The following is a 72,089-nucleotide window of genomic DNA, read 5'->3' as shown; positions in this document are numbered from 1 at the left end:
ATTGGCGACGCAATAGGAATTAGGCAATTTTGCCAATTTTTCATATGTGATAGCCCACGGATTTTTTAGGTGTTGCGTGTCCGTATTGAATTTTCTTGTATTCTTCTATAGTAGCGTTCGTAATGACCTGCGGAATATCTCCAGTAGCCCCAACGGCTCTTTAGAGGGGTTTAAGAGCATTTTATCCGCGATGCACCAGGAATTAGGAAATTTTGCTAATTTTTCGTGTGTGTTAGCCTATGAATTTTTTAGGTGCCGGGGGTCTGGGTCGAACTTTCTTGGATTCTTCCATAGTAGCATTCGTAATGATCTGAAGAATAACTTCAGTAGCCCGGCGGTGCTATAGAGGTGTTTAGGAATATTTTATTAGAGACGCTATAGGAATTAGGCGATTTTGCTAGTTTTTCGTGTTATAACCCCAAAAGAACCAGATTTCGTAAACAACATAGAGGAAGAATGAAGGGAATATCTTTTTGAGGTAATCGTATTTCTTTCGGTAAATATGCTCTTCATGCACTTGAACCTTCTTGGATTACATCTCGACTAATAGAAGCAGGCCGACGGGCAATGACACGAAATGCACATCGTGGTGAAAAAATATGGGTACGTATATTTTCAGACAAACCAGTTACACTAAGACCCGCAGAAACACGTATGGGTTCAGGAAAAGGATCCCCTGAATATTGGGTAGCTGTTGTTAAACCGGGGCGAATACATTATGAAATGGGTGGAGTAACAGAAAATATAGCCAGAAGGGCTATTTCACTAGCAGCATCCAAAATGTTTATACAAACTCATTTCATTATTTCGTAATGTAATAGAAAAAATGTAGAAAGGACTCTTAGATATGAAACAAAATCGCTAGCCCACGAATTTTTTAGGTGTCGTGTGTCCAGGTCAAAGTTTATTATATTCTTCCATAGTAGCATCCGTAACGACCTGGAGAACGACTCCATTATCCCCGGAGATGCTTTAGAGGGGTTTAAGAGCATTTTATTGGCGATGCAATAGGAATTATGCGATTTTGCCAATTTTTCGTGGATGTTAGCCCACAAATTTTTAGGTATCGGGGGTCTAGGTCGAACTTCCTTAGATTCTTCTATAGTAGCATCCATAAGGACATGGGGAATTACTCTAGTTACCCCGACAGTTCTTTAGAGGGGTTTACGAGCATTTTATTCGCGACACAACAGGAAATAGGCTATTTTGCCAGTTTTTCGTGTGTGTTAGCCCACAGATTTTTTAGGTGTCGGGTGTCCGGGTAGAATTTTTTTGGATTCTTCAATTGTAGCATTCGTAATGACCTAGGTAACGACTTCAATAGCCCCGATGGCGCTTCAGAGGGGTTTAGGAGCATTTTAATGGCGACGCACTGGGAATTAGGCGATTTTGCCAATTTTTCATGTCTGTTAGCCCACGGATTTTTAGGTGCCGGGGTCCGGGTAGAACTTTCTTGAATTCTTTCATAGTAGCATCCGTAACGAGCTGGGGAATGACTCATTTAGCCCCGGCGATGCTTTAGAGGGGTTTAGGAGCATTTTATTGGCGACGCAACAGGAATTAGGCAATTTTGCGAGTTTTTTGTGTATGCTAGCCCACAGATTTTTAGGTGCCGGGGTACGGGTCGCATTTTCTTCAATTCTTCCATAGTAGCTTCTGTAAGGGCCTGGAGAACGACTCCAGTAACCCCGACAGCGCTTAAGAGGAGTTTAGGAGCATTTTATTAGCGACGCAATATGAATTAGGCGATTTTTTTAGTTTTTCAAGTGTGTTAGCCTACGGATTTTTAGGTGTCGGGGGTCCGAGTCAAACCTTCTTGGATCCTTCTATAGTAGCATCTGTAAAGACCTGGTAAATGACTCCAGTAGCCCCGGAGATGCTTTAGAGGGGTTTATGAGCATTTTATTTGCGACGTAACAGGAATTAGGCGATTTTGCCAGTTTTTTGTATGTGTTAGCCCACGGATTTTTAGGTGTCGGGGCTCCGGGTCGAACTTTCTTGGATTCTTCTATAGTAGCATCCGTAAGGACATGGGAAATGACTCTAGTTGCCCCGATGGTTCTTTAGAGGGGTTTATGAGCATTTTATTGGCGACGCAACAGGAATTAGGCGATTTTGCCAGTTTTTTTTGTGTGTTAGCCCACATATTTTTTAGGTGGCGGGTGTCCGAGTAGAAAATTTTTGGATTCTTCCATAGTAACGTTCGTAATGATCTAGGGAAAGACTCCAATAGCCTCGACGATGATTCAAAGGTATTTACGAGCATTTTATTGGCGCACACCAGGAATTAGGCAATTTTGCCAGTTTTTTATGTGTGTTAGCCCACAGATTTTTAGGTGTCGGGGGTCCGGGTACAACTTTCTTAGATTCTTCCATTGTGTCATATGTAACGACCTAGGGAATGACTCTTGTAGCTCTGATGGCACTTTAGAGGGGTTTAAGAGCATTTTATTGGCATCACAACAGGAATTAAGCGATTTTCTAAGTTTTTCGTGTGTCTTAGCCCATGGATTTATAGGTGCCAAAGTCCGGGTCGCATTTTTTTGGATTCTTCGATAGTAGCATCCATAAGGACCTGGAGAACGACTCTAGTAGCCCCGACATTGCTTTAGAGAGGTTTAAAAGTATTTTATTGGCGACGCAACAAGAATTAGGCGATTTTGCCAGTTTTTCATTTGTGTTATTCTACTGATTTTAAAGTGTCGGGAGTTCGGGTCGAATTTTCTTTGATTCTTCTATAGTAGCATCCGTAAGGACCTGAAGAACGACTCCAGCAGCCCCGACATTGTTTTAAAGGGGTTTAGGAGCATTTTATTGGCAATGCAACAAGAATTAGTCAATTTTGCCAGTTTTTTTGTGTGTGTTAGGCCCTGAATTTTTAGGTGCTGGCGGTTCGGGTTGAACATTCTTGTATTCTTCCATAGTAGCATCCGTAATAAGTAGGGGAACGACTCTAGTTGCCTCGATGGTGCTTTATAGGGGATTAGGAGCATTTTATTTGCGACGCAATAGGAATTAGGAGATTTTTCTAGTATTTTGTGTGTGTTACCTCATAGATTTTTTAGGTGCCGGGTGTCTGGGTCAGATTATCTTGGATTCTTCCATAGTAGCATTCGTAATGACCTAGGTAATGATTCTAGTAGCCCCGACGGTGCTTCAGAGGGGTTTAGGAGCATCTTATTGGTGACCCACCAGGAATTAGGCGATTTTGCCAATTTTTCGTGTATTTTTGCCCACGGATTTTTAGGTGCCGCGGGTTCGGGTTGAACGTTCTTGGATTCTTCCATAATAGAATTTGTAACGACCTGAGGAACGACTCCAGTAGCTCCAGCGACGCTTTAGAGGGGTTTAAGAGTATTTTATTGGCGACGCAACATGAATTAGGCGATTTTGCAAGTTTTTTGTGTGTGTTAGCCCACAGATTTTTTTGTGCCGAGGGTCCGGGTTGAACGTTTTTGAATTCTTCCATAGTAGGATCCGTAACGACCTAGGGAATGACTCTAGTTGCCTCGATGGTGCTTTAGAGGGGTTTAGGAGCATTTTATTGGCGATGCAACAGGAATTAGGCGATTTTGCCAGTTTTTCGTGTGTGTTAGCCCATAGATGTTTTAGGTGTCGTGTGTCCGGATTGAATTATCTTGGATTCTTCCATAATAGCATTCGTAATGACCTAGGAAACGACTCCAGTAGCCCCGACAACGCTTTAGAGGGGTTTAGGAGCATATTATTGGCGATGCACCAGAAATTAGGTGATTTTGCCAATTTTTCGTGTGTTTTTGCCCATAGATTTTTAGGTGCCGGGAATCCGGGTTGAACTTTCTTGGATTTTTCCATAGTAGAATCTGTAACGACCTACAAATAGCCCCGACGATGCTTTAGAGGGGTTTAAGAGCATTTTATTGGCGACGCAACAGGAATTAGGCGATTTTGATAGTTTTTCGTAAGTGTTAGCCCACGAATTTTTAGATGTCGGGGGACCGGATCGAAATTTCTTGGATTCTTCAATAGTAGCATCTGTAACGACCTGGGGTAATGGATCTAGTTGCCCTGGTGGTGCTTTAGAGGGATTTAGGGGCATTTTATTGGCGACGCAACAAGAATTAGGCGATTTTACCAATTTTTCGTGTGTGTTATCCCACGGATTTTTTAGGTGCTAGGTGTCCGGATCAAATTTTCTTGTATTCTTCCATAGTATCATTCGTAATGACCAATGGAATGACTCCAGTAGCCCCGGCGGCGCTTTAGAGGGGTTTAGGAGCATTTTATTGGCGACGCACCAGGAATTAGGCGATTTTGCCAATTTTTCGTATGTGTTCGTCCACGAATTTTTTAGATGCCGGGAGTCCGGGTCGAACTTTTTTAGATTCTTCCATAGTAGCATCCGTAACGACCTGGGGAATGACTCTAGTAGCCCGGTGGCGCTATAGAGGGGTTTAGAAATATTTTATTGAAGACGTAATAGGAATTAGGTGATTTTGCTAGTTTTTCGTGTGTGTTAGCCCACGAATTTTTTCGGTGTCGTGTGTCCGGGTTGAAGTTTCTTATATTCTTCCATAATAGCATCTGTAACAATCTCGGGAATGACTCCAGTATCCCTGGCGATGCTTTAGAGGGGTTTAAGAGCATTTTATTGCCGATGCAACAGAAATTAGGCGATTTTGCCAGTTTTTTGTGTGTTAGCCGTTGGATTTTTAGGTGCGAGGAGTCCGGGTCGAACTTCCTTGGATTCTTCTATAGTAACATCCGTAAGGACATGGGGAATGACTCTAGTATCTCCGGCGATGTTTTAGAGGGGTTTAAGAGCATTTTATTGGCGATGCAACAGGAATTAGGTGATTTTGCCAGTTTTTCGTGTGTGTTAGCCCACAGATTTTTTAGGTATCGTGTGTTCGGATCGAATTATCTTGGATTCTTCCATAGTAGCATTTATAATTACCTAGGGAACGACTCCAGTAGCCCCGATAGCGCTTTAGAGGGGTTTAGGAGCATATTATTGGCGACGCACCAGAAATTAGGCGATTTTGCTAATTTTTCGTTTGTTTTTGCCCACGGATTTTTAGGTGTCGGGGGTCCGGGTCAAACTTTCTTGGATTTTTCCATAGTAAAATCTCTAACAACCTACGAATAGCCCCGGCAATGCTTTAGAGGGGTTTAAGAGCATTTTATTGGCGATGCAACAATTATTAGGCGATTTTGACAGTTTTTCGTGAGTGTTATCCCTTGGATTTTTAGGTGCCGGGGGTACGGGTCGAACTTTCTTGTATTCTTCTATAGTAGCATCCTTAACTACCTCGAGAATGACTCGAGTATCTCTGGCGATATTTTAGAGGGGTTTAAGAGCATTTTATTGGCGATGCAACAGGAATTAGGCGATTTTGCCAGATTTTCATATGTGTATAGCCTACAAATTTTTAGGTGTCGGGGGTCCGGATCGAACTTCCTTGGATTCTTATATAGTAGCATCTGTAAGGACATGGGAAATGACTCTAGTTGCCCCGATGGTTCTTTAGAGGGGTTTACGAGCATTTTATTTGCGACGCAACAGGAATTAGGCGATTTTGCCAGTTTTTCGCGTGTTTTAGCCCATAGATTTTTTAGGTGTCGGGTGTCCTGGTAGAAGTTTTTTGGATTCTTCCATAGTAGCGTTCGTAATGACCTAGGGAATGACTCCAATAGCCCGACGGTGCTTTATTGAGGCTTAGGAGTATTTTATTGGCTACGTACCAGGAATTAATTGAACTTGCCAATTTTTCGTGTGTGTAACGCCCACGAATTTTTTAGGTGCTGGGGTCTGGGTCGAACTTTCTTGGATTCTTCCATAATAGCATCTGTAACAATCTGGGGAACTACTACAGTAGCTCTGGCGGCGCTTTAGAGGGGTTTAGGAGCATTTTATTGGCGACACAACATAAATTAGGCGATTTTTTCGATTTTTCATGTGTGTTAGCCAACAGATTTTTAGGTGCTGGGGGTCCGGGTCAAACTTTCTTGGATTCTTCCATAGTAGCATCCGTAACGACCTAGGGAACATCTCCAGTAGCTCCGGAGATGCTTTAGAGGGGTTAGGAGCATTTTATTAGCAATGTAACAGAAATTAGAAGATTTTTCCAGTTTTTCGTGTGTGTTAGTCCACAGATTTTTAAGTGTCGGGGGTCCGGATTGAACTTTCTTGGATTCTTTTATAGTAGCATATGTAACGAACTGGAGAAAGACTCTAGTAGCCCCAATGATGCTTTAGAGGGGTTTAAGAGCATTTTATTAGCGACGCAACAGGAATTAGGTGATTTTGCTAGTTTTCGTGTGTGTTAGCCCACTGATTTTTAAGGTACCGGGGGTTCGGCTCGAATTTTCTTGGATTCTTCGATAGTAGCATTCATAAGGACCTGGAGAACGACTCCAGTAGCCCCGACATTACTTTAGAGAGGTTTAGAAGTATTTTATTGGCGACGCAACAGGAATTAGGCGATTTTGCCAGTTTTTCGTGTGTGTTAGCCCACTGATTTTAAGGTGCCGGGAGTTCGGGTCGAATTTTCTTTGATTCTTCTATAGTAGCATCCGTAAGGATCTGGAGAACGACTCCAGTAGCCCCGACGTTGTTTTAGAGGGGTTTAGGAGCATTTTATTGGCGACGCAACAGGAATTAGGCGATTTTGCCAGTTTTTCATGTGTGTTAGCCCACGAATTTTTAGGTTCTGGCGGTCTGGGTTAAACTTTCTTGGATTCTTCTATAGTAACATCCATAACGAGAAAGGGAAAAACTCTAGTTGCCTCGGCAGTGCTTTAGAGGGTTTAGGAGCATTTTATTGGCGATGCAACAGGAATTAGGCGATTTTACCAATTTTTTGTGTTTGCGTTAGCCCACAAAATTTTTAGGTGCCAGGTGTCTGGGTCGAATTATCTTGGATTCTTCTATAGTAGCATTCATAATGACCTAGTGAATAACTTCAGTAGCCCCGACGGTGCTTTAGAGGGATTTAGGAGCATATTATTAGCGACGCACCAAGAATTAGGCGATTTTGCCATTTTTTCGTGTGTGTTAGCCCACGGATTTTTAGGTGCCGGGGGTCCGAGTTGAACTTTCTTAGATTCTTCTATAGTACCATCCAAAAAGACTTGGAAAACGACTCTAGTTGCCTCGGTGGTTCTTTAGAGGGGTTTATGAGCCTTTTATCGGCGACGCAGCAGGAATTAGGCAATTTTGCCAGTTTTTCATGTGTGTTAGCCCACGGATTTTTAGGTACCGGATGTTCAGGTCGAACTTTCTTGAATTCTTCCATAGTAGCATTCGTAACGACCTGGAAAATGACTCCAGTAGCCCCGACGAGGCTTTAGAGGGGTTTAAGAGTATTTTATTGGCGACGCACCAAAAATTAAATGATTTAGCCAATTTTTCGTGTGTGTTAGCCCATGGATTTTTAGGTGCCGGGGTCCGGATCAAACTTTCTTGAATTCTTCTATAGTACCATCTGAAAAGACTTGGGGAATGACTCTAGTTGCCCCGGCGGTGCTTTAGAGGGGTTTAGGAGCCTTTTATCGGCGACGCAACAGGAATTAAGACATTTTGCCAGTTTTTCATGTGTGTTAGCCCACGAATTTTTTGGTACCGGGTGTCCGGGTCGAACTCTCTTGGATTCTTCCATAGTAGCAATCATAACGACCTGGGGAACAACTCCAGTAGCCCCGATGAGGCTTTAGAGGGGTTTAAGAGCATTTTATTGGCGACACAACATGAATTAGGCAATTTTGCCAGTCTTTCGTGTGTGTTAGCCCACGAATTTTTAGGTGCCGGGTGTCTAGGTAGAACTTACTAGGATTCTTCCATAGTAGTATCCGTAACGACCTGGGGAACAACTCTAGTTGCCCCGGCGGTGCTTTAGAGGATTTAAGATCATTTTATAGGCGACACAGCTGGAATTAGGCGATTTTACCAGTTTTTTGTGTGTGTGTGTTAGCCCACGAATTTTTTAGTTGTCGAGTGTCCGCGTTAAATTTTCTTGGATTTTTCCATAGTAGCTTTCATAATAATCAAGGGAACGACCCCAGTAGCCCCGATGGCGCTTTAGAGGGGTTTAGGAGCATTTTATTGGCGACGCAAGAGGAATTATGCGATCAGTTTTTTGTGTGTGTTATTAGACCACAAATTTTTAGGTGCCAGAGGACCGGGTCGAACTTTCTTGGATTTTTCTATAGTAGCATCCGTAAAGACCTGAGGAACGACTCTAGTTTCCCCGGCGGTGCTTTAGATGGGTTTAGGAGCCTTTTATTGGCGACGCAGCAGGAATTAGACGATTTTGTCAGTTTTTCATGTGTGTTAGTTAGCCCACGGATTTTTAACACGCTATTTAAAAAATCATAAAAAGTGTTTTATACTAATTTATCCTTGCCCATTTTCAATGTAATCAATATTATTTACTTTCAAAAACAATTAATGTAAAGACAAAATGAAAAGAGCCAAAATGGGGGGGGGGGGATGAAAAGAGAAAAGAAAAGGTCGTTATTTTATCTCAATTTTATAAATTGAAAAGTATTTTGGCTGATTATTATAGTAATGTTGATAACTAATATGTGATAGAGGGATTTGAGCTTTTGGGATTTGAGCTTTTTAGACATCCTTGGTTATGAAAACATGATTCTTGTACGCAGACCTTACTCCTGCCTCGTAGAGATAGAGAGGTTGTTTCCGATAGAACCTTCGGCTTAAATAAAGCATGCCAAACAGTTTGAAAATGAACTTTCATTCAAATGTCATGTTTTTGGTTGGTATACAACAATGTTAACATCTATCAGGTTTCGTCATGGTTCAAATAACAGGAAATTTGTTTCCTTCTGGTCCCTCAGTTCCTATTTTCTGCCTCAGTAATCTGTACAGAAATGTCGATGTTAACAGCATTACAACATCTAAAATTGCAGTGAGTACCTGCAGCATAAACTTGTCTAACTCAATGTCAAGTAGTCAGTATTTGTTGACGCCTACTGTCAGCTCCTTGATGTTAGCTACTTAGTTTGTTCCTCATAGCCACCTCTTTGTTAACTTTGCTGAAGTTCCAGGAGTTTTGCAATTTCTACTTTCATTTGCACCTGTAAAATGAATGACGTTTCTGTAAATGCTACATTTGATCAGTATTGGTTTTTAGCTGAAATTTCACATTCATTTTACCTAAGAGTTTGATGGTGAAAAACACATCTAACGTATCAGGGTTTTGCGAGTTTCTTATCTAAACTATCATATGTTCACTTTTCCTACCTGAACTATTAGGAAACACTATTAGTTCAGGTAGGAAAAGTGAAACACTAATAGTTCAGGTAGGAAAAGTGAACACATGATAGTTTAGGTAGGAAACTCGCAAAAACGTGATACTTCAAGTGTATTTTGATTGTTATCTCTTTTACTTACAAGAATAAGGCAAGCTCCCTCCTCCAAGTGAAGATCTCCTCGACATGATTGGTGGTGGAATGCCAGTTAGGGATTGTCTTCTCAGTGTCCTTGCATTAGATGTCATTGATGACATCTCCTCATTTTGGCAATTAAAAGGCGATAGTGGGGCTGCTTCAGTCCTTTTCTGTTGGTTCCTATAAGTTTTCACAAGTAAATAAAACACAATTCTACATTAGATTAATTGAATTCATCTATAGCTTCATCTACTTATATATATGGATTAATCGAATACATAAAAATCAACTGAAATGCGATCAGGCAATGAATCACTTACTTTCTTTCAGAACCATTAATCAGTTTCCCAATAGTCCGAAGTGATCTTCGTATTTGAGATCCTTTTCCATGAGTACGGCTAATCAAAGTAGGCGTCTGGAATTCAGATGAAATTGTACGCTCACTTTGCATTCCTGCCTTGTTCTCATTTATAGAGGTTATCAGTGGCTCAGGTGTTTTGGGTAGTTGAAGAGAAGGAATCCTTGTTCTGCTATCTGTTGTTTTCACACCCTGGATTTTAATGGCAGCACTTGTCGGACTCCTAGGTGCATTGCAGCTCTTAAAAGCAGAAGTTGGACTCCGAGATGCCTGCTGGCTTTTGAAACCAGAAGTTGGACTTCGAGGAGGCTGCTGACTTTTATAGCTAGAAGTTGGACTCCGACGAGCCTGCTGGCTTTTGAAACCATAAGTTGGACTCAGAGGAGGCTGCTGACTTTTATAGGTAGAAGTTGGACTCCGAGGAGCCTGCTGGCTTTTGAAACCAGAAGTTGGACTTCGAGGTGGCTGCTGGCTTTTGAAACCAGAAGTTGGACTCAGTTGAGGCTGCTGGCTTTTAAAACCAGAAGTTGGACTCCGAGGAGCCTGCCAGCTATTAAAACCAGAAGTTGGACTCCGAGGAGGCTGCTGGCTTTTTAAAGCAAAAGTTGGACTCCGAGGAGCCTGCTGGTAATTGAGACCAGAAGCTGTACTTTGAGGAGCATCCTGGCTTCTAAAAGCAAAAGATGGACTCTGAGGAGCCTTCAGGCAACTATCATTACCGGCTTGATCATACAATTTTGTGACATCATCTCCCTCCTGAAGCTCAGTTGATTGCTGTAAGCACACAACTTCTTGCTGGTCGCACTTGGTAGTGGCTTCTAATAATTTAATATGTTCAAGATTCTTGCTGGCTAATCTTGGCCCTTCTAAACTTAATCTTCTCGAGCGAGTTTTCACAGCTGGAGTCTTGGATCCCTTTTCATCATCGAGGTTCGCCTTTTCTGTCCTCATGGTGGTGGTGCAATTCTCAATGCTTAATCTTCGAGCTCGTGGAGTGGGTCTATCAGCTATTGCTTTTGGCTTCTGGAAAGGTGTCCTTGCTGCTTCCTTTGTTTTGTTAATTTGAGGAGTTAGTGCTTCCTTGTTAGCCAATGCCCTTTTTAGGGTCTCAATCTACAATCATGTCAACAGTTGGCAGGTAATGAATCATATCCGTCATTATAAGCCCAAGAAAGTTTTCTTTGTTCTGTCTTGTAACCAACTACGATAATGAAAGCAGTAACAACAACGAAATAAAGCAAAATGGAGAGAAGTACACAACATACAGAAGAAAGAACAGTATTGACAACGCAATAATGCGACAACCAAAGCACAAAAATACAGCCTTCTCTATCTTGTAACCAACATTTAAGTCACTCTACCCTCCCCAAATCCCACCTGTGGAATTACACTGGGTATGGTGTTGTCTTGTAACCAACATTTAAGCCACACCGTAATACTTATATAACCATATGACATCATAAAATGATTGTATTTTACCTCGGCCTTGAGCTCTAAAACTTCGGTGCTCTCTTTATTTAAACGAGCTGCACCAAGTTCCACACTCGAAACCCTCTGTGCAAACTTCAGAGTACTAATTGTTTCTCCAAAGGAATCCCCTTCAGGACTGACATGAGCAAACATCAACGTTTTCGCATGTCCACCTGAAATACACCCAAAAAAAAAAGCATTAGTAAATTATAAATTCTTGTAACTGCAGAATTCACTTGAGTCGAAAAAACAGTCATCTGAAATGCTTCAACGCCTAAGTTTCTATTTGGCCAAATAATTGTCTATACCAGTCATATAAGTTGCTATATCTGGAGGAGCGAAATCTTGAACTAATTGTACATACCTAAAGAGTTCTGCAAGAGTAAGGTGAGTTTGCTGTTTCTATAAGGGATATGGGAATTCTTCTGTGCCAATGCTGTGATCACATCACCCAAGCAAGAGAGAGATTTATTAATATGTTGCGCCTCTTTGAGGCCATCTCCAGTGACTTCCGACTTGTCAACTCGTTCACTACCAGCAAGATCCACCAAATGGAGGCAACTGTGAATTATGTTACCAGATGTATCCTCACCATGCACGTGTACAGTCAGCACACTGCAAGTACACTTGACAATGTTAATAACTCTGTTAAGTTGGGCTGAATGGAAATTGAGTAGAGATAACTTAAATACTGTGCAGCCTCACCTGTGTGAACGACTACTACGGTTATTCATGGCAGTACAGCCAACCACACGGTTCAAGTCACCAAGTTTCATCAGTTCCATAACATCTGTAGCGCAATTCACTGGATGCATGCTAGCATCAGGCAGAGGTAGACCATTGCGACTCATGCAGCTTCTAATCTCTAATGTATGAACAGTTAAGGGTGCAATCATTTCACTTTCCGCCTTTAAGTATCTCAAATTAACTCACGAAATTTGGTGGAAACTAAGGTATAATTCAGTGAAAGGATATTTAGTTAGCAAAGGATCATCTGCGAGAAGATCATGAATTTGTTCATTGTATATCTCGACCATTTGAACGTGGATCTTATAACTCATGATGTCCTTCCTCTCATCAGATAGTACAAATAGATCATTCAGAGCCAATTGATTGATTCCGAATTCCTTTGTTGATCCACCTCCAGGGCCAGACTGCCAAGAGAGAAATATCAGGATGTAAAGCTTCGGCATGCAAATTTAAGGAATAATTCTTCGTGTATGCCTCATCATAAAAGCTCTTACCATGGTATATGTTTTCCCAGATCCAGTTTGACCATAAGCAAAAATGCATACATTGTAACCATCCATCACTGATCTTACAAGCGGTTTAGTGTCTCGAAATACATCTTCTGCAAAATTAAGCAGTGTTACACAATAAAACAACAGCAGCATGTCCAATGTAATTCCACAGGTGGCTCTGGGGAGGGTAGAGTGTAGGCAGACCTTATCCCCCCAGCCCGCCCCACCCCTTACCTTGGGAGGTAGAGAGGCTGTTTCCGATAGACCCTCGGCTCAAGAAAAAAGAATTAACAGGAGTAAAGAAGTCATGTCAAAATACTACAAAGAGCATGTCAAAGCATGCTGAAAAAAGGAAACATAATTACAACAAAACCTTTATAAAAATATGGAAGATGTATCTTCAGCTGTACAATGTAACACACAGTATCCTTACCCTGAGTGGCACTTGGACCGAAAACACGGTTGAACTGGAAAATTTTCCTCCCTTCTTTCCAGGATTTTAGTGGATCAATTACAACCAAAGAACCATCTTCTCCAATGAAATCTATGGCAGTTTTCGCTTCTTCATTGAAGGCAGGCCTTATTCTGCAGTAAACTCTAATATTCCCTGAAGAGTAAATTAACGCAACAGGATTAGAGAGCTGTTGTGGAACAACACTTGATTCCAATAGGTTATTCAATGGGGGTAGAGTAACTCAGCATTTTACTTTTAGTTGATGTTCTTTTATATACTTCCTTTTTCCGTCGTTTTCAACTCTGTGATTTATCATTTTCTGTTTCCTCCAATCACAAAACAGTGGAATGGGAGAGATAAAAAGAGATTAAGCCATTTTATCTTGAGTTTTTGTTATTTTGGAACCGATTTTCTATTGCCTCCTATCCCCAAGCCTTTCACATTGTTATGTTTGTCGATGTAATCCTTGTTGAAATACCTTTTAGATCCTGAACCATGTTATGCAAGGTTCTGTTTTCTTTCATAACCTTATGATATCCTAGAGCAGCATTAGACATATCCAGTACTTGGTCTCCTGAAACCAGGATAAATCAAATTTCAACTTAGCTTTCAAATTATAGAAACGATAGTCAATATGTATATATAGATAGGTTTGTTTACAGGAAAAGCCTACCAAGTTGCTTCAGATCACTTTGTAGCTGAGACTGCAGATTTTTGAACTCTTTCTTTGTACTTGATAACAGCACCTTAAGATTCTGTCAGCTTAAATTATTAGTCATCCAAGACAGTGATCTATATCAAATCAAGAAAGTATTTAGCCCAAAAAAACATGTATTGAACTGGAAAGGATCTTGTGCAAATCAAAGCATTACAACTAATTTGCTTGCAGACTCACGATTAACAGTCACTTAAAGTCTAAAAGTCAAAAACAGGAATAGAAATGAATATCTTAACATGTAATTCACATACATAGAGGGGTGATTTTGACAGCGGAAAATCTTAGAAAATGGAAGGTTGTATGTGTCAGCTGGTGTTACATGTGAAAGAAGGTGGGCGAGGACGTGGATCATCTTCTACTTCATTGCGGTACAACCATGAGGTTATGGTGGGATCTGGTTAGGTGGCTCATCAGCACTTCATGGGTAATACCAAAAACTGTGAAAGATTTGATGTTCAGGTGGAAGAGGAAGGAGGAGAAGACGAACGACTTGGAATGTGGTCCCACTTGCTTTAATGTGGGTAGTTTGTTGAGAGAGAAATAGGAGAGCTTTTGAAGGTGTAGAATCGAGTTTCTCTCAGTTGAGGAATAGTCTCTGCTCCCTTATTTTCTTTGGTGTAAACAGAAAACTCCTTGCTGTATAGATGATTGGGCAGAGGTTGTACTTATCCCTTGTATATGGTCAATTTGGTCATGTTTAAGAATGAAATACATTTACTTGATTAAAAAAAATATTTAGACAACCAAACTAGTACTTAATACTCTTACACTCTTCAATAGATTCAACAACGTTATGGTTCACTGTCATCAGCACTTATTCATCTCTACTGCAGTAGACCATACTGTTCTTTTTAGATCTCTAGCTACCTATGGTACCGCAAAAAGCGCTTGCGGGGACCATGAAGCACATAAGGCCTTCTATTGATGCCTAGGCTTCTTCATCTCTTATACCATCCAAAACCTTTTTACTTGTCAAGAGATCATTACAATAACAACACACCCAATATAATCCTACAAGTGGGGTCTGGGAAAAGTAGGATGTACACAGACCTTACCTACCTTCATGAGGTAAAGAGGTTGTTTCTGATAGAGCCTCAACGCAAAAGAAATGTTAATGAAGCAAGATTGCAAGAATAAAGTGACAGCAAAATAGCAAGAGATAAAGCAAATGAGGCAACAGGAAATCAGGTTATTTGTCAAGAAATTAGTAGTTCTTAAGGACTGGGATCAATGTTATCAAAAGAAATAGGCGCAAAAGTGTGGGTTTTGATGAAAAAAGGCACAAATTGAGAAAAACCATACAAATATGTATGTAATATATCAATTGTTTAGTGTCACCTCTTCAGGAGACTTTCATTAGCAAGGAAAAGTATTACTTAGAGCCTTGATGAAGACACCAGAGACTAAGTGCAAATTAAGCGAGGCGAAATGCTCAACATGTTTCCTGTGAAGTTAACAGATCAACTCTTTTCTGTGGATCAACGAGAAACATGTGCGGCCGTTGATACTTGAGGACAAAATTCACCCAAATGACATACATGGACAAATTTCAAATAGAAAGCCCTGAAGGTAAGTAAATAGCAAATTTTAATATAGTTCAAGAAAGACTTACCGAAAGTTCCTTTTCTTGAATCGTAACTACAGTCCAGTGGTTGCATTTGCCCTTCTTTATGCAAGCTCTGCAACACTGAAAACCAGAATTTACTGGTCACCATGATGCTGAAGCACGACGCTATGACGAACATTATATTTGATATATTAACTTAAGTTCTGCGTGCAATGTCCTACTCATTTGGACTTAGCACTAAAAGAGATTATGGATTCTAACTAGACTCAAGCAGTATATACTAACACGACATTCAGATTGACTTTTGATCTTTCCAAATAGTTTCCAGCTACTACAATACTGAAATCTTTTGACAAAATTCTTGTATCAAGAAAAGTAAAACATATAGGTAGTTTGACAATAGCAAAATCGACAAAATTCTAACTAGACTCGTTCCCATGACTTTATAGATACTTCTCATCAACTCAAAAGTAAAAGACTCAGATTCTTAACAACAACTTTCATAATGGCAAGATTGACAAATTGAATGCTTCAAGGTTCGCAAATGGGGGAAAATGCTTAAAAGGTGACCAAGCTTACCTTTCGGTTTCTAAGATTAGATAAATCTTGGAGGGGTATGCATGTGGAGTTGTTTTCTGAGCAGCTTATCTCTTTTGAAGGATCTGAGTTCAACTGCATGTGGAGGATTACAAGCTATATGAATCATATAAAAAAGGACAGTCCGGAAATAATATCCAGATTTGACATTAGTTTACTGATCAATTTAGCTACAACAACAACAAAACCAGTGCAATCCCATGAGTGGGATCTGGAGAGAGTAGGATGTACGCAGACTTGACCCCTATCTTTGTAGGGTTTAGAGGCTGTTACCCATAGACCTTACCACTACCTTAGATTACTGATCAATTTAGCAGCGTAACAATAACAACTTAAAATTATTCCAAGTAATATTTCACCTAGGTTGCATGCATCTTTTGTAGCTAAGCTTCACTATAATACAGCCCTTTTCTTAATGATTTACTTTCGAAATATGAAGTTACAAATTCTGCCGAGCCAATATGTATGAGGGATTCTCATGGAAAATAAGAGGTTACTGTTTCAAGCTAAACATGAGTTACTAACATATGTTTGAACGCAATAGTCAACTGAACAACCTTGTCAAGAAATCGAACTAATAAATCATCAATATTTCTTTTTGAGAAAGAAATAGATCATCAAGCTCACGAGGTCCATTTTCTTTTTTTTTTCTTCCTCTTCATCTCCAAAGACCAAAAGACTGAAAGAGATGGCATAGTTTGAGAGATGTTATGCAATATGCATTCTAACTAAAAATATGTTTTAAGAAGAATGAGTCTATCAAGGAAAACACGTCATTTTTCATCTAACTCGTCTAACAGGTACATCTTCTCTTTAGCTGCATGTGGAGAATGGAGATGACATGGGATCGAAACTTTCCTTTGGAGGAGATGAAATGCAAACAAGGCAAATTTTCATGTCAAGAGTAATCCGATTACCTTAGGGGACTTGTTTTGAAGTTGTTCCTTGAAGCAGTTAGAGAAGATCCTACTGAACAATTCAACTTGGTTCTGTTTTGGAGAAAAAAATCTTGAAATATACCAGTGATCTTTACTCTAAGAAATGCTGCAAACAGTCAGGAGCATGCATACCGTGTTCCCGTTCCGAAAAGAAGCAAAGAAATTATTGCCCATGTTTTCCTTCATGTCCACCATTCTTTCAGCTAGGGCCTTGACAATTATGCCTAAAGATCCAGTTTAAGAAACCAGAACAAACATGAATTTCCAAGTCAATGGAAAGTCATAACTAACTGTGAAATAAGTATAGAAGACAAGTTTGTTCATCGTTATAAATCATTTCAAGAGTAATAACTCACCAAAAATGTTACTAGTTTTCTAAGCAACTCATACTAAACCTTATGATATTGACTCTATACTCTCAACAGAAGTTGCAACTTTGTTTCAACTATTAAATACGCAATACTATCCTTAGCATGAGAATGTACTTCAATTGCATATAAACATAAAAGAATGCAAAGAAGCTAAAGACCTTCAACTTTACCTTCAAGTTTCTGAATTTCATCTTCTGACGGTGATTGTTTTGGAAAGCTAGCAGACATTTCCAATCGCCTGCGACTATCAGAATTGATTGTCACATGTGTTTGTGCTTGAATCCTTCCCCTAGAAGGGGTCAAGAGAGGAGACCTTAGAGGCTTATAACATCCGACACCTCCCGTCATTTGCTTCCACTCATGGTATGCTTTAAGTTCCAAAATGCAATCCACAACCTTAGTTGATGAACCTGCCTCTATGTTATCCTAAGAATGCACAGAATGAATTGAGAAGTTAGTATCTTTTCCAGCCTCCACAGATAATAAAACTTAAGACAAGTCAAAATTAGCTACTCCCTCCATTTTAATTTGTTTATACCCTTTCAAAAATAGATGCCTCAAATGCTGGTAGCTTTAAATCTTCCACAGCTACCAAAAAGTTCCGAATGTTCTCAAAATATTGATACGCTGGCAGTGGCTGAGAATCCCACATGATTGACTGTGAAGGTGTGTGGTTTTCTACAACCTAATAACATAAAAACAACAATGAATGAAAAACGAATGTTGTATATAAAGAGCGGCTTTCAACATACTAGAGAGTGATGTACCTTCGGAACTGATCCTGTTTGAACTTTGTTAATTAAATTGCAAAGTACCAAGCCACTTCTCAAGCAAGAAACAAACTCTCTCTCAGAAGGCTGGCTTGATATACCTAATGGTCCGACGAAACATTCCAACCAGTGGGTTGCTTGATATCGCCTCAAAGCTACAAATACAATGAAAATCCCACATGAATCACATTTATCCCAAAAGGGGAAAATAATACAACAACAACAATATACCCAGTATAATCCTACAAAGTGTGGTCTGGGGAGGGTAAAGTATACGTAGACCTTACCCCAACCTCAGAGGTAGAGAGGGAAAGGGAAAAATAATACACAAAACAAAAAACAAACACCTCCTGATTGGCCCACCACATCAGGAGAGGAGCTAGAGCTTTTCGCCAGCAGGTTTGTCAGATCCCAGTAGCTTTGGCTCAAACTTTGTATTTGCATTTAAAATATCCACTTAATGCGTATAAATAAGCTGCATTTTCTAGAATCCAGACCTCATAAACTCAAAACTATAGCACCACATCAATAGTACTTCAAATCCCTCTTTTTTGGGATCATACTATACTACTTCAATCAAACAATTTACAAATACGGATAGTGAAGATAAAAAAATGAAAAAATAAAAAACACCTGCTTCCTCAGCTTTCCTCCAAGCCAAATTGTATTCATGTCCCCTTCCTCTTGTTGGATTCTCCATTAAAAATCTAATCTTTTAAATCTGTCATCCAGAGAGATAAAGAAACAAAATGTTAAAATAGAACAAATCATTCAAACCCCTTAAATGTAAAACACTTCAATTGATACTAAATCTAACACATTTCAAGAAAGCACTTTTACCCAAATATATATATATATATATATATATGCAATCCTAAAACCCTTTAATCCCAAATGAACATAAATCCTAAGAATCTCTTAAAAAATCATAAAAAATGAAACACTTCAAAAAAACTTGAACTCTACAAACCCCTTATGAAATGTAAAAGAACTCTACATTTTTACATAAAGAAGTGTATCCTAAAACCCTTCAAATTCACAATCAAACAATAATATTCATTTGCAATAGAGAAATGTATCAATCCTAAAACCCCAATTCATAGTTCAAAAAAAGATTACACCTTTAACATTATTCAAGAATATTTCTTTATGTCAATCAAGAAACCTTTTTTACCCCAAATGATTAGTATGATTTCTAAAAATCTTTAAACCCCAAATGAACATAACTCCAAGAATCTTTCCCAAATAATTATTTTTTTCAAAACAAATTTATAGTATACAGTAGCTTCATCAACATTGTATATAGCTGAAACTATTATACATACTTTCAAGAATCTGTCTTTCTCTATCTCTGAATGGTAAAAAGAAAAATAAAATGAACCCCACAAAAAAATTCACAATTTATGAAGAGATAAAAGTTGGAACTTTTTTTTTTGGAGCTGAGTGAAAGAATGGAAGTTATAAAAAAAAAAAAAAAAAATTTTTTACTCTATGCTTTAGGTTTGGATCCGAACCTAAAGGCTCCGGAATCGTAACGTTACTTCCAAATTTTTGAATTCAAATTAGTGGGGTCTTTGATCTAAGCCGTTGATTGTTGCTACGTGGAATGATCACGGCCGTTGGATTTGCGTTCAATCGAGACACTAACCTCTTTTTTTTTGGACTAAGATATTGGTGATCTTCTTTTTACATCAATCTAAAAGTTAAAAAAGGATCTTTTTCCATTTTTAGTATAGATTTGTGTTTTTTATTTTAAAAAAATTATTTTAGTTGAATCAAAGAAGAAACGACTAGTTAAAAGATTATGATAGAATTGTAACTTGATGAACCATTTTCGCTAGGAATATTGTTTTCTAAACAAAAAAAAATTAATTGACTTACACTAAGTGGATACTCCATCAATAAAAAAATCGCCTGTCACGTCAGATTAAAAAAATCGTCCAAAAATATTTTAAGTTATCTTCCTTCTTCTTTTTTTAATTTAACATTATTATTCTGAGAAGGTATATGATCGTCAACTACTCATATAAAATTCGAACATAAATTAACCGTCGTTAATTAGATGGAAAAACATTTTTTTGCTAATCAAAGTGTTGCAAGTAATGAGGGTGTGCTCGTGCCGACGATAAAATAAGGGCACACCTCTAAATATGACACATTTTTTTATTATTATATAATTAACAAGATCAGTAGACTAAAGAGTGAGGTTTTAGATAAATACGATAATTTTAAGGTCAAACCTAATAGTTGTGAAAGCAAAAACAAATCATTTGATTGCATAAATTTAACAAGATCAGTAGACTAAAGAGTGAGGTTGTAGACAGATATGATAATTTTAAAGTCAAACCTTATAGTTGTGAAAGTAAAAACAAAATTGCATAAATTAACAAGATCGGTGGACTAAAGAGTGAGGTTCTTGACAGATACGATAATTTTAATGTCAAACCTTATAATTGTAAAAGTAAAAACAAATCATCTTATTGAATAATTTAACAAGATCAGTGGACTAAAGAGTGAGGTTCTTGACAGATACGATAATTTTAATGTCAAACCTTATAATTGTAAAAGTAAAAACAAATCATCTTATTGAATAATTTAACAAGATCAGTGGACTAAAGAGTGAGGTTCTAGACATATACGATAATTTTAAGATCAAAAAATATAGTTGTGAAAGTAAAAACAAATCATTTGATTACATAAATTAATAAAATCTGTTGACTAAAAAATAAGATTCTAGATAAATACGATAATCTTAAGATCAAACCTTATAGTTGCGAAAGAAAACAAATCATCTGATTTCATAAATATTTTATTCTACTTGTAACCTATATTCAATATATGTTTGACTTATGATTTGATTACAATTCAAAAAGAGATAATGTTGATCTTCTTTAATCACCTCTAAAAAAAACCTATTACTAATCAAACAAAAATTAATGTAAATCATCTCTTCCATCTTTTTTGAGAAATATTGTGTAGTTAACATTCTAATTTTCATCCGTAATAAATAATAATTATTATATTTAAAAAATGTCATTATGAATGAACTCGATTCGATTGATTCATTTGAATCATCAAATTAATTTAAATTAGTTGAAACATATCATTATATACTAGATAAGTTTTAGTTTGTCTAGACATGTCACACAACTTATCATGTGGCATGATCTGATTAATTTTGAATTTGGTTCGATACATTATGTCACTTGAGACATGATATTTTTGGATCGAAAATATATAACATTCAAATAAAATTGTATAAATAACATTTACAAACCATCTTTTGATTTTATGCTTAAAAGATTATTATTATTACAGAGTTTTAAATTTTTTCAGAACGGACATATACTAGTAGTTATCTACAAATGACATCAAATAACAAATTGTATGAAAGTCGTGATCAAAATTTGAAATTACAAAACTTTCGAAAGTTTAACATTTTCTCATAGAGAAAAATATAATAATTACTTTAAAATATTCTTTCTATTTTTAAAATTATTATGTTTTTAAAAAAAAATTCAATAGTCTGTTCAATTGAGATAAAAACCCGCAAGGGAGAAACATTGTACACTCTCTATCAAGAAGTTCTTCATTTCTATCGCTTTTTAACTACAAAAAAAAGATAAACATATCCTGAACTATCTTAAATGGTATCTAGCAAAACTCCGGTGAAATTAGCGAGACAACGATCCTTCGGCCACCGCGAAACCTGTCCACCATGCACCCGTCTCTCCCTCACTGTTGCTCCAGCAACTCCGGCGGATAGAACCAGCGAGCTTTGAATGGATTTATAATCGCAAAATTTATAACTTTTTTAGATGGCTGAAAAATGAAGATTTTAGGGCTGAAAGCCAAGAAAATAGATCTGTGAAAATCGAAAATCAAAAATACATTCAATAATCATACTACAATGAGAACAAAACTAAAATTATTGGGTCGGATTTATTTATAAGTTATGATAATTAGTCTGTTAGTCCATTGGCCCATGCTTCTCCTAAGCCCTATCTATATCGTATAAATACATTATTATGAGTATTGAGAAAAAGGTTTATTCACAAGTAATATGACGTCTACGGTTTACACAAAATACGCTTTGCATCTTTGAAAGAATATTTAGCTTCTGGACAAAGAAAATTCATATACTTTGTAAAGATTTTTGACCATCACTGACACGAATCAAAATTGTAGATCCGCTCCTCTTAAAAAATTCTATAACTTTCCCAAACTAGTCTTTTAATTTACAACTTAATACTACAAGATCAAACAACAACTACGATTTCACTATACTGCACCATAACTACTAAACAATTTTTCACACCCAGAAAGTCAGTCAACTTGATTTACATATTTTTCAGACAATCAAATTCTAGAAAATGACTTACGTTCAGAAAATATTATTCGTCGTACCAAATGCATCGTAAATCAATTTAAAAACATAAATAAAAATGTAGCAAATTGGACAACATATGTCCAAACCTAGGTACATATGTACCCGTACTTTATGCTTTATTATATGAACTCTGTACTAGTAGTATCGATGGAAAGCACATTATTTCCTTTCCCAATATAGTAACACCTGACTACTTTCTCCTTCCTCCATCACCAATCATCCTTTTATAAGATGAGGAGAGGAAAAGTTGTCCTCAAGAGAATTGAGAACTTGTCGAAAAGACAAGTAACATTTTCTAACCGGAAGAAGGGATTAATGAAAAAGGCAAAAGAACTAGCAGTTTTATGACACACAGATGTAGCTGTTATGGTTTTCTCTAATACTGGGAAGCTACATCAGTACTCTAGCTCAAGGTAAACTATTTTAATTAATTCATTCATTTTTTATTTATTTTTGTATGTCCTTATTTTATAGATAGATAGATAGATTTTTAGGGTTCGAGTTCCAAGAATGAAGAATATTTTGATCGAGAATAAATTTCTCTTAAATAAACGTCCTCACGTAGCAACGCGATTTTCCTATTGTTTTGATGTGTGTGCGCATAAATTTTGTTAGCCGATAGATAAATCCTTCGGGGATGAATCATAGAAATGGAGAAAATATAAAGTATATTTTCTTAGATAGGTCTTATGCTGCCATGCGATACAAATCTGAAATAGTCAGGCAAATGAGTTTTGAATATATACTAGATGCTAGAAAGACGTGGTTAAGTGATAATTTCTTATAGAAGTAAAATCTTTTAGTGTTTATTAATATTATTTAGTTGTAACTTTTTTTTTTGAAGTATGGAAGGAATTTTGGCTAGATACAATGAGGTTCCAAAATCTGATGAACTAGCAAAGTTGAAAATGTTGCACCTGAGGTACTTAATTAAACATTTTTCTCAAATAAATTAATTGATTACATTTAATTATTTATTTAAATAAAATATTTTTTTCTATTTAATTATTTTTAATTAATTAGGAGCCTCAGACTGAGGTAGATGCCCTGAGGGCTGAGGTTGCAACGCTGCGTAGGATGTAAAGGTATGTTTTTCTGTAAATTTTATTTTAAAATATTAGAAAATTTATGCTTTTATTCTTATAATATAATATATGATTAAGCACGTATGACTTTCAATTGCTTAAAATGTATATATTTTGGGTTTTCTTGAAATGTATACTTTTAATGACAAAAATGTATATATTTTTGAGCTTATATCAAAGTGTAACGACATAGTCCAATAATAATATTATCCGCATTAAATTTAGACTGATATGATTTTAATATTGCCCGCTTTGAGATTTGTTTCCTTATATGTTGCTTGTAGCGAAGGGTGGATCAAAGAGAAGTATTGTTAGGTTTCTAGGTTGGTAAGCTTCCAAAGAGGGTTATGTTAGTGCATATGTTATATTTTAGGCGAATTACATATTAAAATGAGAGGAAAGTAAAGGGTTTTATAAAACGTAGCACAAGTTTCACATAGTATATATGCTTGCTAGCTTGTGTGGTATATGATGGTGTAGTCCGATGGATAAATCTATGAGATACTATGCACCGAAGACGATATTATGTGTGTCTGTCATAAGCTTAAGGTATGACAAACATCGTATTAGATTATGAAGCTCCCTAAGTATGATGGTGGACCAAACCTCAACAAGGTCCCTCATGAGACCCTAAGGGGGATGTATAATAGTGTGTCCATGGGCTTAGGTTGTGATTTTTAGGCTCGATAATAATAGCTCGAGGACAAATTTGTCAAGTTTATTAAGCTAAAACAAATAATATGTGTGATGAATTTAAACCGTAATTACACTTTATATATTCAATATCTCTCTCATGTCTTTATTATTAATGATATTAATTAATAGTAATATTCTAAAAAAAAATTCATATAATATAATGTGAAGTGAGTTGCTGGCAAAAGATCTTGGAGGCATGAGCATTATAGACTTGCAGCAATTGAAGCATATGTTTAATGAAGGCCTTTTGAGTGTCAAGAATCACATGGTATATATATATATATTAATTTTATCAATTATTTATTACATTATAATATCGAGTCTCTGAAGCAGCCACTAATATTTATATTAAAATTGATTGTCTACATCACATTTTTTGGGGTGTGACTTTTTCTCCAATCTCCAATAATCGTGCAATGCTTTATATATCAGACTGTCTTGTTTTTAATTAATTTTATTAATTAGTAACTACATGTATTTCAAAAATCACTCCTATTTAAAATTAAGAGGGAAAAAAAGAAGCATATTTTTTTGTCTTTATTAATTTTTTTCTTTATATTTTAGGGACGAAATGTGATGGGGCAATTTGAATTGTCACTGCTGAAGGTGTATATATATATTTGTTAATTGATTAACATTCTTTTATAAGTCATGAATTTCACTAAGAATATTTTATACGATATTATTTTTTCGAAGAATATTTAATAAGAGTTTATTTTCTCTCTTCTTTTTTTTTGGCAGAAGGAGAAGGCTATGAGTGAACAAGTAAGCAGAATTCAGGTTGAGAAACTCCAATATGAATTGGCTATGAAGCAGAATTCAGGTGGTGAAGCTAACACTTCCTTGCGTTTAGGGTAATTATTATAAAGTTTTATTTACTTTTTTTTCTTCTAACTCTTATAAAATATTTTTTTTTCCTTTAAAAAAAAGGAAAAAAATTTACCGCTATGTCTCTATTATTATATGAAGACTAAATTTGGAAACATTTTAAACACATGCAATTTTTTTTAACTTTTTAGTTTAAATAAAATGATATCATCGGTGATAATTTCATATAATCGACTTAACTTATTTGATATTCAACATGAAAGGACAGTTTTAGTGATGCATTTCTCTTAGATTTTTTTTAATTCTTCAACTTCCAATGAGTTTGAGGCCTTCGACACTCTTTTGAAATATTTTTTGTTGCGCCCCAATCTCTAAAGGGTGAGGGTGAGGGTGAGCAAGGAGGAGCGGGTGAGAAGCTTCAAGCTACGCCCCTCCTTGCTCATCTCAACATATTTTTATAAAAAAAAAAATCTAATATTTTTGCTAATATTAACTTCATATGAGTATAAGTAGAGTGATAAGAGTGGTGCAATTTCATATAGTCAAATCAACTTATTGGAGATTGAGATCTTGCAATTATTATTGTTATTGATATATTGAAAACTGTAGTGCTTCTTAATATTTTTTATGACATCGATTTCAGATAAGTTTAAATGAATCGATATGATTTGTAATGATTTCATAAAATTGACTTGATTTATTTGAAATTGAAGCACAATTGTTATTTTAAATATATGAATTAGATTGATTCAGATGACAAATTTTAAATTTATTCTTTTTTATATTCCTGTTGACACCAATTTAAAATTGGGAACCCTAAAAGCTGAAAATGATGCTGAACATCCTATGATTATAGAGTGATTATGTATTACTTTCACAATTAGGAATAAAGACTCTCTTTACTTTTTACATTAATCTTTGCTTATTAGCTTGGATTAAAGCTAGGTTTGAATAAAGTCAAATGTTTGACGAACATGTTGCAAAAGTTGGTATCTTCTTTGATTTTATGAATGAAGAATTGAAATTTAAATTGATCTTCTTGTTTTCAATTTCTTTTGTTTTTTATGTTTGAAATTTTATTTGTGGTTGTACAATATCACTTGTTTTTAATCTCTACTTGATGCTTTATATTGTATTGAGATTTATAGTGATCATGATTGTATTTCAGAAGGTCATGTTAAAAGAAAAAAATTCTCTCTACTAATTTTTTTTTCATAAACAAGGCTCGAATATTCGAGGTCACTTATTCGATATTGAAAATGAACAACTTTTTGGTACGGAGAGTGTTGTTCCTTGATAGGCGTATTGAATAAATTTCGATGATCTGGTCAACGAATTTTGGATATCAAAGAGTTAAATTGAAATAATTATGGAACTTAATAAATAATTTTGGATTTCAAATCATATTTTTTATGTCATCTTTATCAACTAAACCATTATTTATGTCATCTTTAGATGATTTAATTATTATGAATTTTAATATTACAATTGTCACCTTTTATCATATTAGCTTGACCTTATATTTCTAAAAATTATTTTTAAGAAAAAATTAGCACCCAATAAACAATGTTATTTTTGTGGTCATCCTCTCTTTTTAAGTACACATCATTCTTTAATAACTAATTATTTTCTAAATTAAGTACTATTAGCATGCATTAGTCTAATCATTACTTGATTAGTCACTCAAATGACGAAGTCTATGATAAAAATGAAATCACTTTTATGGACTTTGTGAGAATTACCTCCTAAATATAAAATACCGGGTTGGTTACATTTACGATCAAAATGGAAATCACGCATTTTTTAATTTAAAAAGATTAAATCTCGTTTGTCATTTTTAAAAAATATTTTATAAGTAAATAACTTTTTTTGTCTAAGATAATAATAATAATAATAATTTTTTCTTTAAAAATTATAAAATTGTACAAATTCAATATGTGGATCAGAATATCCTAATGATTGTGTTATAACTTTGTGTGTTTAACATATATTTAAAATGTGGAAAAAACAAAAAGTATAAAAGTGAAGGAACAAAATTATGTCCAAAAATGGACCAATTGTGCTACTTTTCCTTTTTCTTAACCTTTTTAATTTTTCCCTTTAAAATCAATTGAAATCGCAAATTATTAAAATTACCAAGTGTCACTACTAGGCTAGTCACTACTTAAAAATATATGAATTCTTTGAAATTTGACTCGTCGAAAATATTTTCAATGGAATTTCAATAAAAACGTCCATTGAATATTTACGATTTTTTTAGTAATGTGCGAACCCAATCTTGGAATAAGAAAATAAAAGAAACTTTAATTAGAATTTTGTGGATTTGTTATGCAAAGGCAAAAAATATGTATTGTTTTTCTTTAAGTTGTTTAGTAGATATACCAAAATCTCAACAATCTTAGTAATCCTTAATTTAGTAATAATGATGAAGCTAAAAATATAATTAATTAATCCTAAAAGTCCATTTCATAGTACAAATGCCGCACGAAGCTAATTAAATACTTCTCATTTAATCTTTCAAAATAATTTCCATAGTATTTTTTTAAAATTATTTCCAAATTTAATATATTTTTATTTTTAAAGTGTAAATTCTTATACTATCAAGTAATTGTTTCACTTCTAGTTACATATATAGCATCTTTTAAGCGACTTAATAGTCACTATATATACATTTAAATAAATAGTAATGAAATTCAAAATTAAATAGCCTATAATTAACACAATTCTTTTGATAATATGATATTAAATAAGATTGACAAGGATTTCTAATATTTAGTGATAGAAGTTAAAATTCCACCAATTCCAAAGTGTGTATCTCTTTTTTACTTTTAAGTGACAAGGAGGTTGTCTGTAGCTAATTTTTATTTTTGTTTATAATTAAATGTAAAGATTCCTTATACTATTATTGTATAGATAAATATTAATATTTCTTTTTAATATATAAATGAAACCAAAGATGGTGATGCAAAGGTAGATGTCACATGCTTTGGAAAAATAAAATTAATTACTTTTTGATTGGTAATTAAAGAGTCAACGTGGCAAGATTAGAGAAGGTCAACTTTAATCGTGACCGTTCAATTGAGATTAGGCCACCAATCCAATTAGCCATATCACCCCAAATAATAATGCTTTGTTTGGAACCGTCCCAAAAAGATAAAATTTAAAATTTTTAAGTTTTGTCTTATATAATAAAATCTAATTTAACTAGTATCAACTTAACCTAGAGTTTGTGATGAGATGAATATAATCATTTCATTCTTAACTAGAGGTTTTCGACTTTTAAATTTTAGGTATAGATGTAAATTTAAGATTTAAATTCTATTGATTCAGCAAGCCTAAACCTATTATATTTTTAAAATTATGGATTCAGATTTACTGTGATGTAGAAGAACCTGGTGCTATAAAACTACATCCGCCTCTCGATGGTGATCGGTCATGGTATCCAAAACTCTTGCTTCTTTTTCGATTAAATCCTAATTTCGTTTTGCTTCTCCCCCGATCGTTGAGGCTGATCGACTCGATTATATATTCCCATTTTGCGTGAATTGGAGTATGAAATGTTAACAATAATGAAGAAATTAATAGATTCAAAAATAAAACAATGTAAAATCAACCAAATTTGATACCTGAATATTGAGTTTGTCAAGAGTTCATTAAAAATCAACTTCATATCACAACCAGATCACCACTATGAAAGTGTAAAGTAGTCATTTGATATTTAATTTGCAATAATAGTTGGCCAAGATATTGTAAATTAAATTATTAATTATATGATCTTATATAATAAGAGACGTGTTTGTTTGTGTCGTCCATATGTGTTGCATGAATATCCTATGTACATAATAAAACAAACCTATTTTAAATATTCAATCCAAATTTAGTTAGATCAGTTCAAATACCAGATGATCAAAAATCTATTATTCATCAAGCCAATCTTGACCGTCCATTCTTCATTCAAGATCCATTATATCAGAATCACGCTTAATAAAAACAACGGCTGCACGTGTATTCTCTTTAATCATGCTCTGCAGGACCACGATATCATCACCCTTCTTTATTCCTTTAATTTAAATATACATATAATATATTTTTGTATATAAATAGGAGAGGGCATGAATGCAATGAAATGATCACAATCATTTCATAAAACTCCATAGTTTTTTTCTCTTTTTTTTGCCACCTTCAAAACACTCATCATCACTTTGTCCCCCTCTTGATTTTTTTGATACTATTAACAACCAAAATCCCTTATACTTTTCCACTTAGCAAAAAGGATCAAAATACTCCTTATTGTTCCTTTGTGAGGAAATTCATCTATTACTAATAAAGTTTTGTGTATAATAAGTGTGTGTTCAGTTCTTTGGCTTTTGATCATACCTAAAATACACATTCCCACAACAATCTCTCTCTCACTCTCCAAAACTTGTCTTTCTTTTCTCTTTTCTTGAGAGTTGAGTACTCACCCTTCATCCCCACCCCATTTTCTCTTTTTCTTTCTTTTTTAAAACTACCTACAAAGGCATATAGACAATTCCAAATTTGTGTCATTTTTTTAGTTAGTTTCTTTCATTCATACAATGAGACAAGGGCAGCAGCAGCAGCAGCTACAACAACAACAACCATTTGCTGCTTTGCCAAGAACAAGTAGCTGCAAAAGTTCGAAAAAAATCATACCTGCAAATAACAATATTTATCCGCGGTCTTACTCTGCAGCCAGTCATGATTATTCATCTGACAAATCTCTCGTTACTAAGAACAGGAACGATAGATCATCATCATCATCATCATCGTCTTCAAATAATTTCAATCGATTAACAAAAACTCGAATCGGAGTTTCATCTCTTCTCAGATCATTAATCAGCATTATCTCATTCCCCACCGTACTCCCTACTTGCCGATGGCTAAATCTCCCGAATCAGTTCTCGATTACTCCATCCCTCGGACGGAAAGTCACCGGAACACTATTCGGTCACCGGAGAGGCCACGTCAGCTTCGCCGTACAAGACGATCCGAAATCCGACCCGGTTTTACTAATCGAGCTCGCAATTTCAACTTCCTCTCTAGTAAAAGAGATGTCCTCCGGACTCGTCAGAATCGCTTTAGAATGCGAGAAAACAGCGGTGCAGGGAGGCGGCCGGAGGAGATTAGGGCTATTTGATGAGCCGATGTGGACGATGTACTGTAACGGGAGGAAGTGCGGGTATGCAACATCGAGAGAATGTACGGATTCCGATTGGCATGTGTTGAGTACGGTACAGAGTGTTTCCGTCGGCGCCGGAGTAATTCCGGTGGTGGACGACGGCCGGAAAATTAGTGCGGCGGAAGGTGAGTTGTTGTATATGAGAGCAAAATTTGAAAGAGTTGTAGGAAGTCGTGACTCCGAAGCTTTTTATATGATGAATCCAGATGGTAATGGAGGACCTGAACTCAGTATTTTTCTACTTAGGATATGAAAATTTAAAAAAATATATAAAAAAAATTATATGATAATTAAAGAGGAAAAAAAAGTTGAAATGATAATATTTATAATGTTTTTTGAGTATTTTTTTTATAGTGTGTTTTAATTAGGTATATGTAATGTGTTTTTTTTATATAGTGATTTTTGTACTTTTTGTTGTAAGTTTTTCTATAATGTATATTTTTGCATAATCATATGCATGCTTTCTTCTTCCTTTTTCTCTTCTCATATAGATTGACATAACGGTTATGATTATGGTGAAACGGATATACGTAGTTGATCGGATATTTATTATGCTGTCATTACTGTTTGTCAATTTGAATTGCATCATTTTACTAGAGAATGCTAATTTATGTGCGAATTCGAATTAATTAATTTGTGTATATTTGATTTTTTTTTTCAGTGTGAAATTATACTAAATTAGTTGTTATTGTTGTTGGATTCAAATTAGTTGGGAGTTGAGCTTAGATAGTTAGTTTAAGACGTGGATTTTGATAAGAAAAATAAAAAGAATTCGTATTAATAAAGAATCATTAAATAGGCATATATCAAGTAAATTAAATGAATGCTAGTAAAAAAAAATTAACTTAAATCGATAATGTTCAAATTCTGAATCCTGCTTTAATGTTAAAATAATAAAAAAGATGTTTAATGTCACTTGAGATGGAGAGAATAATATAGTTATGGTTGCTTCTTAATAATAACTCATGATTATTGTTGAATCTATTGATGTTTATATATTAAACCAACAAAATATATCGATCATTTGATGTAATTTTAATAAATTTTTACCCATGAGGTTATTCTCTATATATATATTGTCTAATCCTTTCTTTCTATCCTAAAGATTTTGTTTTTGATTTCCAAATTGAAATAAGGAGATTTCATGTTTATACTGAAGCATCATTCTATGTCATTGAATGTATTGACACAATTAAAAAATTGCTTAATCATTTTCTCAACTTTTAAATGATACAATTTTCCGTTAAAAAATTATATAATTGTCGAATCTTATTTATCATGATTCGATCAATACCTTAAAACAAAATTATTTTCTTCTAATAAATTAAACCATGTTATTAGTGAATAAAAAGTGGAAGATTATTATTAATAATCATTATATGTGGGGTTAAAACCCATTACAAGCAAAGACAATGTATTTATGTAATGATTGATGCAACAACAAAATGTTAAAATTATATTACTACTTTTGATGCTAATAAACCATCAAGCTATATTGGGACACACATAGTTAGGTAATATCCAACAATTAATGTGGAGTTGGAATTTTACTAAGAAATTTAAAATATATAAAAAAAAAATTAGGAATTTATAAGTTAAATTTTAAAATTCAAAATTCACTTATGAATAATTGGTATAACGAGGTCGTAAGTTGCTACTAATAAAGATAGGAGTACTATTAATAATAAAAATTAAATTGTGTATAATTTTTCGTCGAAAAGAATTTTGGATGAACTTCCTTTGCTTCCACGTCTTCTCCCTGTTGATTAGACCAAATTAATAATGTAAATAAAGTGTTGTTAACTATGGACTTTTTCTTGGTAATAAACATCTATTATTGTTTAATATTGAATTTTATTCCTCAAAGTATGACTTAAAAGCCTTAAAAAACTGCTTTAATTTTGCAGCTGACAAACATATTAATGATGATTTTTTGTCATCAATGAATAATATAAACGTTGTGAGATATTATCCACTCTCCAAGGAAAATATCAACAAAAAAAATATATTTTTTTTTAACATGAACCATATTTATGATTATTTACTTGACATTTGTGCCTTCCACCAACTTGGTTGCATGTACTAATTAGTTAAATAGTCAAAAGATCTAAATTACAAGATTTCACATGCTTAAGTCATGAAAATAGAAGAAGTTATTGAAAGATGATCAATTGAGCTAATGATAGAGACAAAAGCATTGACCAAGCCTCATCAAATAATTGAACAAAAAGAATCACTTTGATATTAAGCTAGATTCACAATTTAAATTTGATGAATTTTAATTATTTTTTTTTGTTAACATTCTTTTGTCACTATGTTTCTATTCGAAAAATACAATTTTTATATTAGTCGTCTAAAAAAAGCAAGATTCAGTGATATCGATAACAAATCTTGTTTAGCAAAATCAGATCAATACTTGGTGACATAAATAGTAAAAGTGAAATCTTTTAGGAGGCGCTTGTCATAGAATGTAATGAGAGAGCTGAATTATTTCATAACTCGTGAAAATGAATACAATTCTTTACCAGTATCATAACCTCGCTATGGGAAATGAAACTTAGATCACAATGTGAATTTACTTATGAGTGAAATTTCATTGACAAGTGTAAAAATATAACACTCGGGTCTAACTCAATTTCAAAAGGTAGCTCATGAGGGGAGGATTGTTCAAGTTCATATAAGTAACTTGCTAGTTCATTCCCATGTGGAATTTTAACCCATTCTAATACCATTTTCACGCCCAGATCCAATTAGAGATAGACAAGCGGGGATGTACATGCATCTAATACCATGTAAAGATATAGTATCGGGGCTAACTCAACCCCAAAAAATTTGTTCATAAGAAAAAGATTGTCCAAATACATATAACCAAACCACCAATCCATTTTCCAACTCAATATGAAATTTTAATCCACTCTAACACACCTTTCATGCTCAAATCCAATTAGATCATCGATCAAAAGCCTAATGTAAGGTTGCTCAAGAGTACCAATTATCTCATTAACCACCAATATAAAACTTTTTTCATTCTTCAACATACACCATATGCTCTTCGATCGCCATTTGTAGAATGATATTAAGTATGTTATTGTTATAAATATTTCATGAAACTAAAACATCTTTTTTCTCTTATCTAGATGCGTTGGTTTCGAGTTGTTGCTGTATAAAATATTTTGTTAGGAAGGGTACAAATTCAAATTAGTCATAACCAAGCTTGCTTTAGACTTCTTATCCAGAAACTTGTTCAAAAATATCATAATGAAAGGAAGATAGGAATTTGTCATTAGGTATTTGACCAAATAGAATCGTCCAATTCCTCTAAAACCGGCCACTAGATTGATAAAGAATTTCTCCAAACTCTATGGAAATAACCCAATAGCATCGGGAGACCAAAGAGAATGCCATATAGATGTCCACTCCTATTTCCTCTAAAGCTCTTTCTGTGGGGAACACAATCAGTCCAGATTTAGAGTCTGCCCGCTTTTGACCACTCGACCAATGTCCTCTTAAACCTTAAAATACATCTTAAAATATTAATTAAAATTAGTAAAAGTAAGCATAACAATAAAAAGAGTGAGAGCATCAAGAATATATAAACAGAGTACAGTTCAAAAATACAAAACCCTAAACCCTAAATCGAAACTCAAATTCATGGGGAAGATGAAAGGATGGTTAGGGCAAATGGGTTTCAACAAAAATGGTGGAAACATAAATTGGTTCCCTGGTCATATGGCTTCTGCAACTCATGCCATTCGCCGCCGGCTCAATCTCTCGGATCTCGTCATTGAACTCCGTGATGCCCGTGTAAGTCTGTAACTGAATATTTAATTTTACCAAAATGATTGATTTTTCTAAACCTAATTTAGGCTAAATACTAAGAGATTGTTGAATAATCAACTTTATGTTAATCACTTCTCGTAGATTAAAAAAAATGTGGATTTTAGCTTTAAACAAGTGAATTTCATGTGCAGTAACCTAATTTAAGCTAAACAGGGCTTTAATACTAAATTCTGAAGCTTTGGAATTGATCTTGAATTGAGTACTTAAGAGATTGTTGAATAATCAACTTTATGTTAATCATTTTTCTTGGAAAAATATGTGGATTTTAGCTAAAAGAAGTTATTTTCATGTGTAATAACTTTATTTAGCTAAACAGGGCTTAATTCTTAACTCTGGAATACTAACTAAGAGATGATTGATTAATCGACTTTATGAATTCTGATAATCACTTAGAGAAATGTATATGAATTTTAGCTAAAAAGAGTGTTTTTTTGTGTGTGATGATTAGACAATGGTTTGATACTTGTTCGTCTCTATCTCAATGAGGTAGTGGTAAGGTCTGTGTAATCCTATCCTCCCCAGACCCCACTTGTGGGATTTTATTGGGTATGTTGTTGTTGTTGTTTTGATACTTGTTCAATAATTTAGGCTAAACAATGATTAATAATGAACTCTGAAACTTTAAAACTGATCTGGAATGGAGTACTAAGTACTAACTAAGAGATTGTTGAATAATCAACTTTATGTTAATCACTTTTCTTAGAAAAAAAAGGGGGATTTTAGCTCTAAGATTGAATTTTATTGCATCTAATACCAGATATAATATGAAGTACTGGCTCATGGGAAAGGAAAAAACACTAGGTAACTTTTTCCTATCTGCCAAAGCCTTGATGGGTAAAGTTACCCAATATCTGTGCTGACGGAAGGTATCAAGTATCAGGTGGAATACTTTGGTGGGAGGTATCAGGTAGAATAGTTAAGGAGCACGCAAGTTGTTCTGGATACCAAATATATATATAAAGTAGTGGTTAAGTTAGAAGTTCTTTGAAAGAACTCTCTATCTGCCTGAAAGATTAATATGTTAGTACTTTAATGAAATGGTCCAGATAGAGCAGAATAGCTATAGTTGACCCCGACTAGTTTGAATTGAAGTTTAGTGGACTGACTGGTTAAGTTAATTTCAGACTGAACATGATTATATTTTGTGGCTTTATGCAGATACCTTTGTCCTCAGCAAATGAAGACTTGCAGCCTATGCTTAGTGAGAAAAGGCGGGTGATTGCCCTCAATAAGAAAGATTTGGCCAACCCCAATATCATGCATGTACCTATTCTCTCTTTTGTACTCCCTTTGTTTCAATTTGTTTGTCTGATTTTGACTTGACGCAGAGTTTAAGAAAGTAAATATGTCTTTTGAATCTTGTGGTGTTAAACTAAAGATATGTAGAATGTACTAACATGTCATTTAATTTTATGGTCTTAAACATGTTACGTGGAAAGTTGAAATTAAAGAGTTGCCAAAAAATGAAAGGGACATTCTTTTTGAAAACGGACTAAAAAGCCATTCTCCTTTTTCTTCCATTAAATAATTGTGCTTGTTGAAGGAGTTCTAATTAAATTAGGATTGGTTCGATGGCGTTTACAATTGTTAAAAATGAAGCTAACATTTTTTATTCTATGCAGAGGTGGATGCGATATTTCAATTCATGTAAACAAGAGTGCCTCCCAATAAATGCACACAGTAGAAGTTCTGTGCAGAAGGTTAGCTAACATTTTATCCATGCTATTTTGCTAGAAGCTTGTGCTTTCATGCTTTTGTATTATGTTTTATATTTCAAAGATGCAGCAATAGTTATCTTTGAGCACTTTATCAATGTTATTAGTTGTAATGAGTACTTCTAGGACTTTATGTTAGTATTCTCAGAGTGATTTCATCAACTAGAAATGTAATTGTCAAGTACATTTTAGCCTGAAAAGATTATGAGACTTTTGGAATTATTTCATTCCCACTTAGTGAAAAACAAAAGATTGGTGAAGCATCCAAGGGTATGTCCTAACAAAAATCGAACTGTTCGAGCTGCTTCTTATGGAATTAATAGCATTATTTCCTTAACATGGCTGTGCTGTAAACTGTGGCCTTATTATTTACAGTAAGGTTTTCAGAAATGCCTCAACTCCAATTATATATTTATATCTAATCCAAGATTTCCTGAAGTGTCTTTTGTTATTTATGTATTGAAGCTTCTCGATCTTGTGGAGTTTAAATTGAAGGAAGTTATTACAAGGGAACCTACTCTTCTTGTCATGGTGGTTGGTGTTCCTAATGTCGGAAAATTAGCTTTAATCAATTGCATCCATCAAATTGCATCATCTCGTTTTCCGGGTGAGACAATTGTTTTTGTTAGTGATTCTGTTTTGTGCTTCTGTATGATGTACATGGTTCTTTTGGGATGATGGCGTATTACGCAAGTGCTGATGGTTTTAACCTTTGTCTTAGTGCAGGAGAAGATGAAGAGGGCTACAGTGCACCTTTGCCTGGTGTTACTCAAGATATTACTGGATATAAAGTATGAAAAAATTTAATAACTTGGATATCTGTTAGTTGTTCAGACATGTTGAACTTTAGAGGGAGGAACTATTTGTGATATATGTTGCAATGTTTCATTTTTCCAAATTATACATTACAGTTTCTCTACTCCTTTATTGTTCAGGAAAAAGAACTCTAATGTTGAGTTGTTGACAATAGTCTGCTTCACATCACAGATTTTTGACCAGTTTAGATATTCTATGTGGCTTATGGTTATGAGAGGTTGGATATAGTGTGTACGAGGAGAGGTTGGGGTATGTCAGAGAAGTATTGAGAGAGTTGGGGTATGAGAAGTATTGAGAGAGGTGATTAAACAGAACATGGTGCAACATCAGCTTACCGAGGACATGATCTTAGATAGGAGGGAGGGTATGAAGGTTGAGGGTTCGGGTAGAAGGTTAGTAGATGGTTGAGCGTTATCTTGCTTTTCTACGGGATTAGGCTTGGTGGTAGTCTGGAGCATCGTGTCTTCATAGTATTAGCCTTATTCAGGTAGTTTCTTGCATATATATCTGTTATTATCTGTTATTTATTGTGTTTAGGTTATCGTACTATTTTGTTGTTGTTACTTGAATGCTCTATTTTGCTTTCCTTAATAGTTTCCATGTTTTCTTTACTGCCTATTTTTCTTTTCATAACTACTTTGTTTAGCTGCACTTGAGCCGAGGGTCCTTTGGAAACAACCTCTCTACCTCTATAAGGTCTTCTTGATGATCAGGAACCAAACGCTTCTTTTCATGGCCATAATTTCCATTAGCTGAGAACTTTAAGTCCTTGGAATGGACATCTTTTTTGTTACATGTTGTATTGATTGTCTGCTGTTGCATATTAATGTTTCTGATGCTAATACATTGCTATACGCAGATTGCACATCAACCTAGCATATATGTGTTGGACACTCCAGGTGTTTTGGTTCCAAGTATTCCAGATATTGAAACAGGGTTAAAGCTGGCTCTAGCAGGTTTATCCTTTTCTAAGTTTACATTCTATTTCTCTAAAGAGTTTTTTTTTTTTTTTTAAAAAAAAAATCTTAGTAAAGAAGACATGATTTAGGGTTAAAGTTTGTGTGTGGTAAGGAGTGACAAGCGACTGACTAATAAATTGTATTTGAAGCATAACCAATGAGAAACTATGGTGATCCTTTTATGATTCAACTCGACTTAGTCTCCTATGGTACCTGTATGATTGTGCAGGGTCCATTAAAGATTCAGTAGTTGGTGAAGATCGAATTGTTCAATACCTGTTGGCAGTTCTAAACACTCGAGGAACTCCTCTTCATTGGAGACACTTGATCGGTAGGGAACCTGAGGGCCTTCATCATGAGCTGGATGACAAACCTGAATATAATCTCAAGGATCTTCTACCAAAAAGAAGGAAGCCACCCAACAAATCTGATATCTACTACATAGAGGTAATACATGATTTTTTTAGGTCAAAGTTTTATCGATAAAGTACCAAGAAGGTATAGTTACATTGTGTACACAATTTGGAAAGTGTGATTACAAAATCAAATTTAACCAAATATAATCCAATCAACCATAAAACTTCTAGTATTCTAACTAATGGAGTTGAATAGTAAAAAGCTACTTTAAATTTATTTATTTGGCATGCCTTGCTGTTTGTTCATATTAGTAGTCATAGTATTGCTTCTATAGTTTCTTGTGCTTCGATTTCTGTTACTATCTATTATTCCTTGTATCGCGATTATCGTATTGTTTTGTTGTAGTTTCTGTTTAGTTACTATCTGTTGTTTTTGTACTTCTGTAACTTCTTTTTCGGGATTGTTTCTACTTGAGCTGAGGTATATTGGAAATAACCCCTCTACCCCTGAGGTAGGGTACATTGTACCCTCCCTAAACCCCACTTTATGAGGCTATATCAGTATGTTATTGTAGTTGTTATTGGCATATCTTGAAATCCGAAACAAAGTAAGGTAAGTTGTGCCATTTAGCTCAAGAAGAAGCTCATTGTCGTCATCTTCCTCTTCTATGGTTGTTCTCATGTTTCCTTTGTTTATAGGATATGGTCAATGAAGTCCAACGCACGCTATGCACCACGCTCTCAGAGTTCGATGGTAATTTGGAAAATGAAGGCGAGTTGGAGACTTTGATAGATCAGCAGTTTGAAGCATTGCAAACGGCTCTAAAGATACCTTATAAGGCATCGGAGGCTCGCACGACGGTGTCAAAAAAAATTCTAACTCTATTTAGAACAGGTAAACTTGGTCCTTTCATCCTGGATGATGTCCCTGATTCATCCGATTCTGCATCTTGAAACACCATTTGCAAGGTATCAGTGTATAATATGATAATTTCGTATGATATATTTTTTTGAATACTTCAATCCTTTTCAATCTATAATATTTGCACTATTTTCCATGAATATATTCATGTCGCTGTTATTTTTTTTTTGATAATAGAGAAACAACTGAGGTAGAGATTCATGGTTCAAAATTCGGTGGACGATGAGCCTGACCCTCTACCCTTCTCTGCTTAAAGATCTGACTTTTGTTTACAACAGAGTTCAAACCCATAATGTGCTCCTAACACACATTGACGTTGCACTCTTTACTAAGTAGAATAAAGCCATGGGGCGGTTTGCTATTATCTTGTCATGAAGATGCAACATCTAAGTCAGAAAGGATTTCAATGCTTGGTTTTCCTCTCTTTAATTGATCTCGGGAGATGGGCATATGAGTATCAATCCTCTCTATGACAGTCTATGACAGTGTTGTTTGTTCCAATATTTTTTTAGCTGCTATAGTGAAATGTGATTTGCCATCAAGGTGCAGCCTTATTTATACTAGTTCGTGGAATTATATTGAGTATGTTGTTTTAAAGAATGTTTACTAATTGGAAACCTATCAATGATTGTTGTTAGATACTTCTGAGTCAATTAGTTGTAGTTTATGATATAGCAGAATAACTATGATAGCAACAACGAAAAAAATTCGATACCAACAGTTACTATCCATTACAAATATAATATACCTAATATATCTCCACAAGTGGAGTCTGAGAAGGGTGGGGTGTATACCAAATTTATCTCTACCTTTATGGGGTAGAGATGTTTCTGACAGATACATAATAGTGAAAAAACGTAAAGAACAATCCTTCAAACAAAATGATTTCTGGGTGCACTCTTTGTTTCTTGATCACTTTCAAACTTTGTGACAAGTTGAGGACATTTGATGTGCAATTTCAAGTGTAAGTTGAGCTAATACAAGGTATTAGGCTGTTTAAAAAATGACCAGTTCAGGAAAAAATTAGATTTGCAAACTATTTCCCCTATATTGTCCTGAAGACAGGATGTGACGGAAACAAAATGGCATTTGGAAGTGTTGCTCTTAACACCTAGGTTTCACCATAACAGAGCTGGAAAGGATTATCTTAGGAACAAGATAACTCTATATCCTCATTTATTTGCTTCGATCAACTCCCTATACTCTCTCTTCGTTTTTACACCTGATGTAGTCCTGCATATATTCAAGCAACCAAATTAGATTTTTTGAGGAACAAACGGCATGTTTTCTGACATTCTTTTCATGAATGCCCTATTTTGGGGTGGTCTTTAATTTTTGTCCTGCGACACTTTGAGTAATAAAAAAGTGACCAAAAATACCCCCGACATCGAAAAAACAAAAAAGAATTCGCAAGGCAAAAGTTTATAGTTCCGTATCATAATATAACAAGTTGTCACTTAATTCCTAAACAATAACGACGTAAACTCAGTTCATAACCCACAAATTATGCTTTACAAGACATAACTTGGTTCTTGAATAACTTATGGCTATTGACATAAGTTCAGTTATAGAACGTTGTGACTTAAGAAGTTCATAACCCACACGTTATGTCTTACCGTTACTACAAAACTTATGCCGATAGAAGCATAAATTCAGTTTTAGAACCTACAAAGTTATATCTTAAGAGACAATTTATTCCTATTGCAAAAGTTCTCTAAAACTTATGCCTTGCGAAATTAGGTCATAGTTAAGGGTATTTTGGCCCACAAATTTCCATTATATGAGCAATAGGGGCAAAAGTTAAAAGACCATCTCAAAATAGGGGAAATCCATGCAAAAACTTGAATTTTGAGGCACCAAACATTACGCTTTCTAGCATTCATTTTAAAGATTAAAATGTGGGAGCAAATAAATGCCGCAGAAGTTAATATAGGAGAATGGAGATGGATTGCACTGCTAAATAACCACGGTTAAGTAAAAAAATAAGGTTAGAATGTGTATTAATTAACTATGGTTAGCAATAAGAGTATGCTAAGATATGTGTCATGTAATGTATTCATTGGAGTAAGTTTTTACCTGGCAAGTCCAAAGTATAATGCTACATTAAGACGGGCAGAATTTGAGGCTGCATTTGGTCGGCTGTAAAATAATTTTAACAAATATCATTGAAGAGCCACCCCCCGCCTCCCGCCCCGCACAATCAAAAAAAAAAATCCACAATAGAGAGACGTAGTTCAAAGTTATTTGGGGTTTTAGTTGGGCATAGTTCTAACGTCTGATAGTAGTGCAGGGGAGTGGTGTTAGGTAGAAAAACATACATTTTTACTGGGAGCTGTGAGGTAGTTGCATGAGTATGATTCTCTTAGGGGGAATTTTTTATCAATAATGTTTATGTGACCAGGAGGTTACGGGTTCAAGCCTTGGAAACACCCTCCGGCAGAAACGCAAGGTAAGGCTGCGTACAATAGACCCTTGTGGTCGGGCCCTTCCCCGGACCCTGCGCATAGCGGGAGCTTAAGTGCACCGGGCTGCCCTTTGAATGTTTATGTCATGCAAAAAGGAAGCCAATCATTAAGAAAACTGTTCACCGAGGAAATTGGAAACTGATACTAGAAGAATTCACATTTCTGGCAACATGAAGTCATACCGCTAGCACTCTTGAGTATAGGCATATTTGGTTGGTGTTCTATGAAACATGAAATCTCAACATGAAAAAAGATTTCTTGCATGACTTGATGCATACGAAAGAGTTAAGAGAAGACAAACAACTGACTATGTTATCTAAAATATAACGTTAACAGCAGGCACACTATGAAGGAGGAGTATAACCAACCTGAGCATTTCCTTATTCTTGAAAAATTGTACACATGGAGTACCCATAATTTCAGCTGCCTCAGCAATCTCTGGGTCTTCAGTAATGTCAATTTCAACAAAGTGGACATGCTGGTCAAATTGATCAATTACCTGTTCACAACCACAGATTGAGCAGTCAGTACTATGGCCAAAGAAGTCAGTACAGTATAGGAGCCACAGGAAACAGATCAGTGAGCAGAAATAAGGTTATGCAAGAGCAGCCCGGTGCACAAAGCATCCCACATTCACATAGTATCCAGGAAAGGACCGCACCCTACGGGGTGTGATGTAGACATCCTACTCTAATACAAACATTAGTGACTACTTCCACAGCTCGAACCCATGATCCATGACAATAAGGTTATGCAACTTGCAATAAAAATAGAAAATTTTCATACCAAGTAAATCTTCAACGCTCTACCTTTCTCTACTTAAATACTAAGCTTACTGTGACAGGGTTTGAACCCGTGACTTGCGCTTAAAGCTACAGATTATGCGCTCTTACCACTAGACCCTTCTGGAGAGTGGGGACAACCCCTCATCTAATTCTTTTTATCTTCTAGCAGAAGGAAATTCACAAAATTAAAAATTTCTACATATATCCTTGGTGTTTGTTCTGACTTTGGCGCAGAAGTCACCAAGTGAAATGTTAAATTGAGTTCTAGTGTTGCTCTTTAAATTAAGCTCTTTAAAGAACAAAGCACTTTCTTGTTGCTTCTATGATAATAAATCTTCATTAATTGTATATATATACAAAAAAAAGATTTCTATTGAAATTTCAAAAGTCCTCAGCTTTCTTTAAAATGATGGACATAAAACAGAAAACTACGGCATGCCTGATGAATCATAATGCTTGTAAGGACTGAAAAATGTCCCCCTGAACAGTGTTCCCCCTGGTAACTTATTCTGGAATACAAATATGATTATGTCTACATAGAAGTACCAAGTTGCCATACCTTGCTCAGAATTGGTTTCAAGGTCCTGCATGGACCACATGATGGCGATGTATATAGTACACACAGAAGCCTTGGGCTCTCATGGTACAATTTCCGCAAAGCATACTGAGAAAGAAAAACAGCAAAATTTATGGAAAGATAAAATGATTATCAGAAGGATAACTGGTTACAAGAATTTGCCATTCAGAATGATATTCAGAAAGATCTAAGCTTCCTAAATCTCATACCTGGCCCTTGTGCTTCGTATGTGTTATATCAAAACCTTCTTGAACATCTTTCTCCGTAAGTTCCTTTTTAACATCTTCAGCTTGCGGCTGATGATAGAGAAAGTTTAAGAGTATCAATCAGATAATGAACTATCAGTTCTAAGTGAGAAGACATCTGCTTGGTGCGCGTGTATATATAAGGATGTCTGGAAGTGATTTTTCTTTTTGATCAAGTAAATTAAAATGTCTTGGAAGTGAATTCATCCTGTTTCTCAGTTTCTTTTTGGATATGAAGAAATGGAGGTGCATTATCTTTTAAACAGGAAAATATGCTTAATGTCAATAAACAATATCTACCAGTTGTCCATTGCAAAAGATTGAATTTTAAATGCCAAATTCGACTTGTTTAAATATTTCTTTGCAAGCATAACAGTGGGAAGTATAAATTGACTTCTAAAAGAGATGTATAGCATCATAAAATCAGTTCCTTTTTAGAAGTCAGATACCTGGTGAAATTCCACGAGAAGATTTTTGCTTGTGAGATATCTCTCCACTGATAGAGCAGCTAAACATCCAGAGCCAGCTGCAGTTACGGCTTGCCTCCATTCATGATCCTACGTACAAACAGTAACAATGGTATGAAAGAGTATCCATGACAAGAAGTTGCAGAAGAAGACAAGCTTGAGTTTCTTTTGAAGATGAAAATGAGAAAGTAAAAGAACTTACTTTTAACAAGACACTAAATTGTGAGTTTCGGCTAATAAAAAGGAATTCCGCATGAGCTTTGTATACAGAGACCAAAGACATTTAAATCCAGCCATGAGTTTTATTTCAGCTCCCCCTTTTGGAAATTGGACGATTGGATTACATAGAAAAAAGGTCAAGAGAACCACTGTCTATTTATCATTATCATTAGATAGCTTCTCTCTCACTGCACACCTTAAAATCTAACTTCTGAAAGAGGGAAAGACCAATTGCTCATCCAAGTATCCCTACTAAACAGGGTATTTGTTCTCTAAAACAATTCTTTACTTAAGACATTTCGAAGTCTAGACTAGACCCATACAGCGAATGCAGACTCATAGAGGTTTATGTCTTAAATCTCAGGAAACGTCTTGAATAATTAACCGGAACTTTTTTGTGAGCACAATCATCGTTCAAGTACTAGGATAATAAAGGATGACAATAGGAATGGAAGAATAAATTCCTGTGCATACCTGGACATCTCCAGCTGCAAATACACCTTCAACAGAAGTTTTGGCAGTACTCTCCTTGACTAATAAATAGCCTGCACTATCAAGTTCAACTTGCCCTTCCAAGAGTTTACTATTTGGAGAATGACCGATACCATAAAATAGGCCTTTTGCCTCGAGCACAGACTCTTCTCCTTTATCAACTCTTCTCCTTTATCAACTCTTCTGATCAAAATGCCCGACATCTGGCCTTTAGAGTTGCTGGCAACGTCAACAGTCTCGGTGTTGAAATGCACAGTGATGTTTGGATTGTTGAAAATTCTGAAACATTCGCCATAATCAACCTGTTAAACAAACATGCAGGGAGTTGAAACTTGAAATATATACCTAATTAGTAATTGTATTCGTTTGAAAAGGAAAAGATCACAGAAGTATGTAACATTGCAACAAAATGAGATATATTGCACACTGACTAGCCAGCAAATAGCCAGCTGAAAGGCACAAAAATAGCCAGCAAATAAACTAAAGTTAGTTGTCCTAAAAAGCAAAAGAAGTACCACATTAGCCAATTATTCAACACTTAGGAGGATTGTACGTCCTATTAAAACAAATCTTTGCAACTTGTGCAGTCTGAAATCACATGCTGAGCATGAGCACATCCACTAATTTGTGTTAAACGATAATATGATAACACTCTCAAATGACTACTACAGGATTGGTCCATCTTCCAGAACTACAGGATAATTGCCAAACATATTACACTCTCAAATTCTTGAAAGGAGCACCATTGGCTGTTTTACATTACTTAAATGCTCTTAGATATCATTTAGAACTTTTGAATTAGGAAAAACCTCATTGGAGGAAGAGAGTGTTATTTGAGCCGAAGTCCAAACAAGGACTCTCCTCGGCCTTGATGCACAAAAAGGAGAAAAAGGCTGGTTACAATGTCGATTTTAAGATTAGCTCTATTACCTTGCGCTTTAACCTTGACTTTTAAATTGTGAAGTACCTCTATGAGCTAAATAAATACGAGTATTGTTCTGTGAAATAACTCGAACTTCAAATCACTCACTTGCTTTAACTACTCGTGCTATGGATGTATATTAGAGAGGAATCACAAAATGAGATGATAAAAATGTGTACTACCTGTCTTGCATTGCCTTTGATGCCCTTAGTTGGTCCCTCCTGGCAAGTAAATGGACATGGCTTGTATACTTTGTTAAGTATATTGCTTCCTCTGTAGCTGTATCACCACCTCCAACAACAGCAAGAACCCGACCCTTGAAAAGTGGTGACGCTCCGTCACAAATTGCACATGCACTAATACCTCTACTCCAAAATTCATCTTCATGAGGTAATCGCAGCCTTTGAGCTCTGGCTCCCGTTGCTACAATAAGACTATGGCACTTTATCTAAAATTCAAAAAGTCAGTAGTAATCCTTTAGAAGGACGTAATATGACAGTGACACACAGGCTGAACTAGGCTAAATTTAAGATCTAATGAATAGCTAAAAAAAAAAGAAGACGACATTCATAGGGACTAAGCCCAACACATCTCTAACAAAGTATGAGAACAAATGCAGGTATTAATATCCCTTTCCAGGAAGTGGCTATCAGAGGAACACTAATACACAACATGTTGTGATCCTTTATTAAAACAATACTCCCTCCATCCCATATTAGATGAACACTTTGCATTTTACACGGTAATTAAGAAATCATTTATAGACTGTTCAACTTTACTATTTTGCCCTTTGCTCATATTAATTAGCCTCTCGAAAAAAAAATCTTTTGGATCTTCAAAATTTGTTTAAACTTCCAAATCATATTAATTGTAGGGGTAAAATGAGAAAAAATTAATTAATTCTATCTTAATTTAGTAAGTGATCAAATAATATGGGACAAATATTTTTAGTAAGATGCCCATCTAATATGGGACGGAGGGAGTATAAGTTTGTTAGAATATCGGAGTAGTAGTTAACTTCTTACAGATCAGAAGCTTGTAAGGTTGCCAGTGGGAACCAAAAAACTAAAGTTGCTTTACTGAGTGCACTAATATGAGAGTGTAACCTACTAAGAACAAGTCAAACTCTCATATTAGGGCTTAAGTACCTTGAACGATCCAGAGCGATCTCAGTAATTCTCTCGAAAAATAAGGCATATTCTTAAAGCATCTTGCCATGTCAACATCTTTAAGAAACTTCTGAAAGAAAATGCCAAAAGGAGAGAATATAAATTGTACAGTTGCACTTAATTAACAACACTTCTGAAGCAAATACCAACTAAATTATAAAACCATAAGGCCTGAAGTCACAGTGTAGCCAAAATGTCTCTTCTCTTGAGTCTCAAAGATAATTACAGAGGATGTTCTTCAACACCTTTCCAAGAGATTGTAAGGAACAGTGCTAATGTTGTTTATCTAAGAAAGGAAAGGAACAAAATCAAGTATATTTTCCTTCCTAGTTCCTCTAGTTTTGAAGATGGAAAGAGAAAATGATGTAAGGTTTACAATCTTTTTGGCTCCAACATTTTCTAGAAGGTATTCTCTCAACTTATTTGAGAGAAAAATTACATATTATAGTCAAATCATAGCAATGTATTAATTAGTTAAAAAATGCAATCATTTTCATAGAAACTTTAGAATAAGAAAGGAAAAGACATGGGCCATTGATTGAAAGGCAGGCCAACTAATGTTTACTGGATCACATAGGTCAAAACCAGTGCATCACAAGGAGCTGTTCCACGAAGATCTAGAAGATTAAGGCTACAACTAAGACGAGCAAGTGCTTTAATGGGGAAAGAAGGATAAACTTAAGCAGAACCTGCAAGCAAATGGAAGCATCACCTTACGTTCACTACTTTGTACAGTAAAAGGAGTGTTCTTGACATCAATAAATTCCACATGTTCCTGAACTAATTTGCCTCCCCATCTCTCAGCTTGTCGTCGCATCCTAGCAAACATGAGGTTAGGATTGAGACTTTTCGCTTTTAACTAAGGAAACTTGGAAACAGTTTCCAAAAAAACAAAACTAAGGAAACTTGGAAAGAGAACAGCCCAAGGTATTCTTGTACCTATCCATTAAGTCAGGGCCAGTTATCCCATCAGGAAACCCAGGGAAGTTTTCTACTTCATTTGTTGTCATCAATTGTCCTCCTGGAACACCACCCACTTGAAACCCCTCAAAAACCACGGGCTTCAAGTTGGCCCGAGCAGCATAAATTGCTGCTGTATAACCAGCAGGACCTGATCCTACTATTACCAAGTTCTCAATACCTTGAGCTGCAAAACCCAAAAAAAAGAAAAAAGAAAATAATTAAAATCACAAGTAACGTTAGAAACTAATGAACGATGGAGCAAGCCAGCTGTTGAGATTATCGCCTAATTTTGTACTGTTCATTTTGATTTAGCTTTCATTTATTTGCTGCAATTATGCCTAGATTGTGAATAATAGGAGATGTTATCTTGTCCAAAATTTGTAGGTTTAGAGATTTGTAAGTTGTGACCTATGTGATCGGTATAAATTCTCTTACTCAAGATGTAATCTTAATTATAATCCTATTCATTATAATTTTTGCTGTTTTGCTCCATAGTTTTTTTTTTTAATGAGTAGGATTATAATCGAGAAATTTTCTTGTAGGGTATAATCAAAAAAACAATCCTACTCATTGAAAAAACAGCAAAAACTATTTTCTTTGCTGCAACAGCAATTAGAAGCGACTCCGTGCTATGGAAACTCAAGAATATCTTTCTCCAAAACAAAGAGAAAGCTAAAGATGGACATGGAAGAATGTCATTAAAAAGCCAGGCCTTCAAATTAACAGGAAAGTTGAAGAGGATCTACTTTAATATTGCTTTCTACAAGCTCCAGTTTTTTCAAATTGCAACAGCTTTGGTGCAAGTGTGTGGCCATTGGGAAGACAAAATGTAATATTCCATCAGCAACAATCAATGGAGTATATTTACAAATTCACGCACTCATTAAACTGATCCTCCTTGACGTAGTGCCAATAGAGGCAATTCATCAAGCATAAGAAGATCAACGTGGCCTGTCAAGGACCAAACTGACTAATTAATTCAAGCACAAATCATCCTTTCTTACTCTATACCCGCTCTATATCAAAATTATCAGTGTTAACAAGCTTAAGTGTAGACAAAATATAAAGCTTTCTTATCTAGAATTCCAAGGTCAAATATGACTAAACATGATCCTCTCTGTTTAAAACTACATTAAGTTTGAACTCTCAAAATAACGGTTTTTGTCCAAAAACAGAATACTTTACAATCCATTATTAACTTTTTAAGTACTTGGTAAGATACAACAGTGCATCCGAACCCTTTTTAAACTGGTAACGTGTGTGTGTGTGTGTGTATGTGTATATATATATATATATATATAGTAGATCTGCACCATAACAGCGCTATCTACAATTACAAAAACCTAACCATGCTTAGGATGACTGCTTCACAAGGAACCTATCATATCAACTAGTGATTCAGTCTCCTCCACATAGTTTTCTTTACACCAAAAATGAAACAAAAGAATACAATTCATCTTGACTTTCTGCACAGAATTGCTTTTGTCCTGAAAAATTCTATAGTTCCTTTCCTTCCAAATTGTCCACCATATACAAGCTGGGACAAGTTTCCACCACTTATTTTGTCTACTGCACCACCATTATAGTTCCAGCACTTCAATAAATCACAGCTTGTTGCTGGCATAGACCATCTTAGTCTTACGATGTTCAAAAAAAAGTTGCCACAATTGTCCTATAGTTATAGGACAATGTAGAAACAGATGGCATCCGGACCCTCTTTTACACCTACCATTACCACTTTCACCCTCCTTACGATTTTAAAGTTAAGAACAGAAAATAAAAAAAGCCAGGGAGTGAACCAAGCATTTTGTCTACCTTAATATTGAACAAGGTGCAAACTTTTTTAACAATGTGCAATTTTAACATTCCTTTTACAAACAAGGCAAGTAAAAAATAGTTAGTATTCAGCTCCAATGTGCATATATTGAGCTACTTTTGGATACTATGTGATATATACAAGTGCATTAAACATCATTACAAAGAAAAAATTCAACTTCTAGAGATCATTATTCAAACAAAACAAAAACAAAAAGAACTTAATATATGCCAATATTAGATTAAACCTATACTTTTATTCTTATGAAAAAAATGCTTAAATTCAATTCAACTCTTGCGAAAAAAAAGTATATACGGTTGTTTAAGCTGATAAATTCAAAATTATATGTTAATCAGCAGGACTGTGTTTATAAATCCACATTTGTGTATATACATTCTTCTACAATGTGGTCATATAAACAGGAATTACAGTAATACAGAATTATATAGTAATAGACCAGAAGAATTAGCTTGTACTTGCTCGCCGGCGGACTCTACGGCGAAGGCTCGAATTGACGAAGACGAGAAACGGAAACGAGTCAGGTGACCGCCGGATGAGTCAACTCGATCGGCTCGACTCGGACCGGAGTTGGTCAAAAGCAAACCGTTCGGAATACGAAGAGCTGTTGAGAAAGTTGAAGGTGCAGGCATAAAGCCGGAGACATACCAGCGAGTTGAATTCCCGGAGATCTCGGTTCCGGTACCGATTCCGGCTCCGACGGCGCCGTTAATATTGGGAATAGTAGTAGTAGTAGCCATTTGGTTTTGGACCGTACCGTGACGGAATATAAAAATATGAACCAAATAGTTTAGTGAGGTTGCTCGTAATTTTTAAAAATATTATCATATCAATGATAATCTTTCGAAAATAGTATATTTTTAAAAAATTCAATACGAATACGATAATAATTTTACAGAGTTCGAACAATATTGATTTTGATCATCTTATATAAGTAAAAGACAACAACAAACAACATACTCAATGAAATCTCATAAAATATGATCTAGAAAAAATAGAGAGTACGCAGATCATATAAATATTTTGTGAAAGTAAAGAAATTGTTTTCGAATAACGTGCATCACATCCGAGTACAACAAGAAAACAATGGAAGGAAGCATAACTCTTATAAATAAAAAAAAAAACAGTGTAATGTCTATATGAGGTAAACAATAATAATATCAAAATAGTGTGATAATCGAAATACAATAAAACATAACAAAACTATACGATACGACTAATTCTACAAGCAGACGCCAAACCTACGTAAGGCAAGAAGACACTCTATTCCTGCTATTTTTAGAAAATTCGAATAACGTTGATTTTGATCCTCAAGTTATATAAGTAAACGATAGTGGTTACTTTAGTTGTGTTGTACTTTCTTTGTAGATATAACATGAACTTGCTCTTTAAAAGATATAAATTTTCAAACTATTTTTAAATGAAAATTATTTATTTCTCCGTTATATATAAGCGCAAATTTATTAATGGAATTATATGATGAACATATAATGAAACCTTCTAAAAGTTGTTAAGATAATTAAGTGCAATATCAATAGTTCAAGGTCATGATTTTCTACTCTTAAAGATAATTTATAAACTGTTAAATTAAATTGTTTTACCTAACCAAAATTTAATTAAGAATTAATAGTGCACTTTACCTAGTTAATTAAATATATTCGAATAATTAATATACTATCATATTAAAAATTCTAGACGAAAACAAGTATCACGTTATTGTGTATAATTAAAGTGATGGGACAAAGAGGATCTAACAATGGATTTGCATGTCTAGCAAAGATTGATATACTTATATTATTTTAGGATCTATTTTTCCAAATTAAAAGTCACAATATTTAAATTTTAAATTTTGAATTTATTGATGAAAAAAAACTTGATATAATCATTCAAAATATGAAATTTACTAATCTAACTAATAATCCTATTGCATAGCACCATATTTGAAGAGAAAATCACTCTTTCCTCAATATTTGAATTCAAAAACTCGAGTGAAGAGTGTGAAGATCGTATTTATTCTTACTATACATTCTCAATGTTATGTTTGTTAATAAAAAGTCACCGTCTAAATCCTACTAAAAATATTTTCATTTTCAAAATTTGAACTCAAATTTTTTATTAAGAATAAAGAAATCTCATTTATCTAACCATTCCACTGAATATATTTATGTTCTAAATAAGAATGCAAAGTCCAATAGATCAAACTCCTTTCACACCTTACCTTCCTTGAAAGAAGGCATTTATTCAAGTGGGAAAAGAGGAAAGTGATTATTGTGGATTTGTGGTTGGTGAATGAAAGGAAAAGGTACCTTTAAGACATAGAAATTATACAACAAACATGTAGATAAGTAGTGATAAAGAAAGAATAATAAATACTCTCTCCGTTTTATATGTCGTCTTTATTAAAAATAAATATTCGTTAGTATTTATCATTTCACAAATCGATACATATATAATATTATTATTTTATTATATTCTTGAGAATTATTAGTTTTGAAAGTATGCATTTGACCAATAGAAAAAAATTAAATGATTAATTCATGTTCATTAATTGGTCAATTTTATTAATTAAAATAAATTAATTTATGTTCATTTATCAAAAATTAACTTTAAGAGAAGACTAAATAAAGGTACAATGATAAACTTACCTAATTTCTTAAGGAACTTAAAATCTAAAATGAAAACATATAAATAGGAACAGAGGGAGTACAAGAAAACAAATAAGTCTAGAACTAAATAAAGAGATAGGGTACACATATGGAATTAACTATGAATTTATTGATAATCCCCAATTATTTAGTTGCTAAATAATTTTTAACTAATTGAATTTTTATATAATTTATTATTAATTTATAGTTAAATGAGATTAGCATGAATTTTTTTTCTTTAACTATAAAATTTTATCCATCGCTAATTTTTTATTTTCTTTCGATAATAGAGTGATGGGGGTGGGGTGTGTGGGGTCAAAAAATTCAGCTACCTAAACCAAACTTTAGAAACTTTGAATACATCCAAAGTTCAATTAATCAAATTTTCAACATTACTATACAAATTCATTATTAAAAAAAACGCTAATTTTTAATAGACGTTTTTGTTAGATGCAACAAAAATATGAAATTTTCGACTGAATATCCATAATATAATAATGGATATGGAGTGTGAGATTGATCGAAATTCAATATTTTTTGTTGAAATCTTACTTATGACGTTTATAAATATATGTATGTGAGTGAGTGGTTATGAAATTACCTCATTTTTAAAAATCTCTTTTGAAATCATTTCACCTTCATTGGGTTCGGAAACAGCCGTCCTACATTGGTAGGAGTCAAGTCTGCGTACACTCTACCCTCTCTAGACCCCACGATGTGGGATTTTACTGGGTTGTTGTTGTTGGGTTCTATGCCATATTCATAACTATTGTTCCTGTTTATATAAATAATTAGTACTTTTCAAGCAACTTTACATGTGTTATCTTTTTTGACTGTTTTACTGTAGATATTACGTCTTATAAAATTCAATATCTATTTTTTTCGATCGAAAAATATAAAAAGTCAATAAAGTAATTTTGTTTCCAACGAAAAATCCAAAGGGAAAAGCAATTTGTACATTAAATATTAATTTAAATTTAAATTATAAAATAGGAAAGAAAGTATATTTCAAGCTCCTCTAAGTTGAATGAAAAATACAAAACAAACTTTTCCAATAATATATTTTAGTAGAAGACAAATTATTATGACTTTATCCACATGGACACAGCTTATTATATTATGTTAATTATTATTAAATGGTTCCCTATCATAATTGTTTGCTCAATATTGTGGCCAAAATATTATGATTCACTCTATTAAATTGAATAAAATAATTATTTTTTGAAATTCCATAGAAATTTGCGATCGCTATTCTTCAACGGCATAATAAATAAACCTGTTTCTATATAATAGCTCAAAACCACGTATTAGGCAAGTTTGATATAACAAACTCGACTAAATCAACATTAATTGGATGAAATCAATTGTTAATTTCATCATCTGCTGCACCAACTCAATCATCGTCACAATTCCACACAGTGGGCAAAAATTCTTTAGTCAAAACCTTTGATTTAAGAAATGGACAGTAGAGGCCCTACAAACAATTATTACTACTAAATTATCAATATATTGATGTCCACTTGTACTGCTCATTTTCTCCCAACAAATCTAGAGTGATGGTCACTTCAATGGACTTTTTTTTATTGGAAAAATTAATATACTAGTTAATTAATTAAAATTATTATAATTTAGTTAATTTATAATTTCTTATTAAAATTTAGTATTAATTATGATTGGAGTTTGTATAATTTAAAATTTATATAACTTTTGTATAATATAATATAATATAATTTGTATAACTTTTTAAATTTTAGAGGTTTGAGTTTATATCAATTTCTTATTTTAATTTTGTTCAAAAATAGCTCAATTATATCCGAACTATACAAATCCGTAAATTATACAAACGAGACAATTTAAACTATAGCTATAATCCGTAAATATGTAAAATATAACTATAAAGTCTAATTAAATTTATTATAATAATTAAACACAATATATATATATATATATAATGATGTCAGATTAATTTATACGTATTTCGATTATTTTATCGAATATTTATTACCCCATCAACACATCGGATAACTGAATCTCTGAACTTGACAATATATCACGTTAGACAACATATGATTGGAGCATAGTTTGCTTTAGAATTTAATCCCCCACCCACCCACCCACCCACTCAGCCCCTAGATATATAAAAATTAAAATAAAGTAAACATAAATATAAATTTAATTCTTGTACATTCTCAAATTTGAAACCTTCTATTCCTAACTTAAGAATTTTTGGCTGTTTGTCATAAAATAATATTCTCAACCTAAGTGGGACCAGTTTTAAAGAATTAAGTTTTGTAAATAACTATTTTATTTCTACATTAATATATATTAATGAATTAGTAATACGCAATTAACATTTATGTTTATGCTTACACGTTTGTATAGTCAAAAAAATACACGAAGCAATAAGGTATTTTACACAAAGAATACAATATATTATCCAGATTCAAACAAAGAGTTCAAGTCAAATACCTAAATAATTAAATAATAATTTAGGTTATTTTCTCATGATATAATGCCTAAAATACCGTATAAGAAAGGAAAAAATATTTTTTTTCTTTTGTTCATATTAAATAGTTAATAACAACAACAACATATCTAAGTGAAATCTTAAGAGAGAAGAGTATACACAAATATTACTTTTATTTTGTGGAGGTATAAAGACTGTTTTTCAAAGCCCCGAGCTCAAGTGCAGTAAATCAAATTATTTACGAAAAAAGAAATACAACATCGAAGAAAACATGTCAATTAATAAGAAAAGCAGTACAAAGCATTCAAAAGAACAGTAACAATAACAGTGAAATAAGGCGATAATTAAAACACAATAGACAATAAATGATAACAGACATCAAAAATAAGAAACTACATATATAAAGCTAATACTAGCTAAGACAGACACAATTCATGACTTTTTTTTGATAATTCTCCTAGAAATGAAGAAAATCCTATACAAAGCAATTCCCCTTGTTGAATCCTACGCGACGTGAATTTGTATTTATAGAGGAATGACTATATAAAAATTTAAAAAATTAGGTTATTATGTTCACATCTTATAATAAAAATTTTACAATGTAAAATTCAATTAAGGATCTCATCTGTTCCACCACAACCGCCCAATAATCTTAATAAATAAATAATCAACTACATATATTTAGAATGTGACTTTCTCATTCTATTACTACTATATAAGAAGAGGTAACCACAATACAAAAGTTTCATTCTTTTGACAAAAAAAGAAATTCAAAAGAAGAAAAAAAGTTATCTTTGCATTTCTCATGAACTTCGGAGTCGTGTTAGGTTTCTATTGTTGGGATTGGGAGTTCTTAACTGCCCTTCTTCTTTTCTCCACTCTTTCTTATATCTAACAAAAAATATTTTTTAATAATTTTCTAAAAAAAAATTATTTCAAAAAACCCAAAAGGGGTTGATCATTTTGTGTTTCTCTACTCATTTCACCAATTTTCTTGAAAAAAAAATTTACAAAAAAAAAGGGTTCATTTTTTGTGTTTTTCTTTCATGTTTTAGCAATTTTCTAGGTTTTCAAAAACTCCAACAACAAAACAAACAAAAAGGAGTTGTTTATTTTGTGTTTTTCTACTCATTTTACCAATTTTCTTGGAAAAAAAGTTCTTCTTTTTTGGGGGTATTATGGAGGTATTAGAAAAAGTTAATCAAATAAGTGATGAAAAAAGTTTGTTAGAGTATGTTGTGATGAAGACTTCACCATCACCATTTTTATTGAAAACCTACAAGTTGGTGGAAGATCCGGTGACGGACGACGTCGTTTCTTGGAATTCCGATGGGTCGGCGTTTGTTATATGGCAGCCGGCGGAATTTGCAAGGGATTTGCTTCCTACACTCTTCAAACATAGCAACTTTTCAAGCTTTGTCCGGCAGCTCAATACCTATGTAAGTTAAATCTCTCCTTCTACTATTATCGCGTTCTATATTTAGATCAGATCAATAAATACAACACGAATGTTAAGGAAAACATATTTTAGGAAAACACGTTTTTTTTGATAAAAATGTGCTCATCGAAAACTATTTTCGTGATATAGTTGTTGATAAAAATGTCCATAGATAGAAAATTTATCTGCTTTGCATCAGATCAATGAATATAACAGAGTGTTTGAACCCTTTTAGAATATATGTTAGGAAAACACTCTTATTTTGGAGTAGCTAGCCATTAAAATAATGATTATATTATTGACATAAATTATACTAGCTTAGAGCTTAGGTTAATAATAATAAGAAAGATAAGATGTATTACTAATTGTCAAAGGCACATGCAAAGCACTCATAAAATGGTTAATCACTTTGGATTAAGGTTGTCTTATATGTACACTTTTCAATTAACATGCGTAATAATAGTGTTTTCACTAACTAAGTGGAAAGGGTAGTGGAGATTAAAAAGTACATTTTTTTTCTTGGATTAAAAAGTTTCTCATCTATTAAACTTGTGAGAAAAGTTTTTTTTCTTTCTTTTGAGGCAATATTATTGACTCATAAATTGTCATTTAAGTTCGAGATGAGTAATTATGTATAATATCATTTTCAAATTTTGAATCGTAAGTTTGTTTTTCATATGATTCATGAAATTTACTCTAATCATCCATTTTGCATATATGACACTAGGGTTTTCGTAAAATTACAACTAGTCGATGGGAGTTCAGCAACGATAAGTTCAAAAAGGGGAAAAAAGATTTACTATGTGAAATCCGTCGAAGAAAAGCATGGACAAACAGGCAACATCCAAACAACAACAATAACAACATACAGAGTCAGGACGCGAATAGTAATAACAAGAAAAATAATACAGAAGAAGATCAGAGGTCATCATCATCAACTTCATTATCATCTAAATATATAAATCTTGTCGATGAAAATAAAAGGTTGAAAATGGTAAATGGAGTCCTTAGCTCTGAGCTTTCACTCATGAAAAACAAGTGCAAAGAATTAATTGATATTGTTAGCATATTTGCTAAAAATCCAGAGAAAGAAGAAGAAAAAAAGCCAATGCTATTTGGAGTAAGATTGGAAGTTCAAGAAGAAATGGAGAGAAAGAGAAAAAGAGTTGAACTTAATGAAATAGCTAGTGTTTTCTCTCTCAATTATGCAAATAAAGTAAAAATTTAGAGAGACAAAAATCAAGTGGTTAATTAATATATGTAATTGTACTATGTTATATAAATCTTTTCATGCTTGTAGTATATTAATTAGTACGTATACCTAAGTTGTATGAATTTTGCAAGTGTTTTTTCATGTGAAATGTTAACATGGCATATAATAAAAAATTTCAATAATCATTTGCCTTTTAAAAATTACAATGTGTTCTAATTAATTTCTTTATTAAATTCTCTAGTCATAGTTAGCTTGTATCTCTCCCGGTCATATTTTAGTATGATCTCATCGTAAACTTTCATTTCGAAGCTAGCTATCTTCCTAATTATTAAATTGGAACATATAATGCATATGTACACTCTTCAATATACTACAATATTACGGGAATGAGACGACGTGACATGATGCAACGACCACATACATATATAAGTTCTCACAAATGTGCATCTTCGAGTGGTTTAGCTAATTCCTAGTCTCCCAGTATCAATATTTTGTCTGCTAGAACATGTTACGATGATAACATCGATCAATGATCGATGGAGCCAAAATTTTGAAAAGAGTGTTCAAGCTTTAATATTATGAAAAGTAATATTTGATTTATATATACAAAATAATTTTTGACAAATGGTGTTCAAATAATCATCCTTCGCCGTCCGTAGCTTCGTCCCTGGTATTAATATTTTGTATTTTGATACTGTTCCTAAGTCTACTTTTATTTGTCTATTATACTAAGAACTAGATGTTCACTTTTACTTGTTCAGTTGAAAAATCAAGAAATACTATACTATTATATACTCATTTTATTCTTATTATTAAATTCTAAACATATTTAGGAATGATACAGTAAAATTATTATTTTATTTATTATTTATTTTTTTTTTTTTTAATGAATGTTGCGTATGTTAGTTGTATTTTTTAATGAATGTGCCAGTTGAATTATGAATAAATATGAACTGACATTCAAACTACTTCAAAACTTCAAAATAAACGTGGCATGAAATTATGGAAATCTAGAGATGGTCAAAATCTTGGAGATTTTATATTCTCTAATTGATTAGAGGTTCAAAATTTCAACTTTTATGTGGGACATGAAAAAGAGAAAAATGACAAAACAATGTTCAATGAAATTGAAATACTAACAAAAATAGGATATTGTCTTCTATATGAACCACTAATATTAAAAAAAACATTTATTGTGATGAAATAATTTAGAGTTACTTTCAAAAAGTAGAAAAAAAATTAAGGCATTGTATATTATTATAAATAGTTCAAATTTGATTGGAAGACTCGACTATTTTGATCATACCAAAAAGAAGAAAACTTAAAAGTGATTAAAAGAATTTGAAAGTCATGACAAGAATTTTCAAAGTTTGACTATATATTAAATTATTGATAGAGTCAAGATTTGAAATTTATGAATTTTTTAATTTATTATCGAACTCATAACTCGTTTTAGTTATTGTTTCCAATATTTAATATTTATACATATTTAATGAACTTTAATACAAAATTTAAGCTATTCATCCGAAGTCATACCTAATATTATAGCTCCACCAAATTATAATGATCTCTGAAATCATAACAAAATTATTTTACTTTTTCTATAAGGATTACTTATTTAGGATCAACCTGCTTTATTGGTCGATGAGCTCCTTTTTTGACTAGTAAGGACACAAGAAGCAAAAATACTTGTGCGAAAGACGTTTTCTTCTCTGCCTTCTCCCTCCAAAGCGAGGGAGAGACTTCATCCCTATCTGTATCACTTTTTTGATAGTTTCATAACTGAACTAATAGGTGCTTATATTTTTTACTTGAGCTATCACAAATTATTTATCAAAACATATTTAAAGTTGACTAGACCAAGTATTTGAATTATACAATCGCTAAAAGGCTCGTGACATCTTAATTTGCCCATAAAATTCGTTCACCTGACTCATTAGTTTTAAGACGTGGTTGGTTATCCGTAGTATTATTAGTAATTCTCCTACTATTGTATTATTCGATTTTACTAATACCTATTGCTTTCTTTGCTTCGTTTATCGTACTATTTGTGGTTGCTATTGTTCTTTTCTCCATTATTTTCTATATGTTTCACTTGAGCCGATGGTCTATTGGGAAACAACCACTCTATCTTTAGTACAAGGTAGGGGTAAGGCTGCATACACTAAAGATATTGTTGCTGTAGTTCAGATAGAAAACTCGCAAAAAAGTGATACTTCAGATGTGTTTTTGACTATTATCTGTCGTTGAAATCAAAGAAATTGACTAGTACTAGTATGTTATAATAACTTGAATATATATATGAACATGTTACATGATTGAGAATTCATCATGAAGTCCATCTAATTCTCCTTTAAGACTATGTTGTTGAATGATCAAAACAGATGCAGTTACTGAGAAATCAGAAGCAGAAAGAATATCACCAATAGGCCCTAACTCAGGACATTCTTCCCAATCACTCATCCCTACTGTTAACACTGAATTCACCCTCCCTCCTCGTCCCACAATAAACAAACCATATTGTCCTTCTAATGACCTTAACGTCGAAAATGTCTGTCCTGAATTTACTAGGTATTTCTCCACGTAAGCAACGCGTCCACCAGCAACATGTTTGTCGTAAAACTCAGCAAAACACTCATCATCTATCTTCATTTCTTCTAACTGCTCGCTAGTACTAGCTTTTGCTTTACCAATTCTTGATGATACACTGTCTCCTGCGGCTTCTAGTAAGAATCTAATTACAGTTAGCTTTACTCCAGGATGTCGTGCTACACGTCCTGCATACACAAGTGCTTCCCTGTCATCCTTTCCACCGATGAATATCACTGCTGCATTGAGTGATATTGATGATCTCGCAATCACTGTTTTACCAAGTCCTCTGTCTACTAGTATCCCAACCGAACAAGGTGCATTTCGAAGAACCTGAGATAGATCATAACATAGTATAGATTACAAAATGGTCCATTACACAATGTATGTACTGAATGAGGGATTTTGCTTGACATACCTTACGATTGATATGGCGAAAGCCTGTGTTAACGACCTGAAGTCGTCCATCTTCCTCTTGAATCTTATGAAAAGGAAGTATAACAAGATGTACCAACAAGTCCTCAGCAAGGATACTTATGTCTTGATGCATGTTATTGATGGTAGAAAGTACCATCATTCGTTGTAAGTTAACACCTTGACAATCATCGTTTAAATAAGCATTGACATCTTTGGTGATTGTATCTCTCATTTCAATAACAGTAGGGTCAGTCACAGTTACAGCATCAACACCATCGCCTTGTGTTATCAATGTTGCTGCTATTTTATCTGTTAAATCGATCATATCAGTTAAGTAGACCATTATCCCTGGATTTACTGGCCCTCGCGAAATTTCCATGAAGTTTATTGCTGAGAAAACATCTTGTGGACTACGAATGCAGAGCAATATTCGAAGCTCATTCACTGGATTGACACATTGTAATGCCATTTTCTGCATTGGTGAACGTCTCCTTGCACGTTCAATGATTTTTGCAACGACTACTGGGGTGTATATTATGGTAAGAAACGTCACAAACACCAATGCGAGACTTGTTGACATACTTATTATATTCATCTGCATCCACAAGTCGCAAATCATATCACACGAACAAACAAAAAATAATCACTATGATAACGGAGAAAACAAATAGACATAATACTTAAAACAGACACTCAAGCTTCGCTTCAACTAACAAGACTTGGTCTCGACTGACAACTAAACACTCCAACTCGAAGGTCATACTCAAAGTCGGAGTGTTTACTTACCAGCTAAGGCCAAGTTTGAGTGTCTGTTTATATATCATGCCTATTATAGAGACAGATAGGACATACGCGGTATGCATTAATAGCTAGGTAGACTTGAAAATGGCCCTTGATATTGAGTAACAATCCAGTAGCAACTGATTCAGGCCAGTGAAGTCCAAGCATCAAACCAGAAACAACAGAACCAACAACTTTACCACTTGTTGCAATTATAAATGGAACAATAATTCTTCCCCATGTAGCAATTTTACCAGCCTCAAATTCAGAAAGTTTAGCCTCAGTACCAACCCAAAAGAAAAACAATGGATAAAAAATTGTCCTAAAAATATAATTCACTTTCCCAATCATCATTTTTGATATTCTTCCTTCTCTTGGCATAAACAAACCAACCAAAAATGCATTCAAAACTTTCGTATAACCAACAATTGGTGACATACTACATATTAAGATTACAAATGCTAATGCTACAACTAAATGTGATCCTTTCATAGGTTTCCCTTCTGGATTTTCGTTATTCACCCATTTCATAACAGATGGTACTACCTTCGATGCTAACAACGTTTGAAACACCAAAATCGCCATCATCTCTACCATCATTTTCACACTACGATTCTGAAAGTTCTTATCAGGATCGAATATGAGAAATCCTATAGCAATTAAAAGAATCGATACAACATCAGAGTGTATACCAGCTTCAACAATAAATCTACCAATATCTGATTTACCAATCTTCAGATCAGTTATCAATCTAGTTAACAGAGGTGAATCTGTTCCAGCTAGAACGATCGCGAGGCATGAACTGAATACAGGATTTGATTGTTTAGATATATTCAGAAGTGGAGTGATCAAACATGCTAATACAAATGTAGTAAGTACCCCTGAATACGCGACTTTGGCCTCTGGTAAAGTCAATTGCAGGAATATATTGGGATCAATCTCTAATCCAACGACAAACATATGACACACCATAATAGCATCCACAATGTAATTCAACGTCTGTTGAACTTCACTATCGTTTAAGAACCTTGAACGTACAAATTCAAGATTGCTAAGTAGCAATCCCACCTGCATGACAGTGTATATCTATTACAAGGACGTCTCAATAAAATTACCTTAAATATATATATACTTACAATGGATTCAGCAATGATACGAGGCTGGGAAATAGGACGAAGGAGGAGGTGAACACAGTTACATAAGAACATCGCGAAGAAGAAACCTAACAGGTAAACAGACATTGATGCAATTCTTATCGTAATTTGATTTCGACATTCTACTTTCGTATTGTTCTGTTTCAAGAAATCCATTTTTTTTTAAAAAAAAAAATTTCTTCAAATCAATTAGCAAAAAGAGAAAATGAATCTATAGTTATTTGTTATTCCTCAAGAGATGGTGATCCTCAAGAAATTCATTTCTTTCTCCTACTTATTAGCTAGTAATATTTTGGTCACATTATTCAAATTAAATTAAGAGAATTTGAAATGGCTTATTAGAGTAATTATGTATATACACATTTTCATTTGTCAAACTTGGCCTCACCTAGTAAGTAAGCAATCAAACTTTTAGCGAGCACATCTAGACACCTCTGGCAACTGAACATTTCAACTCATCTTCATTGTGTCTCGTGATTACCTGACGCTGACGTGACAAATAAATTTTGGAACCTTCATTTGAGTCCACAAGGTGAACTCTGAAACTTCCAAGTCTCAAATCTACTCATCTAACTCAAAAACAAGGCCCAAAAGGGAGATCAACCCTAACTGGTTAATAAGGAGGAGGATATGAGGGAACAAGTGCTCAGCTAGTCAATCAATAGCTCTAGATCCAACTAAAGTACAACCTCAAAAGTACAAACACAGCTAGCCCCACCAGATGTCAAAAAAAGAAGGCTTAGGGGATTCTAACTCTAAATAAAAAAATAGGGCCCAACAGTAATTCACAAGCCTGACTGGGTGGAAATCGCTATATAAAGGCTACAAAATAGGTGCTACAATAGTGAAGGACACTAGGTCTTAGATATTCTCACCAACAACGGCTACATCAACTAAGGGTCAACCCAAACTCAATTCTAAGGCACAATTCTACCAACCACTTAAGTATCGAACAAGCCAACAAAATAGGCTAATCAAAGCAAAACTAAGGCATAATCAATACTTTTACCAACTAAATTGAGAGTCTCAGAAAGGCAACCTAGCCTAAGGCTCATACCGGGAAAAGTCAAAATGCCCTTAAACTATTTGAAATGAACAAAAATGCCCTCCATTTATAGTTTGGTCTACAAATGCCCTTGCCGTCAATTTAATGGGTCAAAAATGCCCTTCCGGTCATAAATATATAGCTTTTTTCTTTTTGAACACATTTTTTTCCTAATAATATTTCTTTTATTAGCAAATATTTATTCTACTTCAATTAAAAAAATTAAAAAATTAAAAAAAATTCTTATTTTATTATCATTGAGTGTTGCCTCACTAAAAACCTTACCAGAAAAATCTAGTGGGACAAAACCTTGGTTAAGGAAAAAAGAGTGCATCGCATATTTTACTCCCCCTGATGAAAACTTCATTTGATATTTTGGAGACGACGCATTCCAACCTTGTATCTTAACTTCTCAAAAGTTGATGTTGGTAATGCCTTTGTGAAAACCTCTGAGCCAGAACTATCTGGGGGGAAAGCCATCCTGCACCAATCCTGCCTCGACCCTTTTTTTCAAGAGGAACTGCTTTTTCAGTACCCTCAAAAAGAAGGGAAGGTGTCTGGGCTCGTTCCTCGCGATAAAATAGAAGGACAGTCGGTGTTGAAGCTCCGGTCTTCTTTGGATATCAGAAAGGACAGATCATCAAAGTTGCTGCCATGTGACCAGAAGGTCACGGGTTCAAGCCTTGGAAACAGCCTCTGGCAGAAATGCAAGGTAAGGCTGCGTACAATAGACCCTTGTGGTCAGGCCCTTCCCCGGACCCTGCGCATAGCGGGAGCCTTAGTGCACCGGGCTGCCCTTTTTTATTTTTAATCAAAAAATTTGAGCTTAAGTTTTGAATGCGAAATCATCTTTGATAGGAAGCATTTTACTCCTTAGATTAGTAAATACATATAGAAATCGAGTAAACAATTCCTTTCCCCCTATAAAATATAATAAAAATATATGTTAGAAAGAAATATAAGCTTTAGCTTAATTAATATCTAAGTTGACACTTGTAAATGCACAAATTCTATTTTTGAATTCCAAACTCCACTGTTTTCAACCATGCATTAAAACTTGTACAAGTAATTCGTTATTGTTATAAAAATATATTAACTTTGCAAGAAATAATTAAAAAGAGATAGTCAGAGAAAAGGAGAAAGAGAAGAAAATTGCCTTATATATCTGTCAATATGTGTTCTGCAACATTGCCTATTTATAGGCAGAAGAATAAGAGTAATACCAAGTGGGAAGAAAGAAAGGAGGACCAAGTGGGCAACTTGTCCAATTTTTAGTGGGCTCCACTTGGGAAAATGACATTCATATACAATACTCCCCCTTAGATGTCCATATATAATGTGCTTCTTTAAAGACTCTATAGGAAATAATATACATATTAATTGTAAACATCCATAAATATTGTGCCTTGTTAAAACCTTACTAGGAAAAAACAAGTGGAAAAAAGTCTAGTGAAGGAAAAAGAGTACACAAACCTGGTAATACGCCTTGAGTGCTGCCTCATTAAAAACCCACTGAGACAAAACCATGGTTAAGGAAAAAAGAGTGCAGCACATATTTTACTCCCCCTGATGAAAACATCATTTAACATCTCGAAGATAACACATTCCAATCTTGTATCTCAATTTCTCAAAGGTTAAAGTTGACAATGCTTTGGTAAACATATTTGCTAAATTATCACTTGAACGGATGTGTTGAACATCTATTTCACCTTTCTTTTGAAAATTATGGGTAAAGAAAATTTTTGGTGAAATATGTTTAGTTCTGTCTCCTTTGATGTATCCTCCATTTAATTGAGCTTACAAGCAACATTGTCTTCATACAATATTGTTGGAGCATCTTTTGTCAAAGAAAGGCCACATTTTTTTTGAATGTGTTGAGTTATTGATCTTAACCAAACGCATTCTCGACTTGCTTCATGAATGACTATTATCTCTGTATGATTTGAGAAAGTGGCAACCATAGTTTGCTTTGTTGAACGCCATGATATAGCTGTACCACCACATGTAAATAAATAACCTGTCTGCGATCGACCTTTATGAGGATTAGACAAATATCCCGCATCTGCGTAACCAATCAACTGTGACGTGGATTCATTTGAGTAAAACAATCTCATATCTGTGGTCCCTCAAAGGTATCTGAATATATGCTTAACTCCATTCCAGTGTCTTCGAGTTGGGGAAGAACTAAATCTTGCTAACAAATTTAGTGAGAAAGCTATATCTGATCTAGAATTGTTGGAAAGATACATTAATGCACCAATTACACTAAGGTATGGTATTTCAGCACCAACAAACTCTTCATCATTTTCATGAGGTCGAAATGAATCTTTATTAATATCAAGAGATCTCACAACCATTGGGGTACTCAGTAGGTGTGCTTTATTCATGTAAAATCTCCTTAAAATATTTTCTATATATGTTGATTGATGGACAAACATCCTATTTGCAAAAAATGTTCAATTTATAAACCAAGACAAAATTTTGTCTTTCCGAGGTCTTTCATTTCAAATTTCTTTTTCATACATTTTACTGTCTTTGAAAGTTCTTCAGGAGTTCCGATAATATTCAAATCATCAACATATACTGCTATTATGATAAATTCAGATCCAGACCTTTTCATAGACACAAGGGCAAATTAGATCATTTTTATATCCTTCTTTTAACAAATATTCGCTAAGACGATTGTACCACATTCGCCCTGATTGTTTCAGCCCATATGTAATTTTTTAAAGTTTTATTGAACAAGTTTTCCTGGAATATTTATATATTTCAGGCATTTTAAATCCTTTAGAAATTTTCATAAAGATATCGTTATCTAGAGAACCATATAAATAGGCTGTAACGACATTCATCAGATGCATGCCAAATTTTTCATGAACTGCCAGATTTATAAGATACCTAAAAGTAATTGCATCCACCACAGGAGAATATGTTTTCATATAATCAATGTCGGGTCTTTGCGAAAATCCTTGTGCCACAAGTTATGCTTTATATACGACTTCATTTTTCTCATTTCATTTTCGCACAAAAAAACCAGTTGTACCCCACTGGTTTTATACCTTTAGGTGTTTGGACTATCGGTCCGAAAACTTTACATTTTTTCAAGCGAAGCTAATTCAACTTGAATTGTATCTTTCAATTTTGGCCAATCATTCCTCTATCTACATTCATCGACAGATTTTGGTTCAAGATCGTTATTTTGTTGCATTATTTCCATAGCAACATTATAAGCAAAACTATTATCGATAATTACATTATTTTGGTTCCATATTTTTTCCGATGAGACATAATTTATTAAAATTTCTTTATCATTTTTAGGCGCCTAAACCTCTTCCAAGGTTTTATCAATTGTTATGTCTTCTTGCTCTTCTTGAGCAGGTTTGTCATATCATGACCATCTTGATTGTTTGCTCCTTTTCTTTTTGAGGATTTTTATCTTTGGAATCAATCGGTCTACCACTTTTTAAATGTGGTTTAGACTCATTTGCATTAATTAATTATCCTTCTAGGACATCAACTTGAATTGGAGCATTAGCAGACGAAATATAAAATTTAGTAACTCTTGATAGGTTAGTGAATGCATCTGGCAGTTGATTTGCAATATTTTTTAAATAAATTATCTTTTGAACTTCTAGTTCACATTTATTTGTACGAGGATCTAAATGAGATAGTGATAATGCATTCCAATCTATTCCCTTTTCAACTGCTTATTTTCTCCCCCTAATACTGAGTATTCTGATTCATCAAAATGACAATCAAAAAATCTTACAGTGAATAAATCTCCAGTCATAGATTCCAAATATTTTATGATAGAAGGAGATTCATACCCAACATATATCCCCAATCTTCTTTAGGGTCCCATCTTTGTGTATTGTGGTGGAGCAATCAAAACATATAATCCACACCTAAATATTCTAAGATGAAAAATGTTTGGCTCCTGACCAAAAACCAATTGTAATGGGGAGACTTTATGATAACTTGTGGGTCTGATTCGCACAAGACTTGTTGCATGCAAAATAGCATGACCCCATAATAAAATAGAAAGTTTTGTTTTCATAAGCATTGGTCTAGCAATTAATTATACACGTTTAATTAATGATTCCGCTAGACCATTTTGAGTATGAACATGAGCAACCGGATACTCAACTGTTATCCCAGTAGACAAACAATAATCATTAAATGCCTGAGATGTGAACTCACCAGCATTATCAAGACGAATTGTCTTTATTGCATAATCTAAAAATTGTGCTTTTAACTTAATTATTTGAGCAAATAATCTCGCAAATGCCATATTACGAGTTGATAATAAGCACACATGTGACCATCTTGTAGATCCATCTATTAAAACCATATAATATTTGAATGGTCCACATGATGGGTGAATGAGCCCACATATATCACCTTGTATACGTTCCAGAAATGTTGGGGATTCAATGCCACTTTGATTACTGAGGGTCTAGTAATCAATTTTCCTTAAGAGCATGCAGCACAAGAGAATTCTTGAATTGAAGAATCTTTTGATTCTTCAAAGAGTGTTCATGTAAACTTTCAATTATTTTGCGCATCATATTAGAATCGGAATGACTCAACTGATAATGCCAAATAATAAAATCATTTGAGTTAGTAAAATTTTGGTTTACTATGACATGTGTTTCAACCATGTTGATACTTGTGAAGTATAAGCCGGATGAAAGAGTGGGTAACTTTTCAAGTATAAACTTTTTGCCCGACATCATTGTAGTAATGTAAAGATATTCATTTTTTTCATCATATGTAGTCTCAATATGATAACCATTTTGATGAATGTCTTTGAAACTTAATAAATTTCTTTAAGATTAACTACAATATAATGCTTCATTAATTGTTAAATTTGTTCCTCTGATAAGTACAACTTTAGCTTTTCCGGATCCTTGAATTAATCTTGTACTATCAGATATTATATTAATATTAGCATCTTTCATAATCAAATAAGAGAAATATTTCTTATCTCTTAAAATAGTGTGTGTTGTGGCACTATCAATAAGACACATATCATCATAATTGATTTTGAATCCAACTGATGACTGGGGAATTTTCATATTCTAATATAGGAGTTAATATATCTGAAGAAAATTAGAAATTCGTGCTGATAACGTGTTATAAAATATATTAACTTTGCAAGAAATAACTAAAAAAAAATAGTGAGAGAAAAGGAGAAAGAGAAGAAAATTGTCGTGTACATCTGTCAATATGTGTTCTGCAGCGTTGCTTATTTATAGGCAGAAGAATAAGAGTAATACCAAGTGGGAATAAAGAAAGGAGGACCAAGTGGGCAACTTGTCCACTTTTCAATGGGCCCCATCTGGAAAAATGACATCCATATACAACAATTATTTCAAATATCTTTGATTTTTTATTATGTCGATGTGACGTTGATATGGGGCTGGACAATGTTGTGTGGAGGAAATACAACATAATTATTAAGAAAGACAATTTCTATATGTATAGAGTATTTCACATATACACAAAATTAATAATTAATTTCATGACTCGAATCCATTTATAAATAAATTTACCCCCGCCCCCATAATTAATGGTGTGCAAAAATAGAATCAATCAATAAATCAAATCGAAAAAATGATATTGGGTTATTACTATTGGGCTAATGAGTTCTTAATGATTTTATAAAAAAATTTTATCGGGTTATTGATTCATTATCGATTTTTAGTATTGGATTATTGGGTAAACCGATAACCCATTAAGACAATAGTATTGTACACTTTACTCTTCATAAATATTAAATATTAATAATAATTTAACATAATAGTATGCTACAGTCCTCACAGTACTTCTACTTCACACTAGACCGCTTTAGTCTTTACACAAAACGTAAATATTAAAGTAAGAATTAAGATTGTTTAAGATTGTCTTGTTTGACTACTTGGTTTTAATTTTAGTTTTACTTCGTAATTGTAGCTTTTGCAAGTTCATAAACGTATGTAATTTGATTAACATCAGATTTTTTATATTATGTTTTGGTTGTAACATGTAATTGTAGCCTTCGTACTACATATGCTCTTATTGATGCAATTTTAAATTATCTTTTTTGTTTCAGTATATCAAAGCATTTACAGGCTTACCGGAAAATTTTAGAAAAATGTGAAGTCATATATTTATTTTATGAATATTTTCTTATTAGGTAAATCGAAAATCGAATCATTAACGATCAAAAATAGATAAACCTAAAACCGATAGAAAATACCTTATTGGTTTGTTATTGATTTAGTGTATTTAAAAATTAAAAATCGATAAATCAAACCGATAATACATAAAACTGAACTGAATCAAACCGATCGATGAACATCCTTACCCACAACAAAAAAAATCATGACATAATAGTACACTATATGGAATAAGGTCCAATTAATGTGAACGTATATATCAAAAATAATTATCAAATAATGATTTTTGAATAGAAAAAAATGATCAATAATTTGATGACACGTGATATTTTTTTAATCCAAATAATAATTTTTTTTAAAATAAAAATTTACAACTATTAACCCACTCACCCCGCCGTCATCTTCTCCAACCCTACCCACCCCAATTCCAACTGCTCCTCCACCCCGCCGTCATCTTCTCTAACCCTATCCACCCCAACCCCAACCCCTCCTCCACCCCACCAAATCTTCTTCTCCTCCAACACCCACCCAATGCTATCCATATTATTTAAAAAGGAAAAAATGAAGCTATAATGACAAACAAAAATATAAATCAAATTGGATCAAAAAATCTGACAAACCTTCATTTTTTCCGGCAAGATTAATACAAATCTAAAATTATTTTCTTTGAAATTGTTAAAGAATTCAAACCTTAAAGAGCCCACAACAAAATTTGAAGTGCAATTAAAAAACAAATGGGCTATTCTCCAATTTCTCAAAGAACAACTTCAACAATACAAATAGTAATCTTTGAACCCAACTCATCAAGTTCTTGGCTTTTTGATGAATAAAGAGACTTACTGAATATGTGAACAAGTCTATCAACGATTCTTGAATCGTCTGGAGAGATTGGGGGAGGGGAATTTATGGGTTTTGGACAAATGGGTGTTGAAGAAAATGGAGAAATATTGTGTTTTGTAAAAGAGATTTGTAAAAGAAGAACAGGCAATGAAGAAGAAGAAGAAAAAGAAGAAGAAATGATGACAGAAATGGAGAAGAAGAAGAACAACAATAATAATAATAATAAAAAATTTTAAAGAAAAAAATATTTTTCACGTGCTTAAAATGGGCGCAGCACACGTAATGTACCAAGTCAGCACGAAGTGTCAAAATGACACATCAGAGCCTTACTTGAGATGTCTAAATGAATAAAACCTAATTGAGATATTTAAATGAAAGTTGATGTTAATTTTAGGGGATCACGATGAATTTCGTCTTTCTTTATTATTGTGCATGTTTGACAATGAAAGCAAAAAAGATAATCACTTTGCAGTAGAGCTTCCCTCTCTATGGAAAGAAACTACCTTTTTACTTCTAATGATTTTAAATGAAAAAAAAATAATCTTTTTTCCACTTCTAGAGATTCAAAATAAAGCACACCCCTTTTGCTTTTAGAAAGAAAATAAATCTTACTTTTGACTCTAATTTTATGATAGAACTTGTCAATCTAAATCTTAAAAGCAAACTTTTGAGTCTTGGATGCTGGATTTTTTAGAAAGGAGAAAATTAAAGGATCAATAAATACATAACAAATTGAAACATAATAATAATAATAATAATAATAATAATAATAATAATAATAATAATAATAATAATAATAATAATAATAATTTCCTGTGGTCTGATGTCTGTTATTATTTATTACTTTTATTACTTTTTGTATTTTAATTGTTCTGTCTTATCTGGGTTGCTTTCGTTACTTGCTTTTCCATATCGCTTTGAACTTCTTATTCTTGTATGACTTCTTTTTGATTTTACCGAGCCGAGGATCTTTCGAAAACAGCCGTCCTACCTTAGTAGGAGTCAGGTCTGCATACACTTCTTTCATTGTCAATACATAACAAATAAAAAGGTATAAACTCTAAAATAAAATAAAATAAAAATAAAAATAAAAATAATATACATACCACAAATAACTGCCACGTGGACTCACCAGAAGGTTTGTCTAATCATCACGGCATTTTGTGTATAGCTTTCTGGCAGATAATGATCTCACGACCTTCAATACTTTGGGTCTTTAACATGTGTGCACGTGACATGCTTTCATTAGTCACGTGCACTTTACTTCCGACTCGATGTTCAGTATTTGCATTGAGAGTTCGACTAATTTGAGTTTACGTTATGTAATATTCATTTTAAGGAGAAAAGTGCTCTCAAACAACATTTTCTCTCCATATCTAATGCTCCAACTTCCCCTTTAATCAAGAATGAAGGGATTTTATCACGATGAAAAAATGTAGAAGGTGAATCTACGAAGGGGCGAGGATGTTCATCCGAATTCTTTCGACAAATAGTTACACTATGTGTATAAGGTATTTTCTCCCCATATCTAATGCTCCAACTTCCCCTTTAATCAAGAATGAAGGGATTTTATCACGATGAAAAAATGTAGAAGGTGAATCTACGAAGGGGCGAGGATGTTCATCCGAATTCTTTCGACAAATAGTTACACTATGTGTATAAGGTATTTCTAAAAAAATTAGTACATATACCTAAATTTTGGGCCCCCTAATTACAAAATTAGAGATTGGCTCAATATAGACACTACATTCGAGCCTCCTTAATTCCGCTATTGATAAGACAGATGAAAGGAAAAAAAATTATCACCAAATATTACGATAAAATCATGAATGATAAGTATATTTTATCTTTACTTAGAGACTTTGAATTCAAATTCGAATCTTATGTATGAAATTATTTTTAAGAAGAAATATCTTATTTTTAAAATAGAACTTCTTGAAATATATCAAATTTAATCAGACTATAATGTCAATATCAAATATTGAATAGAAAATAAATAAGTGATCTACTCCACTTGAAGTCGCGAAGATTCTTCACTAAATATTCCCTATTCTATTAATTTTCAATATAATAAAGCATGATACAAAATATTTGGCTCAACTTTCCTTGTATATATACTTTTAACAATTTGTCTTGTTTTGCTTGTTTCATCCTATATTAATTTGGATTCCTATGACTTTGTTTCCATCACCCATTTAGCCTTTTTGTTTTGTTCTTTCTGACCCAACAAAGATTAATTTAATGTGACAACATACGCAAATTATTAGTTTCGTCTTCGAATTATCGACAGACTTAAAAATACTTTTTTACTGATTAAACTTAAATACACTTCAATCTCAAATTCTTGTAGGAATATGTGGCTCTTAATAAAAAGTTGAGGAAAGTGTTGAAAATATCCCTCAATTTTGCGAGAATTTAAGAATAGATTTCACTCATATTGCAAAATCGGGGATGTATTTAAATTCAATTAGTTAAGTAAAGAATTGTTTTTAAGGCTATCAATAGTTCAAGGTGAAAATAA

General features: G+C 33.8%; 6 protein-coding genes across 8 annotated transcripts; 3 read left to right on the top strand and 3 right to left on the bottom strand.

The window, feature by feature from the left end:
• Positions 1-8,719: 8,719 nt before the first annotated feature.
• Positions 8,720-19,326, bottom strand: LOC129871489 (kinesin-like protein KIN-14L). 3 transcript variants are annotated; one of them, XM_055946409.1, is made up of 20 exons: positions 19,200-19,326; positions 18,508-18,595; positions 17,872-18,029; positions 17,643-17,789; positions 17,275-17,530; positions 16,866-16,957; positions 16,713-16,784; positions 15,778-15,870; positions 15,244-15,318; positions 13,587-13,668; positions 13,392-13,487; positions 12,893-13,066; positions 12,463-12,569; positions 12,194-12,372; positions 11,924-12,088; positions 11,583-11,833; positions 11,228-11,391; positions 9,711-10,861; positions 9,395-9,570; positions 8,720-9,078 (listed from the first exon to the last, which is right to left on the bottom strand). In XM_055946409.1, exons 2-20 carry the CDS (start codon positions 18,572-18,574, stop codon positions 9,011-9,013), a joined length of 3,573 nt encoding a protein of 1,190 aa, XP_055802384.1. In that variant the 5' UTR covers positions 18,575-18,595; positions 19,200-19,326; the 3' UTR covers positions 8,720-9,010. The 3 variants fall into 3 exon arrangements, with proteins under 3 accessions (XP_055802384.1, XP_055802385.1, XP_055802386.1); XM_055946410.1 differs by lacking the exon at positions 19,200-19,326 and adding an exon at positions 19,049-19,148; XM_055946411.1 differs by lacking the exon at positions 16,713-16,784.
• Positions 19,327-29,021: 9,695 nt separating this feature from the next.
• LOC129871639 (protein MIZU-KUSSEI 1) lies at positions 29,022-30,541 on the top strand. Its single transcript, XM_055946596.1, has one exon. It carries the CDS (start codon positions 29,451-29,453, stop codon positions 30,324-30,326), a length of 876 nt encoding a protein of 291 aa, XP_055802571.1. The 5' UTR covers positions 29,022-29,450; the 3' UTR covers positions 30,327-30,541.
• Positions 30,542-33,364: 2,823 nt separating this feature from the next.
• LOC129871496 (short integuments 2, mitochondrial) lies at positions 33,365-39,339 on the top strand. The gene is given in 9 exon segments (XM_055946422.1): positions 33,365-33,877; positions 35,072-35,176; positions 35,536-35,613; positions 36,094-36,235; positions 36,350-36,376; positions 36,379-36,419; positions 37,304-37,400; positions 37,633-37,850; positions 38,459-39,339. Coding segments are annotated over 9 exon segments (1,116 nt in total). The 5' UTR covers positions 33,365-33,724; the 3' UTR covers positions 38,714-39,339.
• A 213-nt stretch (positions 39,340-39,552) lies between these two features.
• Positions 39,553-49,611, bottom strand: LOC129871495 (thioredoxin reductase NTRC). Its single transcript, XM_055946421.1, is given in 11 exon segments — positions 39,553-39,914; positions 41,515-41,645; positions 42,491-42,595; positions 42,718-42,804; positions 43,203-43,310; positions 43,914-44,114; positions 44,117-44,210; positions 45,036-45,301; positions 46,735-46,840; positions 46,962-47,169; positions 49,259-49,611. Coding segments are annotated over 11 exon segments (1,668 nt in total). The 5' UTR covers positions 49,560-49,611; the 3' UTR covers positions 39,553-39,853.
• Positions 49,612-54,666: 5,055 nt separating this feature from the next.
• LOC129870424 (heat stress transcription factor B-3) lies at positions 54,667-56,600 on the top strand. The gene is given in 3 exon segments (XM_055945214.1): positions 54,667-55,370; positions 56,097-56,556; positions 56,559-56,600. Coding segments are annotated over 3 exon segments (747 nt in total). The 5' UTR covers positions 54,667-55,109; the 3' UTR covers positions 56,585-56,600.
• Positions 56,601-58,886: 2,286 nt separating this feature from the next.
• Positions 58,887-62,068, bottom strand: LOC129871758 (cation/H(+) antiporter 28). The gene is made up of 4 exons (XM_055946738.1): positions 61,505-62,068; positions 60,441-61,436; positions 59,590-60,183; positions 58,887-59,504 (listed from the first exon to the last, which is right to left on the bottom strand). Exons 1-4 carry the CDS (start codon positions 61,676-61,678, stop codon positions 58,893-58,895), a joined length of 2,376 nt encoding a protein of 791 aa, XP_055802713.1. The 5' UTR covers positions 61,679-62,068; the 3' UTR covers positions 58,887-58,892.
• Between the last annotated feature and the right edge of the window lie 10,021 nt (positions 62,069-72,089).

Source organism: Solanum dulcamara, chromosome 10 (genome assembly GCF_947179165.1).
Source record: "Solanum dulcamara chromosome 10, daSolDulc1.2, whole genome shotgun sequence".
In the NCBI taxonomy this organism is placed as follows: domain Eukaryota; kingdom Viridiplantae; phylum Streptophyta; class Magnoliopsida; order Solanales; family Solanaceae; genus Solanum; species Solanum dulcamara.
The sequence above is the reverse complement of the archived record's forward strand: the minus strand, read 5'-3'. Positions and strand labels throughout refer to the sequence as shown.

Coding starts and splice junctions, on each gene's coding strand:
- LOC129871758 (XM_055946738.1), bottom strand. CDS start 61,678: ATGGATTTCTTGAAACAGAACAATACGAAAGTAGAATGTCGAAATCAA. Junction 61,437..61,504: donor GTATCATTGCTGAATCCATT/GTAAGTATATAT, acceptor ACTGTCATGCAG/GTGGGATTGCTACTTAGCAA. Junction 60,184..60,440: donor TAGCTATTAATGCATACCGC/GTATGTCCTATC, acceptor TTGTGGATGCAG/ATGAATATAATAAGTATGTC.
- LOC129871489 (XM_055946409.1), bottom strand. CDS start 18,574: ATGGAGAATCCAACAAGAGGAAGGGGACATGAATACAATTTGGCTTGG. Junction 11,834..11,923: donor CGTAGTAGTCGTTCACACAG/GTGAGGCTGCAC, acceptor GTGTACTTGCAG/TGTGCTGACTGTACACGTGC. Junction 9,079..9,394: donor AGGGAGCTTGCCTTATTCTT/GTAAGTAAAAGA, acceptor TTCATTTTACAG/GTGCAAATGAAAGTAGAAAT.
- LOC129871639 (XM_055946596.1), top strand. CDS start 29,451: ATGAGACAAGGGCAGCAGCAGCAGCAGCTACAACAACAACAACCATTT.